General features: G+C 44.2%; 1 long non-coding RNA gene across 1 annotated transcript; it reads left to right on the top strand.

Moving 5' to 3' along the window:
• The first annotated feature begins 11,467 nt into the window (after positions 1-11,467).
• LOC117509191 lies at positions 11,468-32,071 on the top strand. Its single transcript, XR_004560298.1, has 3 exons — positions 11,468-11,478; positions 19,561-19,632; positions 32,061-32,071. It is a non-coding gene; the product is annotated as an uncharacterized LOC117509191 (long non-coding RNA).
• Positions 32,072-72,089: the final 40,018 nt, after the last annotated feature.

The following is a 72,089-nucleotide window of genomic DNA, read 5'->3' on the forward strand; positions in this document are numbered from 1 at the left end:
TCCAAAGCATATCTCCACTTCTCCAGACTAGACTCAACTTGCTCTCTACTCTCACTACAGATCACAATGTCATCTGCAAACATCATAGTCCATGGGGACTCCTATCTGATATCATCCGTCAACCTGTCCATCACCACTGCAAACAAGAAAGGACTCAGAGCTGATCCTTGGTGTAATCCCACCTCCACCTTGAATGAGTCTGTCATTCCGACTGCGCATCTCACCGCTGTCACACTATTCTTGTACATGTCCTGCACTACCCTAACATACTTCTCTGCCACTCCAGACTTCCTCATACAATACCACAACTCTTCACTTGGCACCCTATCATAAGCTTTTTCTAAGTCCACAAACACACAATGTAACGCTTTCTGTCCTTCTCTGTACTTTTCCAACAGTATTCTCAGAGCAAACATTGGTAGTGCTCTTTCTCAGCATGAAACCATATTGCTGCTCACAGATCTTCACCTGTTTTCTAAGCCTAGCTTCTACTACTCTTTCCCATAACTTCATGCTGTGGCTGATCAGCTTTATGCCTCTGTAGTTACTGCAGCTCTGCACATCACCCTTGTTCTTGAAAATAGGAACCAGCACACTTCGTCTCCACTTCTCGGGCATGCTCTCACTTTCCAAGATTTTATTAAACAATCTGGTTAGAAACTCTACTTTCCATGCCTCCACTGGAATGTCATCTGGACCGACTGCTTTTCCACTCTTCATCCTCTTCATAGCAGCCCTCACTTCTTCCTTGCTAATCTCTTTTACTTCCTGATTTACTCTCATCACATCATCCAGCCTTTTCTCTCGCTCATTTTCTTTATTCATCAACTCTTCAAAATATTCCCTCCACCTTCTCAGCACACACTCCTCACTTGTCAGCACATTACCATGTGCATCTTTTACCACCCTAACCTGCTGCACATCCTTTCCAGCTCTGTCCCTTTGTCTGGCCAATCGGTACAAGTCCTTTTCTCCTTCCTTACTATTCAACTTCTTGTACAGCTCACAATATGCCTTTTCCTTTGCTTTTGCCACTTCTCTTTTCGCCTTACGCCGCATCTCCTTGTACTCCTGTCTACTTTCTTCATCTCTCCGACTATCCCAAAACTTTTTCGCCAACCTCTTTCTCCTTATGCTTTCCTGGACCTCTTCATTCCACCACCAAGTCTCCTTGTCTTCCTTCCACTGTCCAGATGTCATACCCAGTACTGTCCTAGCTGTCTCCCTCACCACATCTGCAGTACTTTTCTAGTTGTCCAAAATTCCTTCCCCTCCAACCAGTGCTTCTCTCACCTGCTCGCTAAATTTCACACAACAGTCTTCCTCCTTCAGCTTCCACCATCTGATCCTTTGTTGAGCTCTCACTCTCTTCTTCTTCTTTACCTCTAAAGTCATCCTACAAACAACCATCCTGTGCTGTCTAGTGACACTCTCTCCTGCTACCACCTTACAGTCTGTGATTTCTTTTAGCTTGCATCTCCTATAAAGAATGTAGTCCACCTGTGTGCACCTTCCTCCACTCTTATATGTTACCCTGTGCTCCTCCCTTTTCTTAAAGTAGGTATTCACCACAGCCATTTCCATCCTTTTTGCAAAATCAACTACCATCTGTCCTTCCCCATTCCTATCCTTGATACCATATCCATACCATATCCAGAAATCTTCTTTTTCCTTCATCTCACAACCTACCTCTGGGGTATATGCACTGATGATATTCATCATCACCCCTTCAATTTCCAACTTCACACTCATCACCCTGTCAGACACTCGCTTAACCTCCAACACACTTTTAACATACTCTTCCTTTAAAATGACCCCAACACCATTTCTCTTCCTGTCCTCACCATGGTACAACAACTTGTACCCACCACCGATGCTCCTGCTCTTACTTCCCTTCCACTTGGTCTCTTGCACACACAATATGTCTACCTTTCTCCTCTCCATCATATCAGCCAGCTCTCTCCCTTTACCAGTCATACTACCAACATTCAAAGTCCCCACTCTCATTTCCACCCTTCTAGTTTTCTTCTTCTCCCGGTGTTCGTGGCAACATTTTCCTCCTCTTCTTCGTCGTCTTCGCCCAGCAGTAGCCCAATTTCCACCGGCACCCTGTTGGGCAATAGCACCGGTGGCGGACGTTGTTAACCCGGGCCACGACCGATCCGGTATGGGAATTCGATTCTGAGTCTGCATAGTTCGGTTGGCTTGTTTTACGCCGGATGCCCTTCCTGACGCAACCCTCCTCATTTATCCGGGCTTGGGACCGGCACTCAGAATGTACTGGCTGCACACCCCATGTGGCTGAGTTCAGTTAAGACAGGGCGAAGTTAAAGTGACTAAAAAAGATTGACCATCTGGCTTGGCGGGAAATGAGTCATTTGGCCAAGCGCAAGTACGAGGTCTGTCAATAAAGTAACGGTCGTTTTTATTTTTTTCAAAAACTATATGGATTTCATTCATATGTTTTTACGTCAGACATGCTTGAACCCTCGTGCGCATGCGTGAGTTTTTCCACGCCTGTCGGTGACATCATTTGCCTGTGAGCACGCCTTGGGAAGGAGTGGTCCCGCCCCCTCATTGGATTTTCATTGTCTGGAAATGGCGGAATGAAAAGGACTTTTTTTCCATCAGAATTTTTTCAGAAGCTGTTAGAGACAGGCACCTGAAAACCATTCGAAAAATTTATCTGGCTTTCGGTGAAAATTTTACGGGCTTCACAGAGAATAAGGTCTGTTACTACAGCTTTAAGGACCCCTTTAAGGACGCTCGGCGCGCCGCGCTCCGACCTGCGACGACGCGGCACAAGCCACCGGACCATTTCTAAAGAGATGGCTCTGTGGATACGAGACCGTCGTGTGCTCTTTCTCTCGTTATCACAAGAGCTGGACATCAGCCATTTTCCGGCAGATTTCACTTTTAACAAAAGATTTTGTAGTGGAAAGCCACGCGGAGGCTTTGCGCGTAAAGACCGATTCGCTTTGGAAGCGAGACAAAGGAACACCTCCGTTTCAGCGTGTCAGAGGACAAGTTTGGACATGTCCAGCTCTCCACAATTTCTCTGATACTTACTGGACTGGTAAGCATTGAAAGCCGAGATAGGCATGTCCAAACTTGTCCTCTAACACGCCAAAACGGAGGTGTTCCTTTGTCTCGCTTCCAAAGTGAATCGTGGTCAAGACTCTGCCACACCCACCACCCAGCACCAAGAGACAGGGAAGGCACACAGAAGACATAATCACCAAATTAATACTAAAATCAAACATGGCAGAAGAAACGAGCGACCACAGAGCATGACAGGCTTAGGTCCCCCATCTATTATGTTGATATGATATGTGTACATGCAGGTGTTAACAGATAATTGTGGGCATTGAAAACACAAGTTTCTCTAGAATGATATGCCAGACAGAGACATTTTCAGTGAAGAATACAAATCACTGCTGAACCTGAAGTGCATGTGTACTGTTAATTGTTAACTATTACGTCAGACCGAAATGTGTATATAAAAGTGAAAGTAACCATTTCTGGGATCAGACTGTGTCTGTTTTTCACTTATTGTCATGTTTGACCCTGATCTTGAGGTCCAAGGTCAAATGCAGTTAGGTCAAAGGAGTCAGGATGCATGATTTCCAATAGATGTTCAAAACAAATTTAAGCTGTAGAAGTGATATTTGGAGAGATAAAGTGACAGTCTAAGGTCAGGCAGTGGGTGTCTTTGTCGGCCATTATCTTGGATGGCCTCGTAAATCTGGGCCCAGGTCATATGCCTGAACGTCACATTTGTGTCTGTGTACAATATAGTTTGAGTGTGTACTATGTATGCAAGGGGTAAGAGAGAAATCTGGAGCACTTGAAACGTGACAGACAGACAGTTATGGTGGGGACAATTATTTCATGGCAGGGGACAAATCATTCTGTTGTCACATTAAAGTGATGATTATACCCACAATTCTATGAGTGTTTTCACAGATATTCTCCTGATCTAAGATGAATTTATGTCACAGCTTGTGTAACACCTCTGTGACATGTAACAGAAATGACCACATCATCTCATTTTACATGAAAATATTACACACACACACACACACACACACACACACACACACACACACAAACGTACACTCTGCACCTCTTTGTATACTTCATGTCTCAGCAGCTGCAGAACCCTGTGTGACAAGTATCAAAAAGAAGAGGAAGCGACAGCTCAAGCCCCAAAAGAACTATCAAGCACCAGTGCCAAAGGAAGCTGCAGCCCTTGAGCAAGCTCTGGAGGTGGCTTCCTTCCTTGAATAAGCCCTGAAAAAAGTGATGACCCTCGAGCAAATTGCCACTTTCTGGCCCATTCCAGAGGGTTCAGCCGCTCCACCATCAGGGTCAGTTCCACAGGTTGCAGTCGCAGCAGCAGCACCACCATCAGGGGCAACTCAAAAGGTTACAGTTGGAGCAGCTCAATCATCAGGGCCAACCCCAGAGGTTGTTGCCATTGCAGCACCATCATCACAACCAACTACAAAGGGAGTTGCTGCAGCACCCCAGGTTCCTGCCTCCAAGGTGGCCAAGAAGTGGTGCACTTCTCCAGCTCCTGTTCCTGGGGCTGCATGACTTCCAGCATCCTTCCTGTCCTATGTTCATAACTGGGCCATCCAAATGGACTATGGTCATTGCTGCTCTCCGCTAGTCGACTCATTAGAGGATTGTCTTTACTGGGGCCACCTTCCCCATAATGTCTCCCTTCAAAGGGGCCCTCTATCAACCCTCCAGATGCCAATTTGCTTCCTGAAGTGCCACCCGGCCACCCTTCACATGATTTCTTGTTTCTTGAGCAAGTGCCTGAAAATGACCTGACCTCTTCCTCCCTGCTGCCCATCTGGCTGTGACATGACCTTTCACTTCCTGTAACACAGACAGCCGTCTGACTATGACCTACCTACAGAGACCTCTCTCTGCCAGCTGTGTGGTGATGGTGATGGCGTCCACACGGGCTTGTGACATTGTACAAATATACATTTATTAAGTATCAGGAACAATCAAGCAAAAGTCAGCAATTGAAAAATAGAAATTGTCTTGGCCTATGTGCGTATGCTTCATCTGTAAACATTCGGGTCATCGGAACATTAAGATGGCGACAGCATAGTACATCTGAATTAAGGCCCCACCACTCGCTCACTTATGTCTGGTATACCTAATACATACATAAGTAATGGTTTGGTAATAGGTTCCAAACTGATGTTAGTACAGTGGTATGTAAAGGTTTGGGCACCCCTGATAATTTCCATGATTTTCCTTTATAAATCATTGGTTGTTTGGATCAGCAATTTCACTTAAATATATCATTACAGCAGAGAAACACAGTGAATATTGAGAAGTGAAATGAAGTTTATATGATTTTACAGAAGTGTGCAATAATTCTTTAACCAAAATTAGGCAGGTGCATTAAATTGGGCACCCCAACATAAAAAAAATACATCAATATTACCTGCACTGGCCACCACAGCCACACAGCATGATGGAACCACCTCCAAATTGTACTGTCGGTAGCAAGTGTTTTTCTTGGAATGCTGTGTTCTTTTCAGCCATACATACCACCCCTTGTTATGTCCAAACAACTCAATTTTAGTTTCATCAGTCCACAGCACCTTATTCCAAAATGAAGCTGGCTTGTCCAAATGTGTTTTAGCATACCTAAAGTGACTCTGTTTGTGGCGTGCATGCAGAAAAGGCTTCCTCTGCATTACAGCATCAGACAGCATCTCTTTGTGTAAAGTGCACTGTATAGTTGAACATTGCACAGAGACACTATCTGCAGCAAGATTATGTTGTAGGTCTTTGAAGCAGGTCTGTGGGTTGACTATGACTGTTCTCACAATCCTTCGCTTCAGCTTATCTGAGACTTTTCTTGGCCTGCCACTTCGGGCCTTGACTAGTACTGTGTCTCTGGTCTTCCATTTCCTCACTATGTTCCTCACAGCGGAAACTGACAGCTGAGATCTCTGAGATAGCTTTTTGTATCCTTCTCCTCAACCATGATGTTGAACAATCTTTGTTTTCAGGTCATTTGAGAGTTGTTTAGAGGCTCCCTTGTTGCCACTCATTAGAAGAGATGCAAAGAGGAGAAACATTTGTAAATTGCCACCTTAAATACACTTTCTCATGATTGGATTCACCTGTGTAACGAGGTCAAGGGTCAATGAGCTTACCAACCAATTTGTTTTCCATAATTAGTGCCTAAATGTATTCAAATCAATAAAATGACACGGTGTGCCCAAACTGATGCACCTGCCATATTTTGTTCAAAAACAATATTGCACACTTTCTGTAAATACTAGAAACTTCATTTTCACTTCTCAAATATCAGTGTGCTTCGTCTGCTATATGATATATTTAACTTGAAATTTTGATCCAGAGAACCAATGATTTATAAAGGAAAATCATGAAAATCATCAGGGGTGCCCAAACGTTTGCATACAACTGTACATACTGAGTGTTTGGATGCAGGGTCCACATGCTACCTTATCTTCCAATATGGGTTGTGGTAAGCAGCAATGTTTTCAAATTTATTTATTTAATTTAGAAACCTGATATATTATTGATATATCAATTCCAGTTCTGTCTGTGGCTTCTTTTTAAAAACTCCTTGAGTGAGAAGCTTACTGAAAATATGTAAATATGATCTCTTTAAAGATAAAACTTGTATAACAGGCCATTTGGAGACTTGGCAGAGCAATGCATTATCAAGATTATAATTATTGTTCTTTTTCATTGTGAATTTTTTAACTACCTGTTGTTAAATTGATGCATGTTTTTTGTATTTGTGTTTTCTGCATTTGTTAGTGCTGTCTTAATTTGAAAGTGTTGTGGCCTCACTCGGCCGCTGTTGAGAGTGACAAAAAGTAGCTGCAAAAAAGAGTTAAGTTTGTATGTCTTTTCAACTTTGTTTTCCTACAATTCAGAAGCACATAGGTTGATTTAATCTGATTATTGTTCTGCCTGTATGTAATATTAGTTTGCTCTTGCTTCAGACGGTTCACTGAGATTGCATATGATTCCCTCCACTGATTGCAAAAAAAGATACAAAACAATTATTTTCATGTTATTTAAGCTGTAAATGGAAAAAAAAAATCACAGAAATGTGATATTTTTTAATTACTATTTACAGTGAAGTAGACAAACAGTACAAGAACAACAGATAGCATAGGTAGGCACACATACACATGACATACGAGGGCTGTCAATAAAGTAAGGGTCCTTTTTATTTTTTTCAAAAACTATATGGATTTCATTCATATGTTTTTACGTCAGACATGCTTGAACCCTCGTGCGCATGCGTGAGTTTTTCCACGCCTGTCGGTGACGTCATTCGCCTGTGAGCACTCCTTGTGGGAGGAGTCGTCCAGCCCCTCGTCGGAATTCCTTTGTCTGAAAAGTTGCTGAGAGACTGGCGCGTTGTTTGATCAAAATTTTTTCTAAACCTGTGAGACACATCGAAGTGGACACGGTTCGAAAAATTAAGCTGGTTTTCAGTGAAAATTTTAACAGCTGATGAGAGATTTTGAGGTGATTCTGTCGCTTTAAGGATTTTTCACGGAGCGAGACGTCGTGCAGCGCTCTCAGGCAGCGTCATCAGCCTGTTTCAAGCTGAAAACCTCCACATTTCAGGCTCTATTGATCCAGGACGTCGTGAGAGAACAGAGACGTTTCAGAAGAAGTCGGTTTCAGCATTTTATCCGGATATTCCACTGTTAAAGGAGATTTTTTTAATGAAGGACGTGCGGACGGATCCGCGCGTCGGGACGCAGCCGACGCGGTGCGGCGGCACAGGAAAAACACCTCCGTGTTGATAACCATTTGTAAAATCCAGGCGGCTTTTGATGGCTTTCAGTGGAGTGAGTATATGAGAAATTGTTTAACAGGCAGGACATGTTCCAACTTGTCCTTAAGGCTTTCAACGGAGGTGTTTTTCCTGTGGCGGAGCGTCGCGGCGGCTGCGTCCCGACGCGCGGACCCGTCCGCACGTCTTTCATTAAAAAAAATCTCCTTTAACAGTGGAATATCCGGATAAAATGCTGAAACCGACTTCTTCTGAAACTTCTCTGTTCTCTCACGACGTCCTGGATCAATAGAGCCTGAAATGTGGAGGTTTTCAGCTTGAACAGGCTGACGACGCCGCCTGAGAGCGCTGCGCGACGTCTCGCACCGTGGGAAGTCCTTAAAGCGACAGAATCACCTCAAAATCTCTCATCAGCCGTTAAAATTTTCACTGAAAACCAGCTTAATTTTTCGAACCGTGTCCACTTCGATGTGTCTCACAGGTTTAGAAAAAATTTTGATCAAACAACGCGCCAGTCTCTCAGCAACTTCTCAGACAAAGGAATTCCGACGAGGGGCTGGACGACTCCTCCCACAAGGAGTGCTCACAGGCGAATGACGTCACCGACAGGCGTGGAAAAACTCACGCATGCGCACGAGGGTTCAAGCATGTCTGACGTAAAAACATATGAATGAAATCCATATAGTTTTGGAAAAAAATAAAAAGGACCGTAACTTTATTGACAGCCCTCGTATACTCCAGTGTTACCTCATCTTGGCTTGCTGAGCTGTATCTTGCTAAACTGTGTGCTGTAATGTGATATCTAGCGATACAAACAAAAGCCCATGTTTTGTCTGATTAATGTAACAGCTCCCCCCCCCACACACACACACACACGCACTGTTCTTCCTTGATTTATCCGGTCTACACTCAATCTATTTGAAAAATCAAATCAAATCAAATCAATTTTATTTATATAGCGCCAAATCACAACAAACAGTTGCCCCAAGGCGCTTTATATTGTAAGGCAAGGCCATACAATAATTATGTAAAACCCCAACGGTCAAAACGACCCCCTGTGAGCAAGCACTTGGCTACAGTGGGAAGGAAAAACTCCCTTTTAACAGGAAGAAACCTCCAGCAGAACCAGGCTCAGGGAGGGGCAGTCTTCTGCTGGGACTGGTTGGGGCTGAGGGAGAGAACCAGGAAAAAGACATTCTGTGGAGGGGAGCAGAGATCGATCACTAATGATTAAATGCAGAGTGGTGCATACAGAGCAAAAAGAGAAAGAAACAGTGCATCATGGGAACCCCCCAGCAGTCTACGTCTATAGCAGCATAACTAAGGGATGGTTCAGGGTCACCTGATCCAGCCCTAACTATAAGCTTTAGCAAAAAGGAAAGTTTTAAGCCTAATCTTAAAAGTAGAGAGGGTGTCTGTCTCCCTGATCTGAATTGGGAGCTGGTTCCACAGGAGAGGAGCCTGAAGAGGTGGAGGTGGAATTCCCACCATTGTTGTTACTGGGTGTGCACGCACCCACATCTCACTGTTTTTGCTCCTCGCCAGCAGTACCAGATCCGACATTCGGAGACGGTGGCCACCTGGGGACTCGGGACTTGGCGGCTCCAGTATTCTCCGGGTTCGGTGGCGGAGGAAATCGTGTGGTTCCGGTTCCTCTCAGGACAGACGTCTTCTATCCTCAAGCCTGCCCACATGTCACCTCTGTGGATTGACTGTTTGCAAAATTTCTGTAATCCTCTGTATTTTGGTTGTGCTCTTTCACAACAGTAAAGTGTTCATATTCGACTCTTTCATTGTCCATTCATTTACGCCCCCTGTTGTGGGTCCGTGTCACTACACTTTCCCAACAGGATATCTCGGCCAGCGTCATGGATCCCGAGGGGCGTCAACCATCTGTTGGACAACCAATGGAAGAGCAGGGTGCACAGGCGTCTGCAGGAGGTGTGATTGGTGAGTTGCAGCAAATCCTCACCGCCTTTACCGCTCTGTTGGATCTGATGACCGCGCAAAACGACATCCTTAATCGGAGGATGGAGGCTCTCACCACGCAGGTGGAAGCGCGCGCTCAGGGCACTGCTGCAGCTCCTCCTCCTGCTGACCCGGTGCAGAATATAGACGTTCCAATCGTCATTCAACGACCCCCCCCCCCCCCCCCCATCCCCTGAAGCATACATAAGTCCCCCAGAGCCGTACGGAGGTTGTGTGGAGACGTGCGCGGACTTTCTTATGCAGTGTTCGCTCATCTTTGCACAACGTCCTGTGATGTACGCGTCTGACGCCAGTAAGGTGGCTTATGTAATTAACTTGCTTCGTGGTGAGGCACGCGCTTGGGCTATGGCCCTTTGGAAGCAAAATTCACGGCTCCTTACCACTTATACTGGGTTTGTGAGGGAGTTCAGAACGGTTTTTGATCACCCTAACAGAGGAGAGAATGCTTCAACAGTGCTGCTGTCAATGAGACAGGGGAGCCGGAGCGCAGCCGAATATGCAGTCGACTTCCGCATCGCGGCTGCGAGGTCCGGCTGGAATATGACTGCGCTCCGCGTCGCCTTCATAAACGGACTGTCGTCGGTCCTGAAGGAGCACCTGGTAGCCAAGGAAGAACCGCGGGATTTAGATGGGCTTATTGATCTCGTTATACGGTTAGACAATCGGTTAGAGGAACGCCGTCGGGAGAGAGACGAAGGACGTGGCCGGGCACGCGCCATCCCTCTCCCTTCCGGGTCCGAAAAGGTTCCGCCCTCCCCACGCTCCACAGCCTCAACGCTCCGTGTGGCTACAGCTCCCCCTGCTGACAAAGCTATGGACACGAGCAGGGCCACATTTAGACCACCTAACAGATAGAGGAGGCTGGCCCGCGGGGAGTGCTTTGTCTGCGGCTCGAGTGAGCAAGAGACTGCCCCAAGCGGTTAAACACCAACGCCCGCCCCTAGAAACTGGGCTTAGGGTGGGCCAAGACATTCACGTGGGACATACACATATTTCCACATGACTCCCAGTTACAATCCTGAGCGGGGATTTAACCCTTCAAGCCCCAGCACTGGTGGACATGGGGTCAGAAGGGAATCTGCTAGACAGCAGATGGGCTAGGGAGGTAGGGCTCTCTCTGGTGGCACTCCCTTCGCCATTGCAGGTGCGGGCACTAGATGGCACCCTTCTCCCTTTAATCACGCACAAGACACAACCTGTAACTCTGGTGGTGTCTGGGAATCATCGGGAGGAGATCGAGTTTTTTGTGACTCCTTCTACCTCCCGAGTGATTTTGGGCTTCCCGTGGATGTTGAAACACAATCCCCGGATTGAGTGGCCGTCTGGGGTGGTGGTTCAGTGGAGCAAAACCTGCCATCGGGTGTGTTTAGGATCCTCGGTTCCTCCCGGTTTACATGCTAAGGAGGAGGTTAAAGTCCCTCCCAATCTGACGGCAGTGCCGGTTGAATACCACGATCTTGCTGACGTCTTCAGCAAGGATCTGGCACTCACCCTTCCCCCACACCGTCCGTACGATTGTGCCATTGATTTGATTCCGGGCGTTGAGTTCCCATCCAGCAGGCTGTACAACCTCTCACGACCTGAGCGCGAATCAATGGAGACCTACATCCGGGACTCATTAGCTGCCGGGCTGATCCGGAATTCCACCTCCCCGATGGGTGCAGGTTTCTTTTTTGTGGGCAAGAAAGATGGCGGACTCCGCCCATGCATTGATTACAGGGGGCTGAATGAGATTACGGTTCGCAATCGATACCCGTTGCCCCTGTTAGATTCAGTGTTCACGCCCCTGCATGGAGCCAAAATCTTCACTAACTTGGATCTTAGGAATGCGTACCACCTGGTTCGGGTCTGGAAGACGGCATTTAACACCCCATTAGGTCATTTTGAGTACCTGGTCATGCCGTTCGGCCTCACTAACTCCCCCACGACGTTCCAAGCATTGGTTAATGACGTCTTGCGGGACTTCCTGCACCAATTCGTCTTCGTATATCTGGACGATATACTCATCTTTTCTCCGGACCCTGTGACTCATGTCCAGCATGTACGTCAGGTCCTGCAGCGGTTGTTGGAGAACCGGCTGTTTGTGAAGGGTGAGAAGTGTGAGTTTCACCGCACCTCTTTGTCCTTCCTGGGGTTTATCATCTCCTCCAACTCCGTCGCCCCTGATCCGGCCAAGGTTGTGGCGGTGAGAGATTGGCCCCAACCAACAAGCCGTAGGAAGCTGCAACAGTTCCTTGGCTTTGCAAATTTCTACAGGAGGTTCATTAAGGGCTACAGTCAGGTAGTTAGCCCCCTGACAGCCCTGACCTCTCCAAAAGTTCCCTTCACCTGGTCGGATCGGTGCGAAGCCGCGTTCAGGGAGTTGAAACGACGGTTCTCGACTGCACCAGTTCTGGTGCAGCCCGACCCTTGCCGCCAGTTTGTGGTTGAAGTGGACGCCTCTGACTCAGGGATAGGAGCCGTGCTATCCCAGAGCGGAGAGACCGATAAGGTTCTTCACCCGTGTGCCTACTTTTCTCGCAGGTTGACCCCGGCTGAACGGAACTATGACATCGGCAATCGAGAACTCCTTGCGGTGAAAGAGGCTCTTGAGGAGTGGAGACACCTGTTGGAGGGAGCGTCTGTGCCGTTCACGGTTTTCACTGACCATCGGAACCTGGAGTATATCAGGACCGCCAAGCGGCTGAACCCCAGGCAAGCCTGCTGGTCACTGTTCTTCGGGCGTTTTGACTTACGGATCACCTATCGCCCCGGGACCAAGAACCAAAGATCAGATCCGGGGTACACGAAGACAAATTCAAAATGGAGCTGTCGGATCCACCGGAGCCCATCATTCCAGAGTCCACTATCGTGGCTACCCTCACCTGGGACGTGGAGAAGACCGTCCGGGAGGCCCTGGCATGGAGCCCTGACCCCGGAACTGGTCCGAAGAAATCGTATGTACGTCCCACCAGAAGCCAGAGCTGCAGTCTTGGACTTCTGTCACGGTTCCAAACTCTCCTGTCATCCAGGGGTGCGAAGGACTGTGGCAGTTGTCCAGCAGTGCTTCTGGTGGGCATCTATGGAAGCCGACGTCCGGGAGTATATCCAGGCCTGCACCACCTGTGCCAGGGGCAAGGCGGACCACTCAAAAACCCAGGGACTCCTCAAACCGCTTCCGGTGCCTCATCGCCCCTGGTCCCATATCAGCCTGGATTTCGTCACGGGCCTCCTGTCGTCCCAGGGCATGACAACCATCCTCAGGATAGTGGACCGATTCTCCAAGGCGGCCCACTTCGTGGCCCTCCCGAAGCTCCCAATGGCCCAGGAGACTGCTGACCTCCTGGTCCACCACGTCATCCGTCTGCATGGGATACCAACTGACATAGTCTCGGATCGTGGTCCCCAGTTTTCCTCTCAAGTCTGGAGGAGTTTCTGCAGAGAACTGGGGGCCACCGTGAGCCTCTCGTCTGGGTACCACCCACAGACGAACGGAGAGGCAGAACGGGCCAACCAAGAATTGGAACAGACCCTCCGCTGTGTGACATCCGCGCACCCGACGACCTGGAGTAACCATCTGGCCTGGATCGAGTATGCACATAACAGTCAGGTGTCTTCTGCCACCGGCCTCTCCCCGTTTGAGGTGTGTCTGCGGTACCAGCCCCCATTGTTTCCCGTGGTGGAGGGAGAGGTCGGTGTGCCCTCGGTCCAGGCCCACCTGCGCAGATGCCGTCGGGTGTGGCGCACCACCCGTTCTGCCTTGTTGAAGGCCCGGACGAGGGCTAAGACCCATGCAGACCAGCGGCGGTCCCCGGCCCCTGCATACCAGCCCGGGCAGGAGGTGTGGTTATCAACCAAGGACATTCCCCTGCAGGTGGACTCCCCCAAACTGATGGACAGATTCATTGGACCATTCAAGATCGTCAAAATCCTCAGTCCTGCTGCAGTGAAGCTCCAGCTCCCGGCTTCACTGCGGATCCACCCTGTTTTTCATGTCTCCCGGATTAAACCACACCTCACCTCACCCCTCTGTGCTCCCGGTCCGGTGCCGCCTCCTGCCCGGATCATCGACGGGGAGCCCGCTTGGACTGTACGCCGGCTCCTGGACGTCCGTCGAATGGGCCGGGGGTTCCAGTATTTGGTGGACTGGGAGGGGTATGGACCTGAAGAACGCTCCTGGGTAAAGAGGAGCTTCATCCTGGACCCGGCCCTCCTGGCCGATTTCTACCGCCGTCATCCGGACAAGTCTGGTCGGGCGCCAGGAGGCGCCCGTTGAGGGGAGGGTCCTGTTGTGTGGGCCACCAGAAGAGGAGGTACTGCTGGCCCACCACCAGAGGGCGCCCTGCCTGAAGTGCTGGCTTCAGGCACGAGAGGGCGCTGCCGCCACGGACACAGCCGGGGGTGACAGCTGTCACTCATCAACTCATGACAGCTGTCATCCATCTTCACTTCATCATTCCACTCCATAAAAGCCAGACGTCATCTCCACCTCGTTGCCGAGATATCATCTACCTGTGAAGGTAATACCTCAGCAGTGATTGTGCCATATGCACGTTACTTTTCTATTTTGTGATATTGTTTCAGGAGACTACTCACTGTTGTCGTCTGGCGGAGTGCGGAGTGGTGACAAAGTGAAGGGCGTTCACTTGTCACACCGAACAGCAGAGACAACCGGAGTTGAACTGTGTTAGAAGTGGAGGTGGAATTCCCACCATTGTTGTTACTGGGTGTGCACGCACCCACATCTCACTGTTTTTACTCCTCGCCAGCAGTACCAGATCCGACATTCGGAGACTGTGGCCACCTGGGGACTCAGGACTTGGCGGCTCCAGTATTCTCCGGGTTCGGTGGTGGAAGAAATGTGGTTCCGGTTCCTCTCAGGACAGACGTCTTCTATCCTCGAGCCTGCCCACACGTCACCTCTGTGGATTGACTGTTTGCAAAATTTCTGTAATCCTCTGTATTTTGGTTGTGCTCTTTCACAACAGTAAAGTGTTCATATTCGACTCTTTCATTGTCCATTCATTTACGCCCCCTGTTGTGGGTCCGTGTCACTACACTTTCCCAACATGAGTAGTAAGATGTCCTAGCTTTACGGAGGGCTTTTTTATAGAGCAAAAAGACATCTATCATCCAATCTGTATATTCTGTTTATTTATTTGTTTTAATGGTTATATTTAGGTGAGAGTCAAACTACACCCTGGACATGTTGACAGTTCATTAGAGGGCACACTGACCTGACCGACATGCAATTTAGAGGTGACCTGTATATTGTTGCACTGTTTCTCCGAAGCAGAAACAGAAGAGCATGCAACCTGTACAAGCAACGATGGTTAAAAATAACCCAAAATGTTAGTGAAAGAGCAATGTGGTTTTTGTACTTTCTGTATTGCTATTCTTCTGACACACAGTTATGATGAAGAAAGTAAGCAAGTATAGGAACAGACTGTGCTGCAGATCACTGTTTTTGAACTGAGCACAGACTATGGTACATATTGTACTTTTCTCAGAAGAAATAATAGGTTAAAAATTAAGTTGGTATTTTGTTGAGTCCTTTCTACATTTCCAGGAAGTTGTGTAATAATGTGCAGAGCTCAGAACAAAAACATCAGTGTGAAGTTTGGCTTTTAAGAAGTGTTATTTTGCCTGTAGCCTGGAACATGAAAATTCTATCTAGTTCCAGTTCTCGTGAGAGACAAATATCATTTTAAGAAAATATATCATGACAAGAGGACAGATTGATTCACCAAAACACAAGCACACAGAGGTAAAGCAAAATGTCTTCTGGCTACTGCCTACACTTCAGGATAGTTGTTTGTTCTGTCATTTGTGCCATGCCACGATGCACCTCGCCCCTTCTTTGAATGTGATGTTATGCATGGCCAAACACCGGCCGAGGCAGCAATCTGTGATTCTTTTCTTGTCACAGCCCTTTTCCTGCTTCCATGCAAGGGAATAAGTGAGGTGAACAGAGAAGGTAAGGAACGACAAGCTGTCAAAACAAGAAACTCTGGTTGTTCCATCTCTAAATTGTAATCATTCAATTCATCTGCTTTTTTCTTGCAACCATGCTGGTTGTTAAAAAAAAAACTTTGTCAGCTCTTCGCCCTTTGGGATTGTCACTTATCATTGCTACCTTCTCTACCTTCATATTTGTATCACAAACATCATATACGAGGTCTGTTAGAAAACTATCCGACCTTTTTATTTTTTGAAAAAACTATATGAATTTGAATCATGTGCACTTGCATCAGCCAAGCTTGAACCTTCGTGCGCATGCGTGAGTTTTTTCACGCCTGTCAGTTGCGTCATTCGCCTGTGGGCAGGCTTTGAGTGAGCACTGGTCCACCCCCCTCGTCAGATTTTCATTGTCAGGGAAATGGCTGAGCAATTGGAGCAGCGCTGAATCAAATTTTTCCAGAAACTGCGAGAGACAGCCAGGTGGTAACCATTCGGAAGATTCAGACGGCTTTCAGTGAAGATACTCTGGGTGTCACACAGATTAAGGATCATTACAACCGGATTAAAGATGGCCCACAGTGGCGCAGGGCGCGCTGCGCTCTGAGCGGCCATCGACAGGCTGAAACGACCAGTTCATTTCCAAAGTGAAGGCTGTGTTGATCCTGGACGTCATCTGACTACCAGAGAAATTGTGGAAGAGGTGGACATCAGCACTTTTGCGTCACATTCCACTGTTACAGGAGATTTTGTAATGAAAGACGTGCGGAGGAATTCGTGCGTCGGGACGGAGCCACTCTGGGCGCACAACAAAAAGCACGTCCGTGTTGGAAGTCTCACAGGACAAGTTGTGACATGCCCAGCTGTTACACAATTTCTCGGATACTCACTCGACTGAAAAGCCACTGAAAGCCGTCTGAATCTTCCGAATGGTTTCCAACACAGTTTCTGGAAAAATTTGATTCAGCGCTGCTCCAATCGCTCAGTTATTTCCCTGACAATGAAAATCTGACGAGCGGGTGGACCAGTGCTCACTCAAAGCCTGCCCACAGGCGAATGACGCAACCGACTGGCGTGAAAAAACACACGCATGCACACGAAGGTTCAAGCTTGGCTGATGCAAGCGCACATGATTCAAATCCATATAGTTTTTTAAAATAATAAAAACGTCGGATAGTTTTCTAACAGACCTCGTATGTCAAGCACAACATTTTAGCTTGTCTATGACGACATGTGATATTTATGACCAAGTGAAGATTATGATTTAGGGTTAGTGTGATGTTTTGGGCAACAACTTTAAAATTTCATCTGGCATCCAAGAACGTAAGAGATTTTCCAGCCTGTAGAGAACTCATTTTGCGTTTGATTCATTGTCATCATGGAAATCCCTCGGTAGCGGTCTCTTGGTAGATTCCTGGACAGGATGGTGGACCTGGAGATGTCTGAACAGCACAGTGTTGATGCACGTTTCTGATGGTTAGGATCTTGCTGTCTCTCCTTCCTCTTTCTCCTCTTCTCCTCTGTGTTGTTTTTTCAAAGACTTTTACTGGATCATTGCTTGCCAGCTGATTCAGTACCTTGCGTGTTCTTCCCAGGTGTTCCAGTCGATGGAGCAGCTCTTCAGGTTCTGCATCAGGAGGTCCTCATAGTTTTTCTTCTGCCCTCCTGTGGACCATTTTCCTTCGTTCAGCTGGTAGTAAAAGATCTGGTTAAAGGTTTGGCTGTTGTCTAACAAAATGATGTGACTTACTCACCAAAGCCAATTCTTGATGACGATGCACTCGATGCATTGGAGCTGGGCTTCAGCCAGGATGCTGATGTTGATACAGTAGTCTTCCACCTGATGTGGAGGATACTCCTCAGCTAGAGTTAGTGGTCTTCAGGTGATGGTGATAGGTGGTCTGGGTCTCAGATCTGTACAGCAGGGTTGACTTGATGACTGCTTTGGATTTTCATCTTGTGTCAAACATCTCTGTTGATGAAAACAAAGGTGCGAAGGTGGCCGAAGGCAGTTTCTTTACACTTGAGCTAGTGTTGGGTCTCTTCCTTGATGTCTGCATTTGATGACACATGGCTGCCCAGGTATGGAAATTCATCACTCATCTTGAACCGCTTATCCAGGATTGGGTTGTGGGGGCAACAGCTCTAGCAGGGGACCCCAGACTTCCCTTTCCCATGCCACATTGACCATCTCTGACTGGGGGATCCCGAGGTGTTCCCAGGCCAATGTGGAGATATAATCTCTCCACCTAGTCCTGGGTCTTCCACAGGTTCTCCTCCCAGATGGATATACATGGAACACCTCCCTAGGGAGGTGCCCAGGAGGTATCCTTGCCAGATGCCCAAACCACCTCAGCTGGCTCCTTTCAATGTGAAGGAGCAGCGGCTCTACTCCGAGCTCCCCACAGATGACCAAACTTCTCACCCTATCTCTAAGGGAGACACCAGCCACCCTCCTAAGGAAGCCCATTTTGGCCGCTTGTACCCATGATCTAGTTCTTGCTCTGTATGGTATGGAAAGTGAGCCATGTTTTTCAGGACTTGTCTGTACAGTCTCACAGCAAGAAGATTTGGATTGACCATGTTGGGTGAAGGCCGATACAAGATCTGTGTCTTCTTCGGATTAAAGTGTGTTTACTTTAAAGGTTTCAAAGATTTTCAAAGACCTTGTTTTTTAAAGGATGATACAATGTTGTTGTCAGCATACTTGAAGTCCAGTAGCATCGTGATTGCGCTTTTCTTCTGACACTTGACACTTTTCTTGCAATTGGCGGACAATGAAAATCATGTCTGTTGCCCCTCTTGATAGTCAGAATCCACTTTGGATTTCAGGAAGAATGTTTCCGCCAGTGGTCTCAGACAGTTGTTGGCAATGCATGTGAGACCATTTCATGTGGTAGACAGCAAGGAGATTCCACAATGAATTCCGCAGTCAAACGTGTCTCCTTTCCACTTGCATATACTGACAATCATTTAGTCTTTAGATCTGCAAGCATTTATTGTTGCGTTCAGATTTTGATGGTGAGTGTTGTGGTTGTAGAAAGTGGACCTCCTTCTTTAAAAGCCTCTATGGGAATGATGGTATCACACGGGTGCATTGTTTTTCATGCATTAAAGGGCGAGGAGAGTTTGAGAGTTGGAGGTTCAGACTGAAGTCCTTTCAACAATGTCTTGTCTTGGTAGATGCTGAGCACTTCCTGCTCCTCAATGACTGGGTTGGTGTTGTAGAAGTTTTCAAAGTGTTCTTTCCATTGAGCACTGATGTCATCTTTGGTCTTCAGCAGACTCAAGCCATTCTTGCATTGACGAGATGCTTGTCCTTATGTGATGTAGCCGTACATTGTTTTTATGGCATTGAAAAAGACTCTGCTGTCATTTACTGGTGACAGCCATCTGCTGTCATGAGAGCTTGGATATTCAGCAGCCTTATTGATGCCATCGCTGACTTTTCAGTTTGCGAGTCTTGTGTTGCAGAGAGGTTTTTTTTTTGTTTGTTTTTTTTTTGTTTTGTTTTGTTTTGTTTTTTTTTTTTGCTTTGCTGCTGTCGAGACTTTTTCTCTTGTGAAACTGAATCTCACAAGAACAGTGATGTCAAGGTCATGTTTCTGGAGTTCATGAAAGACGAGCTGTTCATCTTGCAGTCAGTCCTGACTTTTTTGTTGTCCATCAAAGTTTTTATGTTCCCTGTACCAAATTTGTAATCTAGACAGGTTAAGGTGAAGCAGACTATTTTAAGGGCACCTTATACAGCTCCGTCTCTGTTCAAGGTGAGCAGAGAACATCCTAAATATGGCCGCTCAGTGCCGCAGATGCAGCTGCTGAAAAACCCTCCTGCTTCTTCCAAGGGTCTCTGATGACTGAATCACACACATGCCATTTCTGTTCCGGGTCAGAAATGAGCTTCCAGATTTACAATCCTGCCCCCTGTCACTCTTTGCCAATCACTGAAAGACTTGTGGATGCCCAGCATAGAAAATCTGCATCCAGAGTCTATCTAGAGCAGGGGTCACCAACCCTGTTCCTGGAGGGCACCTGCCCTGCATGTTTTCTAACTCTCCATGATCCACTCCCAGGCAATTAACTCAATCACGTGTGCTCAGCCAATCAAGAGATGGAAAACAGCACTTTTAAAAAAATCAGGTCTGACTTGAGTAGGTAAATGTGGAAAACATGCATGACAGTTGCCCTCCAGGACCAGGGATGGTAACCCTGATCTAGAGCCTGTGTGAGGGTTTGTTTAGCAAGGGAATGTTGCTGCATGCTGAAAAATGCACAGTAGCTGACAAAGCCTCAGCCTGTTCTGATGACTGAGACATCTCAAACCACTGGGGTCTGAGGATTTGCAGCTTTCATCTGCTTTCATAGCCGTAGCATCACAAGCCATCACTTTATTTCGCACCAACAGGCAATCCTTTACTTGATCTGTTACACAGGTTGAGAAAATATGCTTAGGGCTCTCAAGGTAAAGGTCCAGGGGTTTCAGTAGCTACTGTCGGCTGTCACCATCATCAAAAATATGTGCACACATTAAAATCTTGGACTTGACCATAGATTAAGGCAGGGGTGGGCAACGAGGGCCGAGACACTGCAGGTTTTCCTTGCAACCAATCACCTCAGGAGGTGGGTTGCTGATGAGCGTCTCCCTTGAACATAAACACCTGGTTGTCAATTAAATCACCTGCTGAGACAGCTGAACATTACTGAAATCACCTGCTGAGGTGATTGGTAGCAAGGAAAACCTGCAGTGCTTCTGCCCTTCATGGCACATGATTGCCCACCCCTGGATTAAGGTGTCCCTTCATTCATCCAATCATTTTCCGTAACCGCTTCTTCCGAATTAAGGGTCATGTGCGGCTTGAGCCTGTATTTTCACTGGAGTGAGGAAAGCAGAAGGCAGTCTGTAAACAAAGTCAGTGCACGGCATCATGGACTACATCGTCAGAACTGGTTTATGCAAGTTGACTGAGAACAATTTTGTACTCCTATTTAAAGTTTTTGTTGGACTGTTGACATTAAAGCACCAGTGACACATAACAAAATGTAAGGTTTCTGTTGTTTCTGTGAAGGCTCTCAGTTGTCCAGGTGGTTTCCATAGTAGAGAAGCTTGAATCTTCAACTGGACTGGGTTGCTTGACGCGAGGACGTTTTGCTTCTAATCGCAGAAGCTTCCTCAGCTACATTTCTTGCTCTGGTAGTCTGACTTCTGTCTAGACTCTTGTAGAGAAGAATAACAGAAGCCAGCAAAAGCTGGAGTTTTAAACCTAACCAAACCCCTCCTACAGAGAGGCAGACTGCTATTGGCTAGTGACTAACAATTGCTCTAATTAGCACCTATTGTGCTCTAGTTAGCACCTGTACACATGACCAAAATCCTCTCATTAGGAGGGTGCTAACTAGAGCACCCTCCTTATTCTTGTTATTCTTCTCTACAAGAGTCTAGACAGAAGTCAGACTACCAGAGCAAGAAATTTAGCTGAGGAAGCTTCTGCGATTAGAAGCGAAACGTCCTCGCGTCAAGCAACCCAGTCCAGTCGAAGATTCAAGCTTCTCTACTTTTCTGGTGTTTATAAATTAATGAAATATCAAATGACAAGGATCTAGTTTAGCCGTTATATAAAACAAATATTGAATGATTTTTCATTCTTTCGATGGAACTAATATTTCATGAGGAGAAAGATGGAACATTTGTACCATTGATATGGAAATAATATGGAAATATTCATACCAATGAACTTATGAACATTCATTATTTGTATATTAACCCCTTAACGCCTGAATTTATATAGTTGTATATAAAAAAATGTTTTATGTGTGTTTTTGCCTTTAAGTAGATGGTAAATAATGTTGAGATTATTAATTTCACTTTTGCACAAAAACTAGATAGTAATATTGGGTATTCTGGTAATGACTTTATGTTATAATGTTATAATAATAATGATGGTATGTTGCAAATTTGCGACAACAGGCATACAGGTCAATTTGGTAAGTTGCATATTTGAGTCAGAGATTGTAGCATATATGCGACGATGGGCGTTAAGGGGTTAAGTGTGTGTATTGGGTCAGATGCCACATGCATACAGCATTGCTGGTGTATTTGATTTAAGAGAAATCATACACTCTGGCCAGGTCAGAATTGCATTTTTTTAAATTACAATGAAAAAAGCACATATGAAATAAATATTGGTTTCAGTTTGAAATGATGAATAGTCCTGATTCAGCTATTGCTGAAATAGCATAATTATTAAACGGATCCTGTCTCACAAAACTAGGAATACTATGACATATGAGGTCTGTTAGAAAAGTATCGGACCTTTTTATTTTTTGCAAAAACCTGATGGATTTGAATCACGTGTGCTTGCATGAGCAAACCTTGAACCTTCGTGCGCATGTGTGAATTTTTTCACGCCTGTCGATTGCGTCATTTGCTGGTAAGGAGCCTTTGTGTGAGGACATGTGTAGTGCGCTCGGCGGATTTTCATTGCAAGGAAAAAGACGGAATGACTGGAGCAGCGCCGCATCAAATTTTGCCAGAAACTGGGCGACAGACAGGTGGAAACCATTTGGAAGATTCAGGCGGCTTTCAGTGACGATGCTTTGTGCATCACACAGATTAAGGAGCGGTACAACCAGTTTAAAGACGTCCGCACATGGTGGAGAGCGAGCCACGCTCCGGTCGGCCATCAACATGCTGAAATGACCAGATCATTTCCAAAGTGAACACTGTGGTGATGCGGGACCGTCGTGTGACTATCCGAGAAATTGTGGAAGAGGTGGACATCAGCACTTTTTTGGCACATTCCACTGTGACAGAAGATTTGGCCATGAAAAGAGCTGCTAACGGCGGAGCAAAAGCACCTCCATGTTGAAGTCTCACAAGACATGCTGTGACATGCCCACCTCTTCCACAATTTCTCGGATAGTCAAACGACTGAAACGTCACCGAAAGCCGTCTAAATCATCTGAATGGTTTTCACCTGGCTGTAGCCCAGTTTCTGGCAAAATTTGATGCGGCGCTGCTCCAGTCGTTCCGTCTTTTTCCTTGCAATGAAAATCTGCCGAGCGCACTACACATGTCCCACACAAAGGCTGCTTACCAGCAAATGACGCAATCGACAGGCATGAAAAAGTTCACGCATGTGCATAAAGGTTCAAGGTTGGCTGATGCAAGCACACGTGATTCAAATCCATCAGGTTTTAAAAAAAAATAAAAAGGTCCGATACTTTTCTAACAGACCTCATATGTCACTATCCAAAAACTGAAAAATATTATGATATTCATTTTAGGTCAGATAGCTACATCACAGTTGAAAGGGTTAGTTCAGCTATTCTTGGCTAATGCGTGCTGTTCCAGTCCAGTTGAAAAGCGCCTACTCATTTATCTGTGATACTCCATTGTGCAAATGCACGCATGCAACCCAGACACTTTGATTCATCCACTCTACGGTACATTATGCCCCTGATCTGTCTGTCTGTCCTCTGCTCTTTGCACACTTCACCCCCACCCATCCTCGCTTGCATTTGCCTTCATCCCTTGTCACTGCTCCAGCCTCTCCCTTCTGCACACACACATACCTAAAGCGGACATAATACCACGTTCATGTGACGGTCAAGCAACTTACACACACACTCACACACACTCTTGTGCATACACATGCAGTTGCCCGTGAACCCACATCTCTGTATCATGTGACGTGTTTTTCTCAGTTGGGTCCAGATGAGTGGAATCTCTGTGCTGGCTTTCGCTACACTGAGCACCGCAGGGGGTCTTTATTGTCGCACAAATCAACAAAGCCGCAGTCATAAAGTGCTATCTCAATCACGCACACAAAGCCAAGCACACGCAAAGGTGTGAGCACATGTCCCCAGACATCCACAATAACGCCACCCCCCCCCCAGCTTTTTTAAAGGTGGGGGGGGGGGGGTGCCCAAAAGCATACAGTGTGACAAAAGCTCACAAAAATAGTAATGTTTGAACATGGGAAGACAAGGGCACAGCTGGACAAATATTTTTCCTGTACACACGACCCAAATCCTCTCATGCACTGCCACAGGACAAAAACAAAAAAGAAAAATTGAGGGAAAATTGAGTTGGGTGAAAAACACAAATAAATCCCTTAGCTACTTAATCTTACATTTTTGTGATTTCTGTGTGAAAGTGCAGGAAGCTTCAATGTCAGAGAATTAGAAGTAAAGAACGGAGCATTTGATAAACTGAACAATGGAGATCAGATCCAGGAGAACATAAAATGATCCACGTACAGTGCTGTGCAGCTCTAATTGGTTTGTTTGTTGGTCTCTGTAAATCCAATGTCCATCATCATATTACTTTTATTAAAACAAAAACTATTAAAAATCATTCTGATTCCTGTCACCCTACAGGCATCCAAAAATTAAATGCCTTATATACCTTTACAACACTTCTAAAAAGATTTCCTTTTTTCATTAAAAAAAAAAAGTATAAATGAGCAATTCTTTGAAGGTACTTGATATTAAGAATTAATGAAAAAAATTACAGTTAACTGGTAACTACCTGTAATAAATGAACTAATATATGTTAGATTGTTAGATGTGGAATAGTTCACCCAGTTACAGAGTGAGTGTATATGTTTGTGCCTCATCTTGTGTGTGTGTGTGTGTGTGTGTGTGTGTGTGTGTGTGTGTGTGTGTGTGTGTGTGTGTGTGTGTGTGTGTGTGTGTGTGTGTGTGTGTGTGTGTGTGTGTGTGTGTGTGTGTGTGTGTGTGTGTGTGTGTGTGTGTGTGTGATAAGATGAGTCTACAGTGGCACACTTCTGCTGTCTTGATTGACTGGATGAGGTCACATAGTATATGTGACTGAGAAAGTAGGGGAGGAGGAGAAAGATCAGGATTAGAGGTTGGAAAAAGACTGCCGATGAATCAAGAGAATTGGGAATTGGGATGTCACGTGGAATGACGTCTCCACATTCAGCAACTGAGACAAAGAGTGCATGTTTGTGTACAGACTTCATGCACACACACACAGACATAGAGAGCCTTCACGTGAATTAATTATGTGGCATATTTCTCCTCAAATCAGTCATAGCAGCCAAACTCTTGTTTCTGCTGTTCCAGAACATCAGTTGTGTCAGAGATTCTTGCACTAGACTCCAATGTACATTACTATATTCTGCAGCCAGCCCAGTCCCACATTTTTTTTTTTTTTTTGTGCTCCCGTGATGAAATGAGTCAAATTTTCGTGACGGGGCTTTTTTAACTCATTATTACTAAGCCTACTCCCACCCGCCACCCTAACCATAACCCCCCCCTTCTTCTTTGTCTTTCGGCTGTTCACGTTAGGGGTCGCCACAGCAGATCAATCGTTTCCATCTCACCCTGTCCTCTGTATCTTCCTCTGTCACACCAACCACCTGCATGTCCTCTCTCAGCACATCCATGAACCTCCTCTTTGGTCTCCCTCTTCTCCTCCTGCCTGGTGGATCCATCCTCAGCATCCTTCTCCCTATATACCCTGGGTCCCTCCTCTGCACATGTCCAAACCATCTCAATCTCGCCTCTCTGACTTTGTCTCCAAACCGTCCCACCTGAGCTGTCCCTCTGATATGTTCATTCCTAATCTTGTCCATTCTTGTCACTCCCAAAGAGAATCTCAACATCTTCAGCTCTGCCACCTCCAGCTCTGCCTCCTGTCTTTTTGTTAGTGCCACTGTCTCTAAACCATACAACATAGCTGGTCTCACTACTGTTTTGTAAACTTTCCCCTTCACTCTTGCTGATATTCTTCGGTCATAAATCATTCCTGCCACCTTTCTCCACCCACTCCACCCTGCCTGCACTCTCTTCTTCACCTCTCTACCACACTCTCCATTACTTTGAACAGTTGACCCCAAATATTTAAACTCATCTACTTTCACCACTTCTACTCCTTGTAACTGCACTATTCCACTGGGCTCCCTCTCATTCACACACATGTACTCAGTCTTGCTTCTACTGACTGTGCATCTCACCGCTGTCACACTATTCTTGTACATGTCCTGCACTACCCTAACATACTTCTCTGCCACTCCAGACTTCCTCATACAATGCCACAACTCTTCTCTTGGCACCCTATCATAAGCTTTTTCTAAGTCCACAAACACACAATGTAACTCTTTCTGTCCTTCTCTGTACTTTTCCAACAGTATTCTCAGAGCAAACATTGCATCGGTAGTGCTCTTTCTCGGCATGAAACCATATTGCTGCTCACAGATCTTCACCTGTTTTCTAAGCCTAGCTTCTACTACTCTTTCCCATAACTTCATGCTGTGGCTGATCAGCTTTATGTCTCTGTAGTTACTGCTCATTTTCTTTATTCATCAACTCTTCAAAATATTCCCTCCACCTTCTCAGCACACACTCCTCACTTGTAAAAGATGCACATTACCATGTGCATCTTTTACCACCCTAACCTGCTGCACATCCTTTCCAGCTCTGTCCCTTTGTCTGGCCAATCGGTACAAGTCCTTTTCTCCTTCCTTACTATTCAACTTCTTGTACAGCTCGCAATATGCCTTTTCCTTTGCTTTTGCCACTTCTCTTCTCGCCTTACGCCGCATCTCCTTGTACTCCTGTCTACTTTCTTCATCTCTCCGACTATCCCAAAACTTTTTCGCCAACCTCTTTCTCCTTATGCTTTCCTGGACCTCTTCATTCCACCACCAAGTCTCCTTGTCTTCCTTCCACTGTCCAGATGTCATACCCAGTACTGCCCTAGCTGTCTCCCTCACCACATCTGCAGTACTTTTCCAGTTGTCCAAAACTGCTTCCCCTCCAACTAGTGCTTCTCTCACCTGCTCACTAAATTTCACACAACAGTCTTCCTCCTTCAGCTTCCACCATCTGATCCTTTGTTGAGCTCTCACTCTCTTCTTCTTCTTTACCTCTAAAGTCATCCGACAAACAACCATACTATGCTGTCTAGTGACACTCTCTCCTCCTACCACCTTACAGTCTGTGATTTCTTTTAGCTTGCATCTCCTATAAAGAATGTAGTCCACCTGTGTGCCCCTTCCTCCACTCTTATATGTTACCCTGTGCTCCTCCCTTTTCTTAAAGTAGGTATTCACCACAGCCATTTCCATCCTTTTTGCAAAATCAACTACCATCTGTCCTTCCCCATTCCTATCCTTGATACCATATCTACCCATTACTTCCTCATCACCTCTGTTCCCTTCACCAACATGCCCATTGAAGTCTGCTCCTATAACCACTCTTTCATGCTTGGGCACACTCTCCACCACCTCATCTAACACACTCCAGAAATCTTCTTTCTCCTTCATCTCACATCCTACCTGTGGGGCATATGCACTGATGATATTCATCATCACCCCTTCAATTTCTAACTTCACACTCATCACCCTGTCAGACACTCGCTTAACCTCCAACACACTTTTAACATACTCTTCCTTTAAAATGACCCCAACACCATTTCTCTTCCTGTCCTCACCATGGTACAACAACTTGTACCCACCGCCGATGCTCCTGCTCTTACTTCCCTTCCACTTGGTCTCTTGCACACACAATATGTCTACCTTTCTCCTCTCCATCATATCAGCCAGCTCTCTCCCTTTACCAGTCATACTACCAACATTCAAAGTCCCCACTCTCATTTCCACCCTTCTAGTTTTCTTCTTCTCCCGCTGTTCGTGGCAACGTTTTCCTCCTCTTCTTCGTCGTCTTCGCCCAGCAGTAGCCCAATTTCCACCGGCACCCTGTTGGGCAACCCGCCCCCCCCCCCCCAGTAGTAAATAAAGTTTCATCTGCTGTGACTGGATAGCATGTATCCTTAGCACTTGGCATCACAGTTTATTGCAACTTGCACCTTTCCCAGAAGCTACTGTCATCTGAGCACTGATATTGATATTGCATGCGCTTATAGACAAAAACAAATAAGAGACAAAATTCAATTTATTATTCAACTAAACTGCAAATATATGATTTTTTTAACATTTATGAAACACTTCTCTAAACAAGGCTGTAGGGTCACTGACCCTAAAGAGATTCCCTCCTTGGCACAGTGATCTATTTCTTTTTGTCTCTTTCTCTAAAATTGTATATAATCATCATTAAATTAATATATAAACAAAAATAAATTTAAGAACTATTACAATTTGAAAACAAATGCACCCGAATGTGATGACAGCTGCAACTGCTTAATGCTAACTTTTAATATTGAAAATGCCATAGACATGCTAACACGTTAGCATCGTGATCCAGATCGTGATCCAGATCACCACTAAAATTTAATCACTTGTTCCTCTTGTCATTTCCAACCACTCCACAAAATTTCATCAAAATCCATTCAAAACCTTTTGAGTTATCCTACTGACAGACAGACAAACAAACAAACGCGACCGAAAACATAACCTCCTTGGCAGAGGTAATAAATGCAGCAACAACGGTCACTCAGTTATTGAGAATTGCCTACCCCAGACAGGTTTAACAAACAGTACAATGCCGTCTGTATTGTTTTATGATTGATGCCACGGGAGTCCAAGACATATTCGTTGACTTGGAAATGTGAGGATTCGTATTCAAACTAATCCTTATATTTAGTTTGTCCAATTACTTCTGTCTTTCTTCTCTGCCGAGGCCACTACGTATAGCCAAGGTCAGAAGAATAAAAAATCAACCATGTTATTTTATCTCCGTCTATAGTCCTCCGGGCCCATATTCTGATTTATCTATCTATAAAGCAAGAAATGTCTGTGTGTGTGTATGTGGCTCGCATATCCCTCTGACTGTTTGTCAGATCGGCCTCAGCTTTCGATATGGCTGCACATGGCACAATCATGTGCATCCTTTTTTTTATGAAAACATGTGGGATTAATTTTGTAAACCTTTATTTTGACATTAAACCCTTATTTTGACATCGTAACATTAGTACTTCCAAGATGGCACCCTCCGTGGTGTGTCGCAACTGTAAGCTAACTCTGACCAAGAGCTGCAACTTCAATGTCAGGGTAAAGTGAGAAAACAGACTGCAGGAGAATGACTTTTGAGAACAGAAGTCAGTTAAACGTGTTCTTTCATGTTTGTTTGCAAATAATATCAACTGTGGCTCACTGCGTTACTCGAAGCAAAGTTAAACAACATCAGATAGTTCATGTTAGATAGTAGATTAGATTAGATAGAAGTTTATTTATCCCTTGGGAAGACTCCCTCACCTCATAACCTCTGGAGTTATCTCTCCAGAGATGATAACATCTCACCTTGTGTGTTAACATCATCCACAAAAAACTCTCCAACTTCTCTGTGCCAGCTCCCACCTGTCAGTGAATCTCCATCTTTTTGACGGACAGGACACAGCAGGTGAGGCTGGGGAGCATCACATTAAGCACACGGACAATCAGCACTGGCGCCCCTCAGGGGTGTACATTCAATTCAATTCAATTCAATTTTTTTTTTATATAGCGCCAAATCACAACAAACAGTTGCCCCAAGGCGCTTTATATTGTAAGGCAAGGCCATACAATAATGATGTAAAACCCCAACGGTCAAAACGACCCCCTGTGAGCAAGCACTTGGCTACAGTGGGAAGGAAAAACTCCCTTTTAACAGGAAGAAACCTCCAGCAGAACCAGGCTCAGGGAGGGGCAGTCTTCTGCTGGGACTGGTTGGGGCTGAGGGAGAGAACCAGGAAAAAGACATGCTGTGGAGGGGAGCAGAGATCGATCACTAATGATTAAATGCAGAGTGGTGCATACAGAGCAAAAAGAGAAAGAAACAGTGCATCATGGGAACCCCCCAGCAGTGTACGTCTATAGCAGCATAACTAAGGGATGGTTCAGGGTCACCTGATCCAGCCCTAACTATAAGCTTTAGCAAAAAGGAAAGTTTTAAGCCTAATCTTAAAAGTAGAGAGGGTGTCTGTCTCCCTGATCTGAATTGGGAGCTGGTTCCACAGGAGAGGAGCCTGAAAGCTGAAGGCTCTGCCTCCCATTCTACTCTTACAAACCCTAGGAACTACAAGTAAGCCTGCAGTCTGAGAGCGAAGCGCTCTATTGGGGTGATATGGTACTACGAGGTCCCTAAGATAAGATGGGACCTGATTATTCAAAACCTTATAAGTAAGAAGAAGAATTTTAAATTCTATTCTAGAATTAACAGGAAGCCAATGAAGAGAGGCCAATATGGGTGAGATATGCTCTCTCCTTCTAGTCCCCGTCAGCACTCTAGCTGCAGCATTTTGAATTAACTGAAGGCTTTTTAGGGAACTTTTAGGACAACCTGATAATAATGAATTACAATAGTCCAGCCTAGAGGAAATAAATGCATGAATTAGTTTTTCAGCATCACTCTGAGACAAGACCTTTCTGATTTTAGAGATATTGCGTAAATGCAAAAAAAGCAGTCCTACATATTTGTTTAATATGCGCTTTGAATGACATATCCTGATCAAAAATGACTCCAAGATTTCTCACAGTATTACTAGAGGTCAGGGTAATGCCATCCACAGTAAGGATCTGGTTAGACACCATGTTTCTAAGATTTGTGGGGCCAAGTACAATAACTTCAGTTTTATCTGAGTTTAAAAGCAGGAAATTAGAGGTCATCCATGTCTTTATGTCTGTAAGACAATCCTGCAGTTTAGCTAATTGGTGTGTGTCGTCTGGCTTCATGGATAGATAAAGCTGGGTATCATCTGCGTAACAATGAAAATTTAAGCAATACCGTCTAATAATACTGCCTAAGGGAAGCATATATAAAGTGAATAAAATTGGTCCTAGCACAGAACCTTGTGGAACTCCATAATTAACTTTAGTCTGTGAAGAAGATTCCCCATTTACATGAACAAATTGTAATCTATTAGACAAATATGATTCAAACCACCGCAGCGCAGTGCCTTTAATACCTATGGCATGCTCTAATCTCTGTAATAAAATTTTATGGTCAACAGTATCAAAAGCAGCACTGAGGTCTAACAGAACAAGCACAGAGATGAGTCCACTGTCCGAGGCCATAAGAAGATCATTTGTAACCTTCACTAATGCTGTTTCTGTACTATGATGAATTCTAAAACCTGACTGAAACTCTTCAAATAGACCATTCCTCTGCAGATGATCAGTTAGCTGTTTTACAACTACCCTTTCAAGAATTTTTGAGAGAAAAGGAAGGTTGGAGATTGGCCTATAATTAGCTAAGATAGCTGGGTCAAGTGATGGCTTTTTAAGTAATGGTTTAATTACTGCCACCTTAAAAGCCTGTGGTACATAGCCAACTAACAAAGATAGATTGATCATATTTAAGATCGAAGCATTAAATAATGGTAGGGCTTCCTTGAGCAGCCTGGTAGGAATGGGGTCTAATAAACATGTTGATGGTTTGGATGAAGTAACTAATGAAAATAACTCAGACAGAACAATCGGAGAGAAAGAGTCTAACCAAATACCGGCATCACTGAAAGCAGCCAAAGATAACGATACGTCTTTGGGATGGTTATGAGTAATTTTTTCTCTAATAGTTAAAATTTTGTTAGCAAAGAAAGTCATGAACTCATTACTAGTTAAAGTTAATGGAATACTCAGCTCAATAGAGCTCTGACTCTTTGTCAGCCTGGCTACAGTGCTGAAAAGAAACCTGGGGTTGTTCTTATTTTCTTCAATTAGTGATGAGTAGAAAGATGTCCTAGCTTTACGGAGGGCTTTTTTATAGAGCAACAGACTCTTTTTCCAGGCTAAGTGAAGATCTTCTAAATTAGTGAGACGCCATTTCCTCTCCAACTTACGGGTTATCTGCTTTAAGCTACGAGTTTGAGAGTTATACCATGGAGTCAGACACTTCTGATTTAAAGCTCTCTTTTTCAGAGGAGCTACAGCATCCAAAGCTGTCTTCAATGAGGATGTAAAACTATTGACGAGATACTCTATCTCCCTTACAGAGTTTAGGTAGCTACTCTGCACTGTGTTGTTATATGGCATTAGAGAACATAAAGAAGGAATCATATCCTTAAACCTAGTTACAGCACTTTCTGAAAGACTTCTAGTGTAATGAAACTTATTCCCTACTGCTGGGTAGTCCATCAGAGTAAATGTAAATGTTATTAAAAATGATCAGACAGAAGGGAGTTTTCAGGGAATACTGTTAAGTCTTCTATTTCCATACCATAAGTCAGAACAAGATCTAAGATATGATTAAAGTGGTGGGTGGACTCATTTACTTTTTGAGCAAAGCCAATAGAGTCTAATAATAGATTAAATGCAGTGTTAAGGCTGTCATTCTCAGCATCTGTGTGGATGTTAAAATCGCCCACTATAATTATCTTATCTGAGCTAAGCACTAAGTCAGACAAAAGGTCTGAAAATTCACAGAGAAACTCACAGTAACGACCAGGTGGACGATAGATAATAACAAATAAAACTGGTTTTTGGGACTTCCAATTTGGATGGACAAGACTAAGAGACAAGCTTTCAAATGAATTAAAGCTCTGTCTGGGTTTTTGATTAATTAATAAGCTGGAATGGAAGATTGCTGCTAATCCACCGCCCCGGCCCGTGCTACGAGCATTCTGACAGTTAGTGTGACTCGGGGGTGTTGACTCATTTAAACTAACATATTCATCCTGCTGTAACCAGGTTTCTGTTAGGCAGAATAAATCAATATGTTGATCAATTATTATATCATTTACCAACAGGGACTTAGAAGAGAGAGACCTAATGTTTAATAGACCACATTTAACTGTTTTAGTCTGTGGTGCAGTTGAAGGTGCTATATTATTTTTTCTTTTTGAATTTTTATGCTTAAATAGATTTTTGCTGGTTATTGGTAGTCTGGGAGCAGGCACCGTCTCTACGGGGATGGGGTAATGAGGGGATGGCAGGGGGAGAGAAGCTGCAGAGAGGTGTGTAAGACTACAACTCTGCTTCCTGGTCCCAACCCTGGATAGTCACGGTTTGGAGGATTTAAGAAAATTAGCCAGATTTCTAGAAATGAGAGCTGCTCCATCCAAAGTGGGATGGATGCCGTCTCTCCTAACAAGACCAGGTTTTCCCCAGAAGCTTTGCCAATTATCTATACACATTCTCCCCACTGTTCTTCTTCCTCCAAAACAATGACTGCACCTGTTGAAGAACAGGTTTAACTTGTTGGCCTCATGAAGGTCTCCTTACATCATCTAGTCCACCTTCTTACCATGACCCATGATGGTTCTCATCCCCTTCCACACATTCCTCAAGTTGTTCTGCTGGAGCTTGCTCTCCAGCTTTCTCCTGTAACTGTCCAGGCCCTGTGCGATCTTCTCCCTCACTTCAAGCTCACCTGTTTCAGATCTTCTATGTCTCCACTCCTGAATGCAGCCTTCTTCCTGTTCAGTGTCCCCTCGATGTCCTGGGTCACCCACAGTTTGTTGTTGGGGTAATGGGGTCCTAGTTGGGATAATATTGTAAGGGGATCGTGGCCTACTGTAAAATCCTAATGTTACCCTCAACAGGGAAGGTAAAATTAGGATTTTACAGCAGGCCACGGAGCAGGTGATTAGAGACCCTGCAAGGCTTATGACAAATGTGGGTGTGGAATCCATTAGCTTAGCCGGGAAATTAGTGCAGAAAATCCATTATGGTGATAGTGCAGAGAAATTCATCAAGTTGAGACTGTGGCCTGTTTCTGTAGACATGTCCATAAAAAATCATAGAGGGATATGCTTTGCAAACGTAATACCAGAGGTGGGATGAAGTCACTGACAAGTTGTGAATCGGCAAGTCTCAAGTCACAAGTCTCAACTCAAGTCTCAAGTCTGTTTGCACCAATTGGTGGTCATTATGACTTGAGACTTGACTTGAGAGGGACTTGCTGGTGACTTTGTCCCACCTCTACTTAATACCCATTACTGCATTGGATGACATTGAAATTGAGGATGGCCCGTTGGCTGTTCCAGCAATATCAAATATTTCATGTCTGCTACCTACAACCGGTGTGGAATGTCTCAAACCTAAACCTACTTCCAGGCATCTTATATATGCTACTCTGGAACCACCTGTAAATGCAAACAGTCCAACTGTCAACCCCACTGAGGTCCTGGGTCTGGGTCTCATTAACATAAGATCACTGTCCTCAGAATCATTGTTGATTAATGATCTAATTATGGATCATCACTTAGATATGATTGGGTTATGTGAATCCTGGCTTAAACCTACACCCCCACCCCCCACCCCCCCTAAATGAGGCCTGCCCACCGGCATACACATTTATGCAGTCACATCCCTTGTGATGCGAAGCAAGGCAGGGGTGTTGCTCTTATGTATAAATCTAGGTTTAGCTTATTAGCTGTTGGGGGTCACAAATATAACTCATTTGAGCATCTGATTCTCCGCTCTGCCCATGATGTTATGTATTGCCAAGGTCAGAAGAATAAAAATCAGCCATATTCTTTGGTCACTATATATATAGGCCCCCTGGCCCATTTTCTGAATTCTTAGTTGAATTTGGTGCGTTCATCTCTAACTTGTCAACTAGTGCAGATAACATTCTGATTATTGGTGACTTCAACATTCATATAAATAAGCAATCTGATCCCCTCTGCAAATCATTTATGGAAATTGTGAATGCATTAGGATTTTAGCAATGCATTCAGGACTTGATGCACATTAGTGGAAATACCCTGGATTTGGTTCTCACACATGGTATTGCTGTCATAAATATTGACATCATGCCTGTTGCATTGGTGGTCTCTGATCACTCATTTATTAAGTTTGCAATTTGGCTGTTGTGTTTAGTGGAACAACAACCTTATTTATCACTGCAGCAATGCATCAACTCCTCAACTACGACTGAACTCGAAGCTAGACTGCCTGATATCTTAGCTTCACGTTTGGAAAATACCCAGTCAGTAGACAGTCTTGTGAATAGTTTAAACTCAGCGCTCAAAGCTACACTTGACATGATTGTGCCACCTTTATTAAAACCACGCCCCAAAACACAGTCACCTTGGTTGATTACTTGCATAACCTCAAGCATACGGCTACAGGTCTAGAATGGAAATGGAGTAGTTCAAAATTAGAAATGTTCCACCTTGTGTGACGTGATGCTATCTTAGACTATAAGCATGCACTGCTGGCTACAAAGCTGACCTATTACTCTGATTTGATCAGAAAAACAAGCATAACTCAAAGTTCTTGTTCGACATGGTGGCAACACTTATACATGGAAAACCATCTGTAAGTCACTCTCCTTTTATAGCACAAGATTTCTTGCATTACTTCGAGAAGAAAATAGAAGATGATAGACAGACAGACAGACAGATAGATACTTTATTGATCCCCCGAAGGAGAAATTCAGCTGTCCAGCAGCAACACATCCACGCATATCCACGCACATCCACACATACAACACATAAAAAATACATACATAGTTAAATAAAAAATTACTAGCAATAGTAAGCAAATAAAGTGCACATGTTCAGACCGAGCTGTTATAAGGTCTTATAGCAGAGGGGACAAAAGACCTCTTATATAGTTCCGTTCTGCAGTGCAGGGTAAGGAGCCTGTTGCTGCGGTTGCTCCTCTGAGCAGACAGACTGTTATGTAAAGGATGCCTGGTGTTACACAGGATGCCCTGCATTAGAGCCGTCATGCTCCCACAGAGTTTGCCCTCCTCCCCATCACTGACCCACACATCCTTATCAGCTTATCCAGCCGATTACTGTCTCTCAGGGTCATACCACCCCCCCAACACCCTCCCCCCAACAGACAACCCCAAAAAATACAGCACTGCCTACGACAGATTGAAATAAATGTACAACATTTCACTGCTGACATTAAACATTCTGAGCCTCCTATCGGAAGTAGAGTCTACTCTGTCCCTTCTTATACAAGGCGCTTGCATGTACCAACCAGTCCAGCTTGTTGTCCAGACTCCCAAAAATTTGTAGGACTGGACAACCTCTATCACCTCACCGTCGATGGTGATTGGTGTGTGGAAGGGCCTTCTGCTGAAGTCAATAATCATCTCCTCGGTCTTGGTGGTGTTTATGATCAGACCATTGCTCCTGTTCCAGTCTGTAAATGAGGAAATGACTCCTTTGTACTCCCTCTCATCCTCTCGCTTCACACATGCCACAACAGCCATGTCATCAGAGTATCTCTGAACGTGGCATGTGAAATCGGTAGTGTACAGTGAAAAAGGAAGGGAGACAGTACTGTCCCCTGTGGTGCCCTAATGTTGCTCACCAAAGTGTTCGACACACTGCCCCCTCCCAGTCTGACGTGCCGCGACCTCCAGGTGAGATAGCTGTAGATCCAGATGGTCAAGAGGGGATCCACTCCAATACTCTCCAGTTTTGCCTTTAGTAGTTTAGGCTGGATTGTATTGAAGGCACTCGAGAAATTGAAAAACATCAGCCTCACATAGCCTCCTGACCCCTCTAAAAACGACAGAGAATGTTGCACAGTAGGAGGACTGCATCATTCACCCCAATATTCTCCTGGTAGGCAATGGGTCCAAAGCCCGCTCCACCTGGGGTCTGAGCAGTCAGAGTAACAGCCTCTCCAGAGTCTTCATTATCACAGACATAAGGGCTACTGGTCTGTAGTCCTTCATCCCTGCAGGCCTTGGCACCATGGGCACTGGTACAAGGCATGATGTTTTCCACAAGGCAGGGACATGTCCACTTAGAAGACTCCGGTTGAAGATAGTATGTAGAGGAATCACCAACTCCACTGCACAGCCCTTGAGGAGCCTTGGAGCTACACCATCAGGACCAGCAGACTTCTCGGGCGAACTCTCCTCAGCTCATCACACACCTCCTCCACCGTGAAATAACACTCACAAGCAGCAGGAGAGATGGAACAGCCGCTGAGTGGAGCAGAGCAGATGGAACAGCCGCTGAGTGGAGCAGAGCAGATGGAACAGCCGCTGAGTGGAGCAGAGCAAATGGAACAGCTGCTGGGTGGAGCAGAGCAGTAGGCAGTAGCAGCAGGGGTAGGACAGCCCCCGGGTGGAGCACAGCCGGAGCCAGCAGCAGCAGAGGTGAAACAGCCACTGGATGTACATGTCCATGTCAGAGGAGGAGAGTTAAACTGGTTATAAAATGGTTGAACTCATCCACCATATCCCCATTACAGTGTGCCACACTCCCCCAATCCTTGTAGCCTGTGATGGCTCTCATGCCCCTCCACACTTCCTGTGTGTTGTTGTTCTGCACTTTCCTCTTAAGTATCTCTTTGTAGAGTCTCCTGGCCCTCCTAGTACTCCTCTTCACATTAATTGAAACATATCCCAGCATGCCTTAACCCAGCCACTACACTCTGCTATTGAGGTGGGCACTATTACTGAGGTATTACCTAGATGTGCAGAATTTGATAGTATCTCACAAGGCCTGCTGACAAAACTTGTAACGTCTACAAAAAGCACAACCTGCTTATTTGATCCTGTACCAACAAAACTGTTTAAGGACCTGTCGCTGACTGTGCTGGAAATGATTAATCTCTCATTAACTTCTGGATCTGTTCCTAAATGTTTCAAATCTGTAGTGATTAAACCATTACTTAAGAAATCTAATCTTGACCCTAGTGTATTGAAACAATATAGGCTGATATCAAATCTATCATTTTGCTCTAAAATTCTGGAAAAAGTGGTTTCATGGCAGTTCATGGACTATCTTACTGAGAATAACTTTTTGAGTCACTGCAGTCTGCTTTTAGAAAATATCATTCCACAGAGACGGCTCTCACTAAAGTGGTGAATGATCTTCTGCTTGCAATGGATTTGGACACCACTACAGTTCTGGTGCTGTTGGATCTCAGTGCTGCGTTTGATACTGTGGATCATCATATTTTACTCCATAGGCTGGAGAATCATTTTGGGATTACTGGGAGTGCCCTTGTGTGGTTGACGTCATGCCTGACCAGTCGTTTTCACTGTGTTGACTGTGACATGAAATTTGGGGTTCCACAGGGGTTTGTCTTAGGCCCCCTGCTTTTCTCCCTTTATACAGCACCCCTTGGGCACATACTACGGTGTTTGGGGATTACCTTTCACTGCTATGCTGATGATACTCAGTTATACATGCCAATAACTGCTGGTAATCTCATCCACATAAAATCCTTAGAAGATTGCTTTGCATCAGTGAGAAGCTGCATGTCTAGCAACTTCCTACTTTTAAACTCTGATAAGACTGAAATCATGGTTCTTGGTCCAGTGAGACATCGGCATCAAGTTGACCAGCTAACGCTTAGCCTAGGCTCATGTGTCATACATCACATTGACAAAGTGAGGAAGCTTGGGGTAATATTTTGTTGTGTGTTGGGGGGTTTGGCTGGATGTTTTTGTGTTGTTTTCTTTTCTTTGCTCTCCAGGTGGTATGCAAACTGGTTTTTGTCTGTGGAGAAGGTGCTGGCAGAAGAATCCTTCACCCTCATCAACATTATTGGCTGCACTTGTGGAGGATGTCCACGTGCAGGCCTAATGACTTGCAGCACCTGTGGATGATGCTCACGTGCAGACTTAAGGACTTTCAGCTGAAGCAGATAATTAGATGGCGTTCTGCATTTAAGCCATGAGTGGTTCAAGCAGAATTGCCGGGAACTCGACCTTGTGACGTTCGTTTGTGAGACGCTGAGGACCGCGCCTGGGTTTGACACATCGTGCCTGTGAAGGAGGACGGGTGAGGGACACATGCTGTCAGCACACATCAGAGGTGATTGATTGTCTGAATAAGTGTTAATAGTAATTTGGTATTTTGTTACGCAGTATATTTGAACATTGATGAGAATTGTGCAGCTCGCTTCTCACGGCTGTGGCGTGCGGACTGATGATCCTCCACCTGTTGTGAGAAGCTGCTCATTTATATAAAGCTTAAATTCAGACCTGAATGTGTTGCTGATAGTGTGTGCCTTTGAAGGATATTAGTTGTAGCTGTTGACTTACCTCACCTCTTCTATCCTTCACAGAGTCAGTTTGTCGTGTCCACCTGGGGGGGTGTTTGGCGGTGAACTTGAGTCCAGAAGCGCCGGGCTTCGATCGCTTTGGGCGCTGGAGAGTGCGCCGTCCTTCACTCCGCCAGACAAACGCACTTTTATGTTGTACACAATTATTGCACGAAAGGGAAATAAATGTTTTGTTTTTGGAACCGCTTTCTGGTTATTTAGCACTGGGTTCAGTCAGACGCAGGTCCGCTCCTCAACCCGCGTCGGCACATAACAATATTTGATCCTACATTGTCCTTTGACCTCCACATTAGAGATATTACGACTGCAAGCTGAAGAAGGAGTCCTACTTGTCTTTGTTGGTAGGTGGGACCCCGGAGGCAGCTGACAGGTACCGGCAGGCCAAGCGTGCTGCAGCCTGTGCGGTCGCAGAGGCAAAAACCCGGGTCTAGGAGGAGTTCAGAGAGGCCATGGAGGAGGATTATCGGTCGGCCTCGAAGAAATTCTGGCAAACCGTCCGACACCCCAGGAGGCGGAAGCAGCTTTCCGCCAAACACTGTCTATAGTGTGGGTGGGGAGCTGTTGACCCTGACTGGGGATGTTGTTGGGCAGTGGAAGGAATACTTCAAGGATCTCCTCAATCCCATCGTCACGTCTTCCGATGAGGAAGCAGAGACTGGGGACTCAGAAGCGGACTCGTCCATCACCCAGGCCGAAGTCACCGAGGTGGTCAGAAAGGTCCTTGGTGGCAAGGCTCCTGGGGTGGACAAAATCCGTCCTGAGTACCTTAAGTCTCTGGATGTTGTGGGGCTGTCCTGGTTGACACATCTCTGCAACATCGCGTGGCGGTCGGGGACAGTACCCCTGGATTGGCAGACCGGGGTGGTGGTCCCTCTGTTTAAGAAGGGGGACCAGAGGGTGTGTTGCAACTACAGGCAGATCACACTCCTTAGCCTCCCCGGTAAGGTCTATTCCAGGGTGCTGGAGAGGAGAATTCGACCGATAGTCAAACATTCAGATTCAGGAGGAGCAGTGTGGTTTTCATCCTGGTCACGGCACACTGGACCAGCTTTATACCCTCCATCGGGTGCTCGAGGGTTCATGGGAGTTCGCCCAACCAGTCCACATGTGCTTTGTGGATCTGGAGAAGGCGTTTGACTTTGTCCCTTGAGGCGCCCTGTGGGGGGTGCTCCGGGAGTACGGGGTCCAGGGTCCTTTGCTAAGGGCTATCCAGTCCCTGTACGACTGCAGCAGGAGCTTGGTTCGCATTGCCAGTAGTAAGTCAAACCTGTTTCCAGTGCACGTTGGCGTTCGCCAGGGCTGCCCTTTGTCACCGGTTCTGTTCATTGCCTTTATGGACAGAATTTCTAGGCGCAGCCAGGGTGTAGAGGGGGTCCAGTTTGGGAACCACAGAATCTCATCTCTGCTGTTTGTGGATGATGTGGTCCTGTTGGCTTCGTCAAACCAGGACCTTCAGCGTGCACTGGAGCAGTTTGCAGCTGAGTGTGAGGCGTCCAGGATGAAGATCAGCACCTCCAAATCCGAGGCCATGGTTCTCGACCGGAAAAAGGTGCCTTGCCCTCTTCAGGACGGTGGAGTGTCCTTGCCTCAGGTGGAGTTTAAGTATCTCGGGGTCTTGTTCACGAGTGAGGGATGGATGGAGCATGAGATCGATAGATGGATTGGTGCAGCGTCTGCAGTGATGCAGTCGCTGTATTGGACCGTTGTGGTGAAGAGAGAGCTGAGCAGGGGGGCAAAGCTCTCAATTTACCGATCAATCTACGTTCCGACCCTCACCTATGGTCATGAGATTTGGCTCATGACCGAAAGAACAAGATCGCGAGTACAAGCGGCCGAGATGAGTTTCCTCCGCAGGGTGGCTGGGCGATCCCTTAGAGATAGGGTGAGGAGCTCTGTCACTCGGGGGGAGCTCGGAGTCGAGCCACTGCTCCTCCACGTTGAAAGGAGCCAGCTGAGGTGGCTCGGGCATCTTTTCCGGGGGCACCCGGAAAAGGTGTTCCATGCACGTCCCATCGGGAGGAGGCCCCGGGGAAGACCCAGGACACGCTGGAGAGACTATATCTCTCAGCTGGCTTGGGAACGCCTTGGGGTTCCCCCGGAGGAGCTGGGGGAGGTGTGTCTGGATCGGGAGGTCTGGGCGGCTTTGCTTGAGCTGCTGCCCCCGCGACCAGACCTAGGATAAGTGGAAGAAAATGGATGGATGGATGGATGGATGGATGACTGCTTTCTTCCACCTGCGAAATATAGCGAAGATTCGTCCCATCCTGTCTATGGCTGATGCTGAGACCCTGATTCATGCGTTTGTCTCTTCTAGAGACACTGCACTGTTCTATTTTCTGGTTTACCGCAGTCCAGCATTAGGGCTCTCCAACTGGTTCAAAATGCTGCTGCCAGACTTTTGACATGAAGCAGAAAGCTTGACCACATTGCACCCATTTTGGCAACCCTTCACTGGCTTCCTGTCCCTGTGAGATCAGATTTTAAGGTTGTTCTATTAGCCTATAAAATTGTTCACAGACTGGCACCTCCCTACTTAGCTGACCTCATTAAACCCTACGTACCGGCCCAGGCTTTGTGTTCTCAGGGTACAGGACTACTTAGTGTTCCTTGGGTGAATAAAAAGTCTGCGGGTCACAGAGCTTTCTCTTATCGTGCCCCTGTTCTGTGGAATGCGTCAATAAAACAGTCAGATGCTGTAGAAACTTTCAAGTCCAGACTTAAGACGCACTTATTTTCCCTTTCGTATGGCTAGCATACTGGTGTAGTATGTTTCAATGCTTTTTACTCTTTTAAATTCATTTTATGAGGAAACGGAGCGGGCCGCGACCTCAACTTTATCTAAATTCTTGGTCTTTTAGTGAAGTTTAGGACTACTGGCTGACAGTCAGTGACCAGTCCAGCGACTACATACAGTTGTATGCATAAGTTTGGGCACCCCTGATAATTTTCATGATTTTCTTTTATAAATCATTGGTTGTCTGGATCAGAAATTTCAGTTAAATATATCATATAGCAGAAAACACACTGATATTTGAGAAGTGAAGTGAAGTTTCAAGTATTTACACAAAGTGTGCAATAATTATTTAAACAAAATTGGGCAGGTGCATACATTTGGGCACCCTTGTCATTTTATTGATTTGAATACATTTAGCACTAATTATTAGAACACAAAATTGGTTTGGTAAGCTCATTGACCTCCTTACACAGGTGAATCCAATCGTGAGAAAAGGTATTTAAAGTGGCCATATACAAATGTTTCTCCTCTTTGCATCTCTTCTAATGAGTGGCAACATGGGAGCCCCTAAACAACTCTCAAATGACCTGAAAACAAAGATTGTTCAACATCATGAATTGGACCTATGAGTTGACATCCATTATTTAAAGCGTAAGCCTGTAGTGTTTACTTTGGATTTTAACTGACGACTTTTTAACATTCATTGATATTCTTGTCATAGCTTCTAAAAATCTGTTTATATCATGTGTTTGCTTCTCTGAGTAAATCTTTATAACATGATTTTAATCGCCTGTCCTCTGTCAGAGCTATTGTACACACATGAATCAAGCTGATTCAGTTTTTTTGTTCTTTTTATTTCCCCCCCAGTTGTTTGGGCCTCTCCTGTAAGAGCTCTCTGCTCCACCCCCAGGTTCCACCCAGTGTTTGAGAGAACAAAGAGGTTTAGTGTTTAAAAGAGATTAACAGGCATCAAGGGGCTATTGGTGTGAAATAATAACACTGTTTTTCTGTCCTTACTATGTTGGCTTTCTCTTTGTGTTGCTTTATAGTTTCCATCTGACTCTCTGTCTCTCCTTTCTGTCTTTGTGTCAGGTATTTTTGCAGACATGTTTGTGACTGTGGCCTCATCTGGCCTGTGTGAGTGGGTGGAGTTTGGTAGAATGAGCGCTAAGTGAACGTGTCAGTGCCCAGGGCAAGGGGTCTCCCTGAGGGGCCGAACTTATTCACGAGACCGTACAACCCACTGGTGGCAGGCATTCTGCCCCAAGGGTATGTGTGTTTGTGTGTACAAGAGTATGTTTGTGTATGCAAATATGATAGTTTATGTGTGTTTCTGTTTCTGAAGATATTCATGTGAATACATTTGTGTCCTTGTGCATGAATTTGTGCTCATGCTTGTGTGGATGTTGTGTGTACATCTGTGATCTGTGTATGTCTGCATTTGTCAGTGTGTGTCTTGTCTTTCATCTGCCCCCGCCTGTGCCTGTGTTTAACTGTTGTGTGAGAAAGCTCATCAGTGTGTGTGAGAACCAAAGCAAGGCACGATTCAGGCCTCAGGAGATTTTAACATTGCGTATTGACCTCTTGTTGGACACACACATACACACAAAGACACACACACAAATGTACATGCAACTCGGACAAAACAGCCCACATACACATGCACTACACAATTAATAGTGTTTTTTGACTCTCCCTATCCACAGACATCTGCTCACATTAAAATGGTTTGGATTACAAAGTCATTCTCCCTAGAAAATGGCTTTGTGGAGGTGCTAAGAAGTCCTTTCTAACCAACAAACCAAACTCACACTGGTGACTTTGGTCATCTACGTTATAATAGCCAAGTGGCCTCTGTGTGTGTGTGTGTGTGTGTGTGTGTGTGTGTGTGTGTGTGTGTGTGTGTGTGTGTGTGTGTGTGTGTGTGTGTGTGTGTGTGTGTGTGTGTGTGTGTGTGTGTGTGTGTGTGTGTGTGTGTGTGTGTGTGTGTGTGTGGCTTCAATCACAGAGAAACTGGGGAGAACTGACATTTGCCGTTTGGTGTGCTTATGTATTTTGGGTCAAGGATAAACGCTGCGAAAATGGATAGCTGATCATCTTTTTGGAGAAATTTGTGATATTAGCTAACAACTGTAAACAATGGACAGTGTGCTGCAATGCATCATGGGAGTTTGGGGTCTTGGGGTTTTGAATGTTGTTATTGTTGTTCATGTTAGTTTAAAAGTGTTGTCAGTGTTATTGATTTGTGTTTTTGTAGTTCAATTGGATTAGTCAGTTTAGTTAAGTGTCATGTGACCATTACAATGAGTGAGTTAAGTCAACTGACAGAATAAAATTGAAACAACACAGTAAATAATTTTAGAAACTGTTGAAGGATTGCTTGCATCAGAAATGTTTGTAGGCACAGCTTTAAAAAGTTTTATTAGTATTTCTACATATTATTCATGGACAACAAACAAAATGTTGCTTATTTAATGTTGAGACAAACAAATTAAATTATTTTGTGAGTTTATGTCAAACCATTATTGGAATAGAAAATTCATTTGGGCCCCTCTAACTCCAGAAAGCAGCTAATAGGTGAACATACTGTATGCTGCACTCTTATAAATGAACCGCTGTCTCAACGAGGAAAAGTGATATAACAATTTGCATAGATTTTTTAAAGTTATTTTGACTTAACTAATGTTATTTCAGCTTAACTAGAGCAGTCTTGTGGCATTAACTCAGTTGAAAGTTGAAATAACCTAAAAAAAATCTATGCAAATTGTTACATCAGTTTTTCTCATTGAGACAACAGTTCCTTTTTTTAGAGTGTGTAATTGTTTTGAGTTGCTCTTCTTTCTCTGCTTCATTATGCTTTTGGGATAAATTGTGTTTTGGTTGTGGAGTGTTTCACTGCCATTTCGCCAGAACATGACTTGGATATGTTTGTAAGTTTTAAGGGTCTTTGCTAGCACCAGCTAAATGCTAGCTCAGCCTGTGTGGTTTCACACCAAAGAGCTACCTCACTAAAAAAAAGTCACCCAGCTGGTTTACTTACTTAAAAACCCTCATCAATGACTTAATTAAGGCAATTGAGACTTCAGTCAAGGGCCACCGCCTCTCCTATTAATAGCTGGGGGAATTACAGGCTCACATATTGCTCATACTTGTATGTAAGTTGCGTGTGTGATTCTCTCCAATTACACAGAAAACAGGATAGGTCAGAACTCTATGTGCAACACATTGTTCCATCCTTATCCACCCACACTCACACTTTCTGTCTCGTACTTTTCTTCTTTCTTTTTCAAAGTGTTCTGTGGGAAAATTTTGACATAAAGAAATTAGCCGCAGGTGTGCTGTGTCATGTATGTGTGTGCACATTGTAATTCTATCCATTAAAAACACACTGTAAAGATATCAACTGAATTCAACACAAAGGGCAGCCAAGTATAATCTGTTTTATTTAAGTGCACTGAACATGTGATGATAAAGAATGGCATTAAACATTTGTACTTAGCCCCCAGTGACATTGAGAAGAATATTATTGCACGGCTATGCATTATTATATATATATATATATATATATATATATATATATATATATATATATATATATATATATATATATATATATATATATATATATATGCACACTATAATGAATTAATATGTAGAAGTAATAACTAAACTGTGGCCACTGTCTTGACCCAAAGCTATCGCTGCGGTCACATCATCTACACACTTGCTTCTTGATGCATTCAGTTACACCTAGTAAGTGCTGCTGTTCATGGAATGACAACTTACATTATTTGAAACATGCAACTTTTCATTTAAGCTATAAGATCACTCAAATTTCACCAAACTGACAAAATTTAGTTTTGACTGAAATCCAAGTGTCATTTTTGAAGCGTTTCAAAATTACAGCCCTTTTTAATGACCGTTCCTATGACCGTTGCCTGCTTGTCTTTTGAGCAGTGCATGTTTTTGACCTCGCCTCATATTTATCTGGGGGGAATTCTATAACAAATATTTTATTTAACTTTTAATGGCATCTGCAGGAGGAAGACGTGCGTGTGCACATGCATGAGCTTTTGAAAAGACCAGAAGTTACCTTTTACCGTGGGTGATGCACACATGTAGCGCACACGCTGGTGTGATAGGTTAGAAGGATAGCACGCCTTTAAACACTATGCTCAGGACAGCGCCAATAAATAATGATAACTCATAAGATGTCATATTAAAAATAGTAGGGAATAGAAATAGTTAAAAATAGGAAAGTTCTTAAAATGTTAAAAAGGTTTGCAATAAATATACATTTACATAAAAGCCTTCAGAACAATATAAATACAGTTAAGAGTTGGTTAAAAGTATGTAAAGTATGTTATTCTTTATTTTTTTTTCTAAATGTTTTGTAATTCTATTCAAAGGAATTGTGACCGCACTCTCGGAAATCGTCTAGTAATCCTGGGGGATCCTTTATTTTTACAACTTGTAATGTCTTCCCACACCACTGGAGTGATTTTGCGGGGTTTCTCCTCATTGCAATAAACCTCTGCGTGGGAGAAACAACCCGAAATAACTCTCGTGATTATTTCTCTCATATTTTCAGAGGTACTGCAGCATAGTACCCCATATTCTGGGTACAACATTTGGAGGCACCGCTGGGATTGCTGCTTAGATGTCCAATGTCCACAGCCTGTACGTCGTAGTCTGAGCCTGCTAAATCCCCCACATCACCCAGGCAGCCTACAGTGAGGAAGGTGTTGCGGTTAAGGAGAGCTGGCAGCTGTGCTCCAGTCCACGCATCCTGAGGCCGACCAGAGATCACCAGGAGCTGTACGGATCCCACAGCTTGGTCTCCCCTGTACCTGCAAAAGTTCCTCCTGTCTACTGCCAAAATGTCACTGCTGGAACAGCAACAAGAACAAATCGTGCATGGAGTGCACACTTTGCCTAAAGAACAGTTAGTGTCCATCTGTGAGTTTCTTGGTATAGCAGGGAAAATAAAGGCTGACACAAAAACACGCCTGTCCCTGCTGACGCACATCCAGATGCATATCGAAAGAGAAGAAATGAAAGAATTGGAGGATGAAGGGATGTCTGAACGATTGTCACTGAAGAATAAGATTGCTGAAATAATAAGTGTTGAAAATGACTTACCTGGAGAAAATGTAAATGAAAGAGGAGACTCAGGGCGAACAGACCAGCCAACTACTACTCCACGGGTAGCAGAGACAGTTAATACAGTGAGAAGCGCAGTGGCTAATATTCAGTCCCAAACAAGTAACCGCCCTGTGAGTAGTGTGCCCAGTCAGCAGCAACCAGGCGCCTATTGGCACAAAGATTTCAAAATATCAGGCCAAATAGGAGAGCCAGGCCAGAAGGATAAACTGACATTTTCCAGTCTTGCCCATCAGATCGAAAATGGACTGAGCAGAGGTTACTCAGAGTTTGACATTGTAGATGCTGTCATCAGGGCTATCTTGCCAGGTCTACAACTACGCAGCTACCTGGAGGGGAAGGCCCAGCTCACTTTGCCCACTCTACGCCGCATTCTTCGCTCTCATTTCCAGGAGAAGAGTGCCACTGAACTCTACAAACAACTCGCTTCAGAGGTACAGAACCCCAAAGAGACTGCCCAGAATTTCCTGATGAGGGTCCTCGATTTAAAGCAGAAAGTCTTATTTGCATCACAGGAGTCAGAGTCAGGTCTTAAGTATGACCCAGCACTAGTGCAGCGTATGTGCTTGCACACCATACTAACAGGCCTTCAGAGTGACAGTGTCAGGATAGACATGCAGCCACTGCTCTTAGACAATGATACTCCCGATGAGCTCCTGCTAGAAAGATTAAACATAGCTTGTGCTAATGAAGCAGAGAGGAAGCACAAGAAAGGGTGTTTAGCCTCACAGTCAGCCACTAGTGTGAGCACAGTTCAGTCAGAAGATGCCGGACCTGTCAAAAATTCAGTAAAGGAAGTTAAAGCTAAAATCCCTCCTGAACTAGTCACAGAACTAGCAGATCTAAAGACAGACATAGCCTCCCTGAAAGGTCTCAGTGCAGAGATAGCGCAAATTAAAGTGACACTACAACAGCCAGTGTCTAGTGCTCAGTTGTACGTTCAGCCGCCAGTTATGCAGTATGACCGGGACCCGCAGCAGTTTCACTTCTATCAGGGCCCCCGCCAAAAACCACCACCCTCTCAGTATTCACCACAGTACTACCAAGGTCACCCAGCTCGTCCAGAAAGGAGGTGCCACGCCTGCCAGCAGTCCGTAACCAATGAGCGCTGCACCCACTGCTTCTTCTGTGGGAGCGAGGAACACTTCCAAGCTGGATGCAAAAACAGAGGCACAAAATCACCTCGAGAGAGACATTTAAACGGGCAATGGTTACCACTGAGGGACGAGTGTTAACCATCGCTGACAGCAACAGGTCCCAACAATGTGCCCACTGCAAACAAGAAGATCCAGACATGAACTTGAGACGGTGTTCAGCATGTAAAAAGACATTCTATTGTTCTAAAGCATGTCAGAAGCAAAACTGGATTGAACATAAGAGACAATGCAACAAGTTAAAGATAAACAATGAAAATGAGATGGTCCACATCCCACTGCCACCAGTCCAGGTGAACATCCCTCACAAGGTCACATCTCTGGTGGGCAGACAGTGTTTGGTCGAGTGTCTCCTGGATGGCCACAGACTTCAGGCTTTGTGGGACTCAGGCTCACAAGTGTCAATCATTGACGAGAGATGGAAAGAGGACTACTTGCCACACCTAAAGCTGAGAGATGTTGCCGAGATGATGGACTCCACTGAACTGAGCCTCACTGCAGCCAATGGGACCAACATGCCATACCTCGGGTGGATCGAGACTACATTCCAACTTGTTTCTGGGGCAGAACCACCTGAGGAAATGATCATTTCCATGTTGGTAATGAAAGGTTGTTACCTGTCGCACCCCATTATAGGTTACAATGTCATTGAATGCATCTTGAAAAGGACTGAAAGAGCTAAAGCATTCAGTACAGTGAGAAAAGCATTCCCCAGCCTCAAAAGGAACAAGGTGAAAGCTTTCATTCGGGCTGTCAGTGCGAATATAGCAGATGAGTTTCAAGTGAAAACAAAAAAGACTGTATTACTGTTCCTAAACAAAGGCATATCCAAGTGGAATGCCGTGTAGCAGCACAGCCATTTAAACAAGACATGACTATGTTATTTGAGCCAGATTTAAACCCTCAGTGGCCAGACAATCTTGAGTTTTTCGACACTCTGGTCAGAGTTAAAAAGGGCACTTTACCTGTCATAACTGTGGATGTCTCTAACCCCAATGACCACGACATTGTTCTGGTAGGTTGTACCTTAGTTGGAACGGTACAGACTATAACGGCTGTTTTACCTGCCCAGATGTTTGAAAAAGCCACTGTAGCTACAATTAATCCCACCAGCACACAGCCCTCATCTCGCTCTAATGAGAAGTGGGATCCTCCTGTAGATCTTGGCCACCTCAGTGAAGAACAGAAGGTCATAGTTAAGCAGATGCTCAGAGAAGAATGTGACTTTTTCTATAACAGACAATGACATAGGCTGCATTGAAAACTTGCAAATGACTATTTCACTCAAGGACAATGAGCCTGTCAAACGCATATATCTGTCAGTACCACGCCCCCTCTATCAGGAGATGAAAAGTTACCTGCATGACCTAATCGCACAAGGCTGGGTCAGGAAGTCAAACTCCTCATACTCCTCACCAGTCGTATGCGTTAGAAAGAAGGATGGCACTTTGAGACTGTGTATAGATTATAGAGACTTGAATAGAAAAACCCATCCAGATCGCCAGCCCATCCCACGTGTCCAGGACATTATGGACAGTTTAGGTGGTAACTCCTGGTTCTCACTATTAGATCAGGGAAAAGCATACCACCAGGGGTTCATGTCAGAGGAAAGCCGCCCACTCACTGCTTTTGTGACCCCCTGGGGATTGTATGAGTGGGTACGCATCCCCTTTGGACTCATGAATGCCCCTGCAGCATTTCAACGCTGTATGGAGGAGTGCTTGGAGGGACTTCGCGACAACATATGCATCCCCTACCTGGACAACACACTGGTCTACAGCAAAACTTTCAAAAGTCATGTGGAGGATGTGAGAAAAGTGCTCCAGCGGCTAAGAGACTTTGGTATTAAACTTAAGTCAAGTAAGTGTGACATTTTTAAACCTGAAGTGCGCTACTTGGGTAGGATAGTGTCAGCAGAGGGCAGCAAAGTTGATCCTGCTGATTTTGAAGCTGTAAGAGCACTCAAGGACATTAAACCGCAAACTGTTGGTCAGCTCAGAAAGATGTTAGGCCTTCTATCATACTACAGGCAATACATAAAGGACTTTTCCAGAAAAGCAAACTGTCTATATGAACTGTTAAAAGCAGACAAAGACAACGAAAATTTGACCACGAGAGTCACAAAGCAAAAGAAGACGAGTCCCGTTGTGCCCTCATCCACACAAATAATGTGGACTGACAAACACCAAAGTGCACTCGAGGAACTAATCGACTGCCTGATGAACCCACCAGTGCTCGGCTTTCCAGATTTCACCCAGCCATTTATTGTACACACTGACGCCTCACACGAGGGACTCGGTGCAGTGCTGTACCAAAGACAAAATGATAAACTGCGAGTTATTGCTTATGGCTCGCGCACATTAACAGCAGCTGAGAAAAACTACCACTTTCATGCAGGCAAGCTCGAGTTTTTAGCTTTAAAGTGGGCGATCACAGACAAATTTCGAGACTACTTATATTATGCCCCGTCATTCACTGTGTTTAGTGATAGCAACCCATTAACTTATATTTTGTCCACTGCCAAACTGAATGCAACAACATCAAGATGGGTCAGCAGAGTTCGCTGACTTTCATTTCACTATTAAGTACAAACCAGGGAAAGAAAATGGTGATGCTGATGCTTTGTCGAGAATGCCCCTTGATGTAGAGACTCTAATGAAAGACTGTTCTGAGGAACTCCCTCCTGACTCTATTGCAGCTGCTATCCAGGCCATAGAGGCACAAAAGGAGACCCCTGCCACATGGTCAATGTTGGCCACAGCTTTGTCAGTCACAGCACAAGGTGTGTCAGCCGAAGCATCACTCACACCCATCCCAAAAGAACAGCTAAGCCAAGCACAAAAGACTGATCCTGTTATTGGCCCTGTATTACAGAGCAAAATGTCAGACTCAAAGCCACTGACCAGAGAGCTAAGAACTTGCAGTCCAAAAACAAAATGCTTATTCAGAGAATGGGACAAGCTAGTGCTAGATAGTGATGGCATTTTGTACAGAACCACTTCTGTCCGCAAACAGCTGGTACTGCCAGAACACTTTAAGAAAACAGTGCTTGACGAACTGCACAATAAAATGGGCCATCAAGGTGTCGACCGCACCGTGTCTTTAGTACGTGACCGCTTCTTTTGGCCTTACATGCAGACAGACATCGAACATTATGTGACCCGTGTGTGTTCCTGTGTCAAACAGAAAAAACCCAGTCGCGATTCAAGAGCCCCTTTGACCAACATTGTAACAACACAGCCTTTTGAACTTGTGTGTATAGACTTTCTTCATCTTGACAAATGCAAAGGTGGTTTTGAATATATTTTAGTGATTGTTGATCACTTCACATGCTTTGCACAAGCCTATGCCACTACTTCAAAGTCAGGGAAAACTGCTGCAAACCTCATCTTCAATGACTACGCCCTGAGGTTTGGTTTTCCTTGTCGCATTCACCATGACCAAGGTGGTGAATTTGAAAATCAGTTATTCACTCAACTTAAGAAACTCAGTGGCATGGCCGGCTCAAGAACAACACCCTATCACCCAATGGGGAATGGTCAAGTCGAACGCATGAACAGGACGTTGTTACAAATGCTTAAGACACTCACTGAAACAGAAAAGTCAAACTGGAAGGACTCTACCAACAAGCTGGTGTACTCCTACAACTGTACTCGTTGTGATGTGACTGCTTACTCTCCATTTTATCTACTGTTCGGGCGCTCACCCAGATTGCCAGTAGATATGCTCTTTGGACTATATTCAGACCCTGGTTTTAGTAACCACAAAGACTATGTTGAAAAATGGAGAAAGGGCATGGATGAAGCATATACCATTGCAAATGAGAATGCCAAGAAAACAGCTGACAAGAGCAAAAGACATTATGACACGAAAGTAAGGAGTTCTGTGTTACAGCCTGGCGAGAGAGTCCTGGTCAAAAACCTGACTCCAAGGGGAGGCCCAGGGAAACTCAGAGACTATTGGGAGGACACTATTCATACGGTAGACAGACAAATGGGGCCTGACCTCCCAATCTATGAAGTGAGACCAGAGAGAGGCAAAGGACGCTCTAGGGTGCTACACAGAAACCTACTCATGTCATGTGACCACTTACCTTTTGAACCAGCCCCAGGAAAAGACAACCCTGTAAAACAGAAGAGGAGAGACAAAACTGCCCCAGATACTCATGTGTCTGATGATGAGAGTGGTGATGAGTTCAGCTTTTACCATGCACCACCTCAGCCGCCTGGTCCCCAGCCACCAGACCTTCCTGAAACGAAACAAGAACCTGCTGCAGTGAGACATCAGCCTCCAGCACCAGCCCTTGCTGCTGTTCCAGCAGGGCCAACCGGTGGAGACCATCTGGAAGCACGTCACCCTGCGGCTGAGGAGGCAACTCATGAGGAGATGGATTCAGTTGCTGGCGATCCTCCAGCCCCTTCGTTGCCTGCTGCATCTGAGGGAGCAGAGGAGACCACGTCCCAGCGCCCTCAACGAGAGAGACACCCGCCGAAACGGATGACCTACGACTACCTAGGGACCCCATCCTGCTACAGTGTCCAGCCTGCACCGCCTCTGCTGCCCGTGTACCCAGGTCTGGCCCCATGGTTCCCTACGCTGCAGCCATACTACACTCAGCCCTTGGGTATGCATGGACTACAGTAAACAGGTACTACAGCACACTACCCCATATTCAGGGGTACGACACTCTCCAGTGATGCATCTACAGACTGCCATCGAGACTTTTCCTTCTATGGTTATAAACACAGACAATAGACTGCTTACTGACTCCTTAGTCTTCAGTCTTCAGATCTGATCTGTAGTGAAGTGATGGCTAGAGCCCACAGATATGGTTTGCTTTCAAGTTTATGGACTAACGGGTAAATATAGAATGTTGATAGTTTTGACATGTAAAAGTAAATGTTTTGATTATAATGTCGGGACGACATTTTTTTCAAGTGGGGGAGAGTGTGATAGGTTAGAAGGATAGCACGCCTTTAAACACTATGCTCAGGACAGCGCCAATAAATAATGATAACTCATAAGGTGATGTCATATTAAAAATAGTAGGGAATAGAAATAGTTAAAAATAGGAAAGTTCTTAAAATGTTAAAAAGGTTTGTAATAAATATACATTTACATAAAAGCCTTCAGAACAATATAAATACAGTTAAGAGTTGGTTAAAAGTATGTAAAGTATGTTATTCTTTATTTTTTTTCTAAATGCTTTGTAATTCTATTCAAAGGAATTGTGACCGCACTCTCGGAAATCGTCTAGTAATCCTGGGGGATCCTTTATTTTTACAACTTGTAATGTCTTCCCACACCACTGGAGTGATTTCGCGGGGTTTCTCCTCATTGCAATAAACCTCTGCGTGGGAGAAACAACCCGAAATAACTCTCGTGATTATTTCTCTCATATTTTCAGGTAAACGTCTCCCAGTGTTCTGAACATGTTGTGTGCATAGTTAGGGCATTTTTCTGTTTGTATTGCATGCTGGAGTGAAGCTAAAGAAATGTTTTCATGTATGTTTTAAGGGTTTAAAATATGTTTCTGCACGTGAACCTATCGTGAGTCTGCCATTTTGTGTTGGGGAAAGAACGAGGAAATGATGATTGGTCATGTTTTGATTGCAATAAACCTCTGCGTGGGAGAAACAACCCGAAATAACTCTCGTGATTATTTCTCTCATATTTTCAGAGGTACTGCAGCATATTACCCCATATTCTGGGTACAACACTGGCATCCGTGAGAAGTCTTGTAAATCACTTCAGAGGCGTTATCTGCAGGGTTGGGTAGGATTACTTTGAAATGTAATCCAAAAGTAATCAGATTACAAGTAATCCAAATGTATGTCCATACATACATGTAATCCACATGTATTCTTTCAAAGTAATCCTACCCAACCTTGGTTATCTGGTTACAAGAACAGCATTTTTAGTGTCAGAAGTGTTTATTTCTTGCTAGCTGATATACAATATATGTGAAACATGTTAGATTTACACAGAAATGCTACTGGCGCGTTTTCTGCCATGTTGGATTAGCAGCCAGGAAGAGACCAGCCAACAGATGTACCAGTGTACCTCTCTACTCTGATTGGCTGTCACCCTGTGTTTCCCAGCATTCCTCGCACAAGTCTGGGGAAGCCCCCACGTGATCTATGACATCGCTATCATAAACTGTACCAGTCTCTACCATCACTGCCATAAGTACTTCAAGGCCATCTGTTCTTTTGAAGAGTTACCTTTCAGGGGAACATTTTATTAATTTTTCTAGACAATGTGAATTTTGATCAGAATGCCAGTGTCATATTATGAAGCCCCTATTTAAAAGATAATAAATAAAATTATAGTGGTGCCCAAAATCTTAAAAAGTTTAGTGGCCTTAGAACCTTTAATGTTATTTCATGACAACGCGTCTGTTGTTGCACAAATAAAGCATTGAGTAGCTATTGTTATTTGTCTTTTTTTTTTTTTCCATTAACAGCTTTTCTTACGTTTGCAGAATTTCCATATTGATGTTGTCAGGTTGCTTTTTTTCTAATTTTAAATGAAATGTTTACATTCAAGTGCAAGGCTTTTTGGTGGCATTGAGGGAGGGTCCTCTTTGACATTCTGCGATGCAGCACTCTTCTATCTGCTATGACTGCTAGAAGTCAGGTTCCCACTGACTTCAAGACACCAGTCAGCTGTAATCTGCATCTTGACCTGGCATGTGTAAACAAGATGCTAACATACAGCAATAAGACATGGTGAAATGAAAGGGAGAGCTTGATGTGGATGGAGAGACTGAAATAGAGAGGGATAATCTTCAAAAGCATATCTATTATTAGACTCTGTTGGCTTTGCTCAAAAAGTAAATGAGTCCACCCACCACTTTAATCATATCTTAGATCTTGTTCTGACTTATGGTATGGAAATAGAAGACTTAACAGTATTCCCTGAAAACTCCCTTCTGTCTGATCATTTCTTAATAACATTTACATTTACTCTGATGGACTACCCAGCAGTGGGGAATAAGTTTCATTACACTAGAAGTCTTTCAGAAAGCGCTGTAACTAGGTTTAAGGATATGATTCCTTCTTTATGTTCTCTAATGCCATATACCAACACAGTGCAGAGTAGCTACCTTAACTCTGTAAGTGAGATAGAGTATCTCGTCAATAGTTTTACATCCTCATTGAAGACAACTTTGGATGCTGTAGCTCCTCTGAAAAAGAGAGCTTTAAATCAGAAGTGCCTGACTCCGTGGTATAACTCACAAACTCGTAGCTTAAAGCAGATAACCCGTAAGTTGGAGAGGAAATGGCGTCTCACTAATTTAGAAGATCTTCACTTAGCCTGGAAAAAGAGTTTGTTGCTCTATAAAAAAAAGCCCTCCGTAAAGCTAGGACATCTTTCTACTCATCACTAATTGAAGAAAATAAGAACAACCCCAGGTTTCTTTTCAGCACTGTAGCCAGGCTGACAAAGAGTCAGAGCTCTATTGAGCTGAGTATTCCATTAACTTTAACTAGTAATGACTTCATGACTTTCTTTGCTAACAAAATTTTAACTATTAGAGAAAAAATTACTCATAACCATCCCAAAGACGTATCGTTATCTTTGGCTGCTTTCAGTGATGCCGGTATTTGGTTAGACTCTTTCTCTCCGATTGTTCTGTCTGAGTTATTTTCATTAGTTACTTCATCCAAACCATCAACATGTTTATTAGACCCCATTCCTACCAGGCTGCTCAAGGAAGCCCTACCATTATTTAATGCTTCGATCTTAAATATGATCAATCTATCTTTGTTAGTTGGCTATGTACCACAGGCTTTTAAGGTGGCAGTAATTAAACCATTACTTAAAAAGCCATCACTTGACCCAGCTATCTTAGCTAATTATAGGCCAATCTCCAACCTTCCTTTTCTCTCAAAAATTCTTGAAAGGGTAGTTGTAAAACAGCTAACTGATCATCTGCAGAGGAATGGTCTATTTGAAGAGTTTCAGTCAGGTTTTAGAATTCATCATAGTACAGAAACAGCATTAGTGAAGGTTACAAATGATCTTCTTATGGCCTCAGACAGTGGACTCATCTCTGTGCTTGTTCTGTTAGACCTCAGTGCTGCTTTTGATACTGTTGACCATAAAATTTTATTACAGAGATTACAGCATGCCATAGGTATTAAAGGCACTGCGCTGCGGTGGTTTGAATCATATTTATCTAATAGATTACAATTTGTTCATGTAAATGGGGAATCTTCTTCACAGACTAAAGTTAATTATGGAGTTCCACAAGGTTCTGTGCTAGGACCAATTTTATTCACTTTATACATGCTTCCCTTAGGCAGTATTATTAGACGGTATTGCTTAAATTTTCATTGTTACGCAGATGATACCCAGCTTTATCTATCCATGAAGCCAGAGGACACACACCAATTAGCTAAACTGCAGGATTGTCTTACAGACATAAAGACATGGATGACCTCTAATTTCCTGCTTTTAAACTCAGATAAAACTGAAGTTATTGTACTTGGCCCCACAAATCTTAGAAACATGGTGTCTAACCAGATCCTTACTCTGGATGGCATTACCCTGACCTCTAGTAATATTGTGAGAAATCTTGGAGTAATTTTTGATCAGGATATGTCATTCAAAGCGCATATTAAACAAATATGTAGGACTGCTTTTTTGCATTTACGCAATATCTCTAAAATCAGAAAGGTCTTGTCTCAGAGTGATGCTGAAAAACTAATTCATGCATTTATTTCCTCTAGGCTGGACTATTGTAATTCATTATTATCAGGTTGTCCTAAAAGTTCCCTAAAAAGCCTTCAGTTAATTCAAAATGCTGCAGCTAGAGTACTAACGGGGACTAGAAGGAGAGAGCATATCTCACCCATATTGGCCTCTCTTCATTGGCTTCCTGTTAATTCTAGAATAGAATTTAAAATTCTTCTTCTTACTTATAAGGTTTTGAATAATCAGGTCCCATCTTATCTTAGGGACCTCGTAGTACCATATCACCCCAATAGAGCGCTTCGCTCTCAGACTGCAGGCTTACTTGTAGTTCCTAGGGTTTGTAAGAGTAGAATGGGAGGCAGAGCCTTCAGCTTTCAGGCTCCTCTCCTGTGGAACCAGCTCCCAATTCAGATCAGGGAGACAGACACCCTCTCTACTTTTAAGATTAGGCTTAAAACTTTCCTTTTTGCTAAAGCTTATAGTTAGGGCTAGATCAGGTGACCCTGAACCATCCCTTAGTTATGCTGCTATAGACGTAGACTGCTGGGGGGTTCCCATGATGCACTGTTTCTTTCTCTTTTTGCTCTGTATGCACCACTCTGCATTTAATCATTAGTGATCGATCTCTGCTCCCCTCCACAGCATGTCTTTTTCCTGGTTCTCTCCCTCAGCCCCAACCAGTCCCAGCAGAAGACTGCCCCTCCCTGAGCCTGGTTCTGCTGGAGGTTTCTTCCTGTTAAAAGGGAGCTTTTCCTTCCCACTGTAGCCAAGTGCTTGCTCACAGGGGGTCGTTTTGACCGTTGGGGTTTTACATAATTATTGTATGGCCTTGCCTTACAATATAAAGTGCCTTGGGGCAACTGTTTGTTGTGATTTGGCGCTATATAAAAAATTGATTGATTGATTGATATCACCTGTCATTCAGTGGTCAGAGTGTGACTGTTCACTGACACTGTGCGTTGTGTCTTTTTTTTCTGCTGTCTTCTTTTTCACACTAAAGGATAAGCAGAAAGGCAGATGGCAATAAACCACATTTGTCTTTTTCAGATTTTCACATATAGTGCAGCCGATAAGTGTAAGAATCAGTCACTTGAGGGTACAAGATACAGTTGTATGTAAAAGTTTGGGCACCCTTATGATTTTTATGATTTTCCTTTATAAATCATTGGTTGTCTGGATCAGAAATTTCAGTTAAATATATCATATAGCAGACGAACACACTGATATTTGAGAAGTGAAATGAAGTTTCTAGTATTTACAAAAAGTGTGCAATAATTATTTAAACAAATTGGGCAGGTACTTAAATTTGGGCACCCTTGTCATTTTATTGATTTGAATACATTTTGCACTAATTATTGGAACACAAAATTGGTTTGGTAAGCTCATTGACCCTTGACCTCCTTACACAGGTGAATCTAATCACGAGAAAGGGCATTTAAGGTGGCCATTTGCAAATGTTTCCCCTCTTTGCATCTCTTCTAATGAGTGGCAACATGGCAGCCTCTAAACACCTCTCAAATGACCTGAAAACAAAGATTGTTCAACATCATGGTTTAGGGCAGGGGTGGCCAAGTTCAGTCCTCGAGAGCCACCTTCCTAACACTCTTAGTTGTCTCCCTGCTCCAACACACCTGAATCCAATGAAAGGCTCATTAAAAGTCTGCTAATGAGTCTTTCATTGGATTCAGGTGTGTTGGAGCAGGGAGACAACTAAGAGTGTCAGGAAGGTGGCTCTCGAGGACTGAATTTGGCCACCCGTGGTTTAGGGGAAGGATACAAAAAAGTATCTCAGAGATTTCAGCTGTCAGTTTATACTGTGAGGAACATACTGAGGAAATGGAAGACCGCAGGTACAGTACTCGTTAAGGCCCGAAGTGGCAGGCCAAGAAAAATCTCAGATAAGCTGAAGCGGAGGATGGTGAGAACAGTCATAGTCAACCCACAGACCTGCTTCAAAGACCTACAACATGATCTTGCTGCAGATAGTGTCTCTGTGAAACTATACAGTGCACTTTACACAAAGAGATGCTGCCTGATGCTATAATGCAGAGGAAGCCTTTTCTGCATACATGCCACAAACAGAGTCGCTTGAGGTATGCTAAAATACATTTGGACAAGCCAGCTTCATTTTGGATTAACGTGCTGTGGACTGATGAAACTAAAATTGAGTTGTTTAGACATAACAAGGAGCGGTATGCACGGCTGAAAAAGAACACAGCATTCCAAGAAAAACACTTGCTACCTACAGTAAAGTTTAGAGGTGGTTCCATCATGCTGTGGGGCTGTGTGGCCAGTGCAGGTACTGGGAATCTTGTTAAAGATGAGGGTTACATGGATTCCAGTCAATATCAGCAGATTCTTGAGAACAATGTTCATGAATCAGTGACAAAGTTGAAGTTGCGCCGGGGCTGGATTTTTCAACAAGACAACCACCATAAACGCTGCTAAAAATCTACTAAGGCATTCATGCAGAGGAACAAGAACAAGAGATTTTTCCCCACATTGGAGGATTTGGACAGCTTGTTTGCTGCAGGGAGCCTCCCGGTCTGGGTGCGGCAGCCTGAACTGCACCTGTCATCCAGCCCACCAAGCTCAGACTGTGATTCAGACTGGAGCGACATTGATGATGGTGATGATTCTTCCTGTGAGTCAGAGGGGATGGTGCTCCAGAGCACTGCCTCTGTTACTTTTTAAGATACAAGAATGAATATTTGAATATTTGGACCATACAGGCAGCAGGACCAGCAACAAATTTTTTCTGCATTAGACTGGATTCTGCAGGCACAGCCCGAAATCTTGTCAGCCTATCCAGAGCTTGACAACATTAAAACTCTGTTTAAGCAAGGTCAAGTTCCTCCCTACATTGAAGACCCCATGGACTTCTTGTTTGAAGCCGACCATCTGGAGTCCTGCTCCTTCACGCCACGGTCAATCATGTTGTCCGCCGCCGCAGTTTCACTGCCACACTCCACCGCACCAGTTCCATGCCAGCAATCAGCACCCACACTGACCATGGCCCATCTGTTACCTACACCAGCTCCACAGCGTCCGGCAATGTGGAAGATGACTGTGCTGCGTCTGTGTGAAAGACCAGCTCTGCGGCCATGTGCTGCATCTCCACTGGTTATGCCTCTTCGTCCTCCGATTCCAACCCCACCAAAGCCCCGAGCGGTCACAGCATGCAGTCCACCATACCAAGAGGAGTCGTCGCTCCGTCCCTCATCCCGCCGACCAAGACAACGTCAGCGAACGTGCCACATGTACCAGAGGAGCTGCTGCTCGTGTCCCTCATCCAGCAGGCTGAAACAACATCAGCGAGCATGCCACCCCTTCAAGAGGAGCTGCCACTCGTGTCCCTCGTCCAACTGGCCGAAACAACGTCAGCGAGCGCGTCACATTTTCAAGAGGAACTGCCGCTTGTGTCCCCTGTCCAGCCGGCTGAAACTACATCAGCGAGCACGTCTTTAAAGGCATCGGTGGGGCGCACACCTCCGAGATCATGTGCCGCGCCCACAGAATCATCTACCGCACACGTGCCTCAGTAACCATGGTGGTGTCCTTGAAGATGACCTTCAATTCCACAGCCCGCAGGACAGTTAAGTGGACATCATTTCATTGTTTGATTTTGCCTTTCAGCTGTGCCCTCCATCTGTTAAGCCCACTGGGCACGCAGTCCAGTACCTCCTTTCAGAGTCTGGTCATGTTTCCATTTGACTTTAGCACCTTCATTATCATCTCCTGCATTTTGTGATTCGGGTTTGCTTTATTTCTCTGCCCCTTTCATAGATTGTATTCCTGGTTAACATGTTCCTGCACCCCCGTCAGATTTTGTTTGAGTTTTCTCTCATTAAGTTCTTTATTTTTTGTCATCTTCCAAGTCAGTTTTGTTGGTATTGGCACTTATTGCCATCCTTTGTCAAACAATTTATTTCCCCGTATCGATATCTGGTTAACTTATTTGTGCCTTACGGTTCCCATGGAGTCTCTTTGTGCACTCTAAAACATGCAGCTGCATTTCGTTATGTCTACTTGCTACCTCTATTTAACATAAAGAGCTCTTACAAGTTTAGGATGCTGAACTCAACTTTACAAGTTGAGTTGAGTTGTAAAGTTGAGTTCAACATCCAAAACTTGTAAGAGCTTTTTATGTTAAATAGAGGTAGCAAGTGGACATAACTAAATGCAGTTGCAATGTTTTAGAGTGTGGCAGGGTTTTTTCCTTTTAAATTACTTAATCAAGCTCGTCATCACCTCACACCGTGCCAATATTAGCACATTGCTCTATCCTTTTCTGGGTCTGTCTGTTCTTTCTTACCCCCAAGATTTGTTTTATTGGTTTCTTCATTTTTTACATACGTTGGTTAAACAGTGTTCTGCCCCATGTAATGCTTTTGTTACTTTGTTTGTCTTCCTGGGCCCTCGTAATGTTTTGCTTTGTTGGTTTCATGTTCTTGTATACTCTTTATTCAGGATAGTTTGCTCTTTGGACCTCTTCCCCATTTCCCCCCGCACTGTGTGCATTTGTTTATTAGACAAGTCGACCGCACACATCATGAGTTGGTTAGGTCCTCACCCAAACCCTGCATCTGGTTGTGGGTTTTTGCTCGGTCTCTGAGGTTGGTTTGTGTGTTTTTTTTTTTTACTTTTGGCATTCTTTTATTAAACAGTCTCTTCCCTCATGAACATCTTATTCTAGTCTGGCATCCATCAATGCCCCTCAGTGTTTTCTTTATTGGTTACTTTGTTTTTTGTGTTATGGGATTGCTTGGTTTTTGTTCTCAGTGTTCTTTGTCAGTTTGTGTTTTTTTCAATTGCTCTGCGGGGTTGTCTTCTATTGGTTGCCCTTTTATTTCACCAGTCTCACCCCACCCATCACCACGGGGTTGGTGAAGTTGGATGTCGTGTTCCGGTTAAGTCCAGTAATGATCCAGGTCCCTGTTCTCAGGGCCAACCCCCTTGAGTACCTATGTGTTTAGTTAGGCCTACTGGCTGTCCTCCTGACTCTGCCATCGACCTCCCCGGCCATGCAGTTTTCATCTCGTCTCTGCTGTGGACCCCTGTGGGTTACATGACAGACCGCATGACTCCCACATTATCCGGCTATCGCCATGGCCACCCCATGTTCTTTACATTTGATAGTCCTCCCTTTCACTTTGTCCTTTGCCTGCCACCCGGTCGCCCTCTGGGCATTTTTTCCATTTTCTGTTGGCCGTACGGCCACCTACCCTGTGTGCCCTTTGTTGGAAGTATGCCTCTGGGATTCCTGCCTGGCTCCTGGGGGGCTATTGACTACCTGCCGGTACCCCGCCTCCCACCTGGGTTTGGGGGTGGTTGCCCCTTTGGGGTTTGGTCATTGTTGGCCTTCAGTTTTGGACGTTGGGGGGGTCCTGTCATGTTTTGCCCCGGATATGGGCTGTTTTGCCTTTTTCATATGTGAGACATTTGTCTTTGCTTTTCTGTTTCCCATGATTTCAGTCAAGGGTTATATGTATCTGGTCTTTGTATTTCAGTCACTTGTTAAGTCTCGTTTTGGTTTTGTTCTGATTATCTCTTTTCTGTGCGTATTACTTTTGTTACTGGTTTTATGCTGTGTACAACCCCTGGCAAAAATTATGGAATCACCGGCCTCGGAGAATGTTCATTCAGTTGTTTAATTTTGTAGAAAAAAAGCAGATCACAGACATGACACAAAACTAAAGTCATTTCAAATGGCAACTTTCTGGCTTTAAGAAACACTATAAGAAATCAGGAAAAAAAATTGTGGCAGTCAGTAACGGTTACTTTTTTAGACCAAGCAGAGGGAAAAAAATATGGAATCACTCAATTCTGAGGAAAAAATTATGGAATCATGAAAAACAAAAGAACGCTCCAACACATCACTAGTATTTTGTTGCACCACCTCTGGCTTTTATAACAGCTTGCAGTCTCTGAGGCATGGACTTAATGAGTGACAAACAGTACTCTTCATCAATCTGGCTCCAACTTTCTGATTGCTGTTGCCAGATCAGCTTTGCAGGTTGGAGTCTTGTCATGGACCATTTTCTTCAACTTCCACCAAAGATTTTCAATTGGATTAAGATCCGGACTATTTGCAGGCCATGACATTGACCCTATGTGTCTTTTTGCAAGGAATGTTTTCACAGTTTTTGCTCTATGGCAAGATGCATTATCATCTTGAAAAATGATTTTATCATCCCCAAACATCCTTTCAATTGATGGGATAAGAAAAGTGTCCAAAATATCAACGTAAACTTGTGCATTTATTGATGATGTAATGACAGCCATCTCCCCAGTGCCTTTACCTGACATGCAGCCCCATATCATCAATGACTGTGGAAATTTACATGTTCTCTTCAGGCAGTCATCTTTATAAATCTCACTGGAACGGCACCAAACAAAAGTTCCAGCATCATCACCTTGCCCAATGCAGATTCGAGATTCATCACTAAATATGACTTTCATCCAGTCATCCACAGTCCACGATTGCTTTTCCTTAGCCCATTGTAACCTTGTTTTTTTTTCTGTTTAGGTGTTAATGATGGCTTTCATTTAGCTTTTCTGTATGTAAATTCCATTTCCTTTAGGCAGTTTCTTACAGTTCAGTCACAGACGTTCACTCCAGTTTCCTCCCATTCGTTCCTCATTTGTTTTGTTGTGCATTTTCGATTTTTGAGACATATTGCTTTAAGTTTTCTGTCTTAATGCTTTGATGTCTTCCTTGGTCTACCAGTATGTTTGCCTTTAACAACCTTCCCATGTTGTTTGTATTTGGTCCAGAGTTTAGACACAGCTGACTGTGAACAACCAACATCTTTTGCAACATTGCGTGATGATTTACCCTCTTTTAAGAGTTTGATAATCCTCTCCTTTGTTTCAATTGACATCTCTCATGTTGGAGCCATGATTCATGTCAGTCCACTTGGGGCAACAGCTCTCCAAGGTGTGATCACTCCTTTTTAGATGCAGACTAACGAGCAGATCTGATTTGATGCAGGTGTTAGTTTTGGGGATGAAAATTTACAGGGTGATTCCATAATTTATTCCTCAGAATTGAGTGAGTCCATATGTTTTTCCTCTGCTTGGTCTAAAAAAGTAACCATTACTGACTGCCACAATTATTTTTCCTGATTTCTTATAGTGTTTCTTAAAGCCAGAAAGTTGCCATTTGAAATTACTTTGTGTCATGTCTGTGATCTGCTTTTTTTCTACAAAATTAAACAACTGAATGAACATCCTCCGAGGCCGGTGATTCCATAATTATTGCCAGGGGTTGTATATCATTTTATTTTGTGGAGTCATTCGTTGTATCTTCTGTTAAACCTTTGCCATTTGTTTAGTCCCATTCTAGTGTGGTCTCTGCTTTTATTTTCTTGCTGATCACTTTCTGTTCATGTTGGTAGTTTTTTTCATCTTTGATATTTGCTTCCTCTTTGCATTAGGCATTTCATTTTTCATAAGTTGGTTGGTGATTGATTTTCAGTCACTCTGAGTCTGCTTCCATTATCATGCCACCTGTCACTCTACTCCTGTCTCACCTCTGTCTTGTCTGACCACGCCACTTCCTGAACCTTTCCCACACCTGTCTCTCGTTCACACCCTGATTGCCCTGCCTGGTATTTAAGCTTCACTGTCCCCCATGTCTTCGCCAATTTGTTGTGCTTTCTAGTCCTCGTGCCAGCCTTTTTGTCTTGCCCTGATATGCCCTGCCATGTTTTGACCGTGTTCTGCTTTTGACCTTGCTCTTTGCCTCAGCCTATGACCATTGCCTCCTTGTGTTTTGACCAGTGCATGTTTTTGACCTTGCCTCAGCTTGTCACCTGTCTGTAACCGTCTCTCTGACTGTCCACCCGTGTACCGAATCCCAGCCTGTCTTTTAGAGATAAAGCCTTTTTTACTCTCATTTGCATTTGCGTCCATCCACCTTCTGCGTCATGCCTATTCAGACCGCGACAGGAAGACTCTATTAAATTTTGGAGGTGAGCTGGATCCGGACTCTGGATCAAGTTTTACTTCATCTTGGGTTTGAAGAATTACATCAAAATGACTTCACGGATTCTCACCAAATTTGCACAACACATACGTAGGTATTAGGGCATGGAAGGCTCCATTATATTTTGTCGGTGATCCGGATCCAGATCAAGTTTCACTTTATTGGCCTTTTAAGGATTTCATCAAAACTACTTCACAGATTCCCACCAGATTTGCACCACAAATAGATACTGGAAGTGATCTGGATCTGGATCCAGATTCTGGATCAAAATTTCACTTTATATAGGCTTTTAAGGACTACATCAAAGCTCCACAGATTCTCACCAAATTTGTACCACAGATAGATATTAGGGTAGAGAAGACTCCACTGAATTTTGGAGGTGATATGGATTGGTAGATGTCAGAAATCTATGATTGCTCTTGTTTGTGTTTGTGTCCTCCGATGGAGCGTGATGAGACAGTTTGCCATTAATGTGGCATAATTTACCTCATTTTTCATGAGTTCCATCAGCTGAAGACCAAATTGGCTCAGATGGAGGCTGAGCTCCAGGAACTAAGAGAGACGGGTGAGCGAGAAAAGGCCCAGCGAGAGGCTTTGGAGCAGGGCCAGCTGGAGTGAGAGAGGGCACTTCATCTGGATGTGCTGAGACGAACAGAAGGTTGAGACTGATGTCTGACAGAAGAGCTGGAAGAAAAGCACAAAGAGACAGAGAGAGTGATGAGAGAGGATTTTGAAAGACGGAACTTGAAGAATATGAGAAAGATGGAGGAAGAGTGTCAGAAAACCACTGAAAAAAAAGAGAGACAACTTAGAAGAGAACTGGGAGAAATGGAGGCAGTGAGGCTGGAGAAGCAGAAAGAAGAGCTGGAAAAGAAAAGTGAAGAGAGAGAGAAAGTTCTGAGTGATGCGCTTCAAAAGGCCAATAAAAAGTCAGATGAGCTGAGAAAATACCGCCAACAGCTGGAAGAAAGGTGAGGCTTGTGCTCGTTTGTCTGTGCTTCCCATCCCTGGTGGGAAATGATCTTTAATGGCAGGCTTCATGTGCACAGTTATCCTGTGAGTCATGCTTTTAACACAAAAATGCGCAAACACTCTCAGACAAATTAGATGTGCCTATGTGTGTGTGCACGCATGTGCGCGTGGGACATTCTGACACAGGACTTGTTATACAACTATTTCCCAGTGTCGTCTACACACTCAGCATCTTAGTATAAAGAACGCAATTGTTATTATAAAAAGTTATTATTTAAAAAGAACATTGGAAGGAGTTTTTACATTTTTTGATGTGTGTTCTCTCTGGAATGGTGCTGTTACAATAAACATTTCATATGTTGTCTACTTGCAGGAAATGTCATAAGTACATGTTGCAGCTAAACAGTAGCCACACTGTGTTGTGAATGTGATATGACAACAGGAGGAAACATGCACATGCCTGTCTTTGTCTGTCAGTGACTGTTGTTGTTGATCAGTGCCTGTTGTGTCTGTTGATGGCTGTTCACCCTAGGGACACAAAGCAGACCTGCACCCTGAGAACGCAAAGCATGGGTCGGTACTAAGGGTTAATTAGGTCAGCTAGGTAGGGAGGTGCCAAGAACCATCATTTCAGTCTTATCAGAGTTTAAAAGTAGGAAGTTTCTAGACATCCAGCTTCTCACTGATGCAAGGCAATTTTCTAAGGATTTTATGTGGATGTGGATTACCAGCAGTTATCGGCATGTATAACTGAGTATCATCAGCATAGCAGTGAAAGGTAATCCCAAAGCGCTGCAATATGTACCCAAGGCGTGCAATATAAAGGGAGAAAAGCAGGGGGCCTAAGATGGACCCCTGTGGAACCCCAAATTTCATGTCACTAAGGTTAGAGGTAGTGTTACTGTATAAAAGCAGGGAGAACAGGTCAAGTATGACGTCAACCATGCAAGGGAACTCCCATTAATCCCAAAATGATTTTCCAGCCTATCAAGTAGAAAATGATGATCCATGGTATCAAATGCAGCACTGAGATCTAACAGCACAAGAACCATAGTGGTGTCCGAATCCACTGCAAGCAGAAGATCATTAACCACTTTAGTGAAAGGTGTCTCTGTGGAATGACATTTTCCAAAAGCAGACTGCAGTGGCTCAAATAGATTATTCTGAGTAAAATAGTCCGCGAGCTGCCATGACACCACTTTTTTTCCAGAATTTTAGAGCAAAATTATAGATTTGATATCAGCCGATAGTTTTTCAACACACTAGGGTCAGGATTAGGTTTCTTAAGTAATCACTGCAGATTTGAAACATTTAGGAACAGATCCAGAAGTTAAAGAAAGATTAATAATTGTCAGCGATTGCTTCCTTTCATGTTTTTACCTCTTCATATATATAAAAGTCATATGTATGTGGGGAGCAGCATGGTGGCTTCGTGCTTAGCACTGTTGCTTCACAGCAAGAAGGTTGTGGGATCGCATCCCACCTGGAGTCTTTCTGTGTGGAGTTTGCATGTTCTCCCCATGTTTGCATGGGTTCCCTCTGGGTGCTCGGGCTTCTTCCAACATTCAAAGACATGCATGTTAGGTGAATTGGAAACTTTAAAGTATAAGTGACACATAATGCCATGTTTTCATGAATATTTAAGACTAAAATTAAACAACAGGTTGAAATTGATCATTTTCTGGTGCGCAGTTCTTGAAGAGATAAATATTCAGATTTTGAACTGCGTGGCACTAAAAACCACAAACCTCCTGGTGAGTGCCAACATCAGAGAAGAAGGAGGAAGTGGCATCAGCTCCGGAACCGTTATCTTAATAGCCCCATTAATTTATGGATTAATTTATGGATTTTTACAGGCTACTGACAGCCCCAATTCCACCATCGACAGGCTGAAACGACCAGATCATTTCCAAAGTGAAGGCTGTGTTGATCCGGGACGTCGTGTGACTACCAGGGGAATTGCAGAAGAGGTGGACATCAGCACTTTTGCGGCACATTCCACTGTTACAGGAGATTTTGTAATGAAAGACGTGCGGAGGAATTCGCGCGTCGACACGGAGCCGCTCATGGCGCACAACAAAAAACACCTCCGTGTAGGAAACCATTCGAAAGATTAAGACGGCTTTCGGTGGCTTTTCAGTCGAGTGAGTATCCGAGAAATTGTGTAACAGCTGGACATGCCACAACATGTCCTGTGAGACTTCCAACACGGAGGTGTTTTTTGTTGTGCGCCATGAGCGGCTCCATGCCGACGTGCGAATTCCTCCGCACGTCTTTCATTACAAAATCTCTTGTAACAGTGGAATGTGCCACAAAAGTGCTGATGTCCACCTCTTCTGCGATTCCCCTGGTAGTCGCACGACGTCCCGGATCAACACAGCCTTCACTTTGGAAATGATCTGGTCATTTCAGCTTGTCGATGGCCGCTTGTAGCGCGGCGTGCCCTCAGCCGCTGTGGGCCGTCTTTAATCCGGTTGTAATAATCCTTAATCCGTGTAACGCCGATAGAACCTTCACCGAAAGCCATCTGAATCTTACGAATGGTTTCCACCTGGCTGTCTCACACAGTTTCTGAAAAGATTTTCATGGAGCAAAGCGGCAGTCTCTCAGCCATTTCCCTGACAATAAAAATCCGACGAGGGGGTTGGATCACTCGTCACTCAAAGCCTGCCCACAGGCGAATGACGCAACCGACAGGAGTGAAAAAACTCACGCATGTGCACGAAGGTTCAAGCTTGGCTGATGCAATCACACGTGATTCAAATCCATATAGTTTTTGAAAAAAATAAAAAGGTCGGATACTTTTCGGACAAACCTCATACACCACTGCCTCATGCCCACTGTTTGCTGGGATAGACTCCAGCTCCCCTGTGACCCTAAACTGGATTAACCGGGTATAGGTATAGGATGGATATGTATGTGGGTGTGTTGGGATGTCCAAGTTTGAAGGCCTGGTACCTAGCAACAGTAATCATGCCACCCCCCCCCCCCCCCCCCAAAAAAAAACAAAAAAACACACACATGCACACACAGAAAAGGGTAGGCATGTGGGTCTGTCCGCTTTTGACTGGACTGTTGCCGAGCAACAGTAATAAAGGCAGCACCCTTCACAACCTCCTCCTTGTTTGGCTTCTTTCTGATTATGTAGCAGATGAGATTTGTTTAAAAAAAATTCCTTGTTACCTTTAGGTGTTAATCTAGAGGTTAGACAGGTGGATGTTTGATCCAAGGATACTGGGTTCAAATACCATCAGACATAATAATCACTTCAGTCCCTTGGCCAAGCTACTTCAACCCTGAGTTTTTCCTTGTATGTAGTTGAACACATTGTTTGGCAGCATGCTAACAGTGGTATGTGTGATTACTGAAATGCACCACCTGATCTTAAATACTGTAAAAAGCATTTTTGTTGAGGAGAACATCACATGTACTCTGACAGCAATGGAAAAACCTTCAATGAACATCAGAGAAGTGGATGAAATGCATATCCATCACATACAACAGAGGGCATTTTCACTGTAAGAAAGCAACCATCATATACAAAGAGGACACTAACAGCTAAAAATAAACCCAAATTTTTTATGTTCAGGATAGCTGAACTGACATTTTTGAAACCTGGGCCCATATTCATGAAGCATCTCAGAATACTCTCAGAGAGCTCCTAACGTAGCCTAAAAATTCCTGACAAAGAATCTTAGCCTAAGAGTGATCCAGGAAGTATCTGAGAGCAAATCTGAGCAAGGAGTGGACAGAAGCTTTTATCTTTGTGAGGAGGCGGGGTTGACTTCATCTCAGGCTTTATTACATGACTACACTGTGTGGGAAAAGTAAGCTCATTCATGATGACGTCAACCACAAATATTATCCCTACACCGTCAAGCCAGTAACGTTACTGAATCACTGCCATCCAACATACGGAGAATATCTCTCCTTCCTCTCTGGTTTTCTGCCATCTTCTCTGTTTAAGATACTCTTAGGCTTCTTAAAAGTCCTCCTCCCTACTCTTAACAGTTTGGCACCTTAGGTGCTCTCTTAAATCCTAAGATGCTTTGTGAACATTTATCTTACCAAGGGAAAATTCTAAAAAAAAATTTAAGAATTCGAGGAATTCTAAGATTTTTCATAGAATGGTGTCACTAAGAGTGACTTTAGACTTATTTTCTTCATTGTCCTGCCAGTTTGCCATATTAGTTATGCATTGTTTAAACATTCACTTCTTCCAAAGTTTTGATTTGTATTAAAAATACTTTAGGCTTTATGTCATGTTGAATTATGTTAAGAAAATGTGTTGTGAACTAGGCAATAAAATGAGGCCATCTGTGTGCAGCTGTCTGTGGGAGAGATGCTCTTTTGCTGTTAATATGCTATCATTTCTCGTAGTTGTTAGTTGCTCACATTGTGACTGAATGCATGAATGCCTACACACAGTCACAAATTTCACACACAGAAGAGTCTTGTTCCTGTGACTTACATCATATGTGAAGTACCGGTAATCAAATAACACGTCTATAATTAAATGGTCATCAAAGCATAACTGACGTTTGTGGGAAATATGTTGGAAATGACTGGATGTCACGTCTCATGGGAGAGCTATGAATAGCCCAAAACATTCAACCACTGTCCAGTGGAGTAACAAAACAGTAACACAACCACTAAACACATGACCATGTGTGCACACACACATACATACACACACCACCACCACCAAAAGTTAATATTCAAAAGTATGAGTTTATTTAGTAATTGTATTTCTGACATGTAATCACTGTTTTCCCCTTAACAGATAACAGATAATGAAAAGTAATGTGATCTGTTGACATACCTATTTTTGTCCTGGCCAAGTATCATTTGCAGTTCTGTGTATTTCTGAGCACATGACAAATATCAAAAGGTTTGTCCATGCACTACTGAATCATGTTTTCAACACCGACTTACATTGCCAGTTCAAATCCTAATGCCTTCATTCAATGCAGAATAAAAATAAGAAAGTGTATGCAGGTTGTTTAAAGGGGTTATCACACTCCAATCAACACTATCTTTTAAAAAATGATATACCACATTATGAATCTTTACTTCCAATTCTTTAACTTGTGCAGGTACTGATGTAGCTGATAAAAATAAAATTAGCCACACAGCATCTGAAAAATGCACAAAGATTCAGAGCTATTTTTAGTCATAAAAGTGACGTAACCTCAGGTACTGCCTGAAGGTTTCTCCATCTGTGTCCACTTCATGACTTACTGCAGTACACACAGTCAACCTGGGCAGTTTTTATGTCTCCAAATGTAATATGGTTTTAAAATGGTTTAAATGCAGATTTCAAGTCAATTTCTTATGTGATGCGATCAACATATGTCCATCTCCGAATCTTTGTAACCGGCAGATATTCAGGAAAAACAAACAAACAAACAAACAAAAAACCCAATGCATCATACGTTTCAATAAGCCTGAATAATCATGATGATTACATAGTGATTTCACTCCTGCTGTGTTCACACACAGACCCATGTCGAATTACTGGACACATGCGCGCTGCGCACTTGCGCGCATGTGCGCTTGAGGAACACAGCGTTCACTCCCAGTCCGGTCCCGTGTTTGCTATCCAGACGTTTGGACATCGGGCAGTCTGCAGCGCCTTTTATGGCCATCTGACAGCAGTCTGTGTCATCTACCTGATGTCTACATGCGCTTAGGATGCCATCGCGCAGGTGTGGACGAGGTACTCCCAATGCATTCTGAAATGGCTGATCACGCCTCTTTTTCTCCTGACTATGTAGGATTATGGCAATATTTCCCATGTTGGGCATGGTTCCTGTACATTCTTGCCATATGTGATAGGGGCTTCAGGGTCTCAGCATCCCAGCAGTCACAGAGCGAGAGGCGGGGTACACCCAGGACAGGACGCTAGTCTGTCGCAGGGCCACAAACAGACAAAGAAGCACAGACACACCCACACACACCCACGGACAATTTAAACACTCCAATCCACCTAACCCGCATGTCTTCAGATGTGGGAGGAAACCACAGCGCCTGGATTAAACCCACGCACACACGGGGAGAACATGCAAACTCCACACAGAAAGGCCACAGGAATTGAACCCACGACCTTCTCACTGTGAGGCAACAGTGCTAACCACTAAGTCACCGTGCTGCCCATATATATATAAATATATATATATATATATATATATAGTTTTATGCAAGGTTTGGGCACCCCTGATGATTTCCATGATTTCCCTTTATAAATCATTGGGTGTTTGGATCAGCAATTTCAGTTAAATATATCATATAGCAGAAAAACACAGTGATATTTGAGAAGTGAAATGAAGTTAATAGGATTTACAGAAAGTGTGCAATAATTCTTTAAATAAAATTAGGCAGGTGCATAAATTTGGGCACCCCAACATAAAAAATACATCACTATTTAGTAGATCCTCCTTTTGTAGAGATAACAGCTGCTAAATGCTTCCTATAGCTTCCAAAGAGAGTCTGGATTCTGGTTGAAGGTGTTCTGGATCATTATTCTTTACAAAACATCTCCAGTTCAGTCAGGTTTGTTGGTTTCCGAGCATGGACAGCCCATTTAAAATCACATCACAGATCGTCAGTTTCCACTGTGAGGAACCCCTTCATCAGGGGTGCCCGATCTTTTTGCATACAAATGTGTATGTATGTATATACAACCCCTGGCAAAAATTATGGAATCACCGGCCTCGGAGGATGTTCA

The sequence above is a fragment of the Thalassophryne amazonica genome, chromosome 4, assembly GCF_902500255.1.
Source record: "Thalassophryne amazonica chromosome 4, fThaAma1.1, whole genome shotgun sequence".
Classification (NCBI taxonomy): domain Eukaryota; kingdom Metazoa; phylum Chordata; class Actinopteri; order Batrachoidiformes; family Batrachoididae; genus Thalassophryne; species Thalassophryne amazonica.